This window comes from Ornithorhynchus anatinus, chromosome 12 (assembly GCF_004115215.2).
Source record: "Ornithorhynchus anatinus isolate Pmale09 chromosome 12, mOrnAna1.pri.v4, whole genome shotgun sequence".
Lineage (NCBI taxonomy): Eukaryota > Metazoa > Chordata > Mammalia > Monotremata > Ornithorhynchidae > Ornithorhynchus > Ornithorhynchus anatinus.
In genome coordinates this window covers 35365285-35437373 of record NC_041739.1, presented here as the reverse complement: position 1 = coordinate 35437373, position 72089 = coordinate 35365285, and the positions used below count along the sequence as shown (strand labels likewise).

The following is a 72089-nucleotide window of genomic DNA, read 5'->3' as shown; positions in this document are numbered from 1 at the left end:
GAGTGTGGCTTCATTTCAAAGCGGACCTCAGTAGGCATGATTTTTGCTTCGCATCAAGTATAGAGAAATGCAAGGAACAGCACTGAGGCTCCTACCAATATTCCTACATTTCTAAACCTGAAGACTATCTACATATGGATCTCAGTGTTATTTCAATATATATGTATATTCGAGCAATAAGATTGAATTTACCAATAGCATGAGATATTACATTAGTGTTTTACGAGGCACCATTTTTCAATCTTCATGGTATTTGTATTTAGTTTCTCTGCTGGAAAACAAAAAGGAATTGGGAATGGGAGGGGAAAATTGTCTACATAGTTATCCACCACGAAACAACAAAATCAAGCCACTGCACCATGACTAACGACCAACTATACTGTTTGTTTACAACGTCTCTGAGTCATAGAAATGCACACATAATTCTAGACATACAATACCAAATTTCATGGACGTGCTCAAAAGCAATTCTTCTATTGCTTATAACTTTGTTAATTTAAAATGTTTCTGTCCTAATCAACTGGGAGAGTCATCTATGTTGAAGACAAGACACATGGAAAGTTTCGGGTTTCAAAGCTAATTCATTTTAAGAGTTCTCTGTGGTTACCCAAATTTCTTAATTGATTTTTAGAGTGGAATATATATCTATATACTTATAGATATATATAAATATTTCTACACCCAGCTAACTCCAAAACAGTTTAGCTGCTCTAAGTTTGTTTAAGGTCAGCGTTGGTCTTGGAACTAGCATGGAAATTTCATCTTAACCATTTAATTTTTCATCAGTTGCATGAAAATAATCACAAACCTTACTTTCATGGAGAAGTTTTGAAAGAGGCCAACGCCTTTATTCATACTGAGACTAGTCTTATGAAGAAGAACATTAATGTTTCATTTTTGGGCCAATACACTAACTATTCCAGGGTTGCCAATGACCCTGAAAGAGTAATGATTCCATTTCCAGTGCCCTTATAAAGTGAAGTTAATACATCTTTAGAAAACACTTAGACAATCCCATAGTGTGTAATGTTACTGGGGTAAAAGAAGCTGATGAAAGATGATTTAAAATACCAGAGGAAAAGGAGCCAACCACTTTTGCTTTGCTTCCCCATTTTTTTGAATGATGCATATATTTGGCTCTGGTGAGCCGCATGGGGCAAGATTATCATAAACATACCGGATTTTCCACAAGCCTTGATTAATGGGCTTTCAAAACAGTGGGGGAATCGGATGATCTAAAAAATAGCTAGGAAAATACCACCTTGAGTTGTTATATAGGTTTTTTGAACTTTTTAACAGGCCACACTTGTTTCAGCTGGGGGTTGGGATTTTATCAATGAGGCAAATTTTCAGTTTGGGGATGATCTTGGCATAGTGGGAAGTTCTGCAGATGCTATGGAAAACAGAGGATGGGTACTGTGTTCTTACTGAATCACAGAATATTTATTCCTCTGGAGAAAATTAGATAGTGAAATAATTAGACACCACATCCCAGAAGGAAACTATTTACCATATATCGATTTTCTAGTTGAAAAAATCCCCAAAGAATCGCATTTCAGCTTTTGTTCTTGCCCCTGATATGACTGTTAAGCACATGTCTAGGATACTTTGCTCCTCCTCCTGATTGATTCAGCCGTGTCCTACCTACGGACTCACTGGAGGGCTGACATTTTTAGCATCAAGTGGGTTAAATTAGGCTGTCGCAATCAGCCCAGAGGGGCAGTAGTTAATCTTGGAGAGTTTTGTAATTTTTGCTTCATGGACCTGTAAACTATTAGAAAGCAGGGGCAGCAATGAGACTCTGAAATGGGAAAATGTTTTAAAAGTAGGGTAAAAGGCCCAAAGAATGACAGAGGGTGGCAATGGGAGTGTGGGTGGTGGTGGGGGTGTGGGCGATGGAGAAAGGAACCTTCGCCACTTGTCTGCTGTGTGACCTTGGACAAGCCACTTAACTTCTCTGTGCCTCAGTTAAGTCATCTGTAAAATGTGGATTAAGACTGTGAGCCCCACGTGGACAACCTCATTATCCAGTGCTTTGAAGAGTGCTTGGCACATACTAAGCGCTTAACTAATGGCATATGTTGGTTTTTTTTTCAGTTGGGGTTTGCGACAACCACCCAGCCCAAGAGGAAGAGGCTGTCTGAGAGAGAAAGCCCAGGTACCTCAGTGGGAGACAGGTAGGAAGGCCAGAGACAGAAGTTATCATTTGGTATCAGGGCTCTCCCAGGACCTCCAAATTTTAGGAAAACTCCAAGTTTGTGTGGACCATTGGTCTCCTAGGCCCTAAGGCAGGTGGTTGGTCAGCAACTTATGACTCATTCACAGGAGTTTGGGAAGATCAACCAACAACCATGCCGCATTAATAGTTACAGATAGATGGCCAGAAACAGACAGAATTTTGGCATGGGAGATCTCCTCTTGCTGTAAAATCATTAGCATCTGTATTCTGGTCTGAAATCAGCCGTGGTTCAGCCGAACGGAATTTGAGAACTTTTCTAAACACTGCCACCGACTTGCTGCGTGCATATAAGTAAATTACCCTCTCTGGCCTCACTTATCCTCATCTGTAAAATAGGATTAGTCGAACTGACCTACATTCTGGGTAGTAGTAAAGTTAACGGGATGGTGTCTGTAAAACATAACTTCTTGGGGGAAAATTGCTTGTTGTTATTCCAAGGCAGAATGAGGTATTGTTGATGTGAAGCGATTCAGCGAATGCTGCTGTCATGGACCGAAGAACCGAAAGAATCTCTCTAGGGACTCACTGCGAGGGAGAGTCTTAGACCCTGGGGGAGAAAGTGGCTTATTTGGTTACAATTCAGTGAAGGGGGGGGGGAATTTGTCCCTTGGAGAAGTCAAAAGGAAGAGTAGTGTTTTTGCAACCCCCACTAGCCTAACCTTAGGAGTGAAAAAGATCACAAAGATAACCAATGATAAAGATTACTTTCGATGTTCAGTAAGGTTTAAAGAAGGTTTAAAGCTCAGAGAAGAACCACATTCTACTAGAAAAGCAGGTTTGCTGGCTTGTGTAGCTTAAAAAATGAAAAGTAATGGGAGTGGTGGTTCATGAAATGTCACAATCTTACTGGTATAAAATTTTCTGCCGTTACTGCATTACCATTCTTGTCCCTATATTAGTGGTTGCACTGTTGTATTACGCTGTGATTTATGATGAACCATCCAGTGCTGAATCAAGCACGGAAGTTGAACGATAATAATAATAATTGATAATTATAGTATCTGTTACATGCTTACTACCTGCCAAGTATTCTTCTAAGTGCTGGGGTAGATACAAGATATTCCAGTTGGACACAGTCCCTGTCCCACACAGGGTTCGCCGTCTAAGAAGCGAGGCTAGGATTTAATCCCCATTTTACAGATGAAGAAACTGAGGCAAAAGGAAGTTAAGCAACTTGCCCAAGGTCACACAGCAGACAAGTGGCAGAGCTGGGATTAGAACCCAGGTCCTCTTTCTGCCAGGCATGTGCTCTTTCCACTAGACTGCCCTACCCTCAATGATCAATCAGTGGTATTTGAGTGCTTAGTGGAAACAGCAAGGGCTTGAGAGTCAGAGGACCTGGACTCTAATCCTAGCTCTGCCTGTACCTGCCTGCTTTGTGACCCTGGGCAAGTTACCTAACTTTTCTGTACATCAGTTCCCTCATCTGCAAAATGGGATCCCAAATGTCTCATTTGGGATCGGATTATCTTTTCTCTACCCCAGAGCTTAATGCAGTACTGGCACATAGTAAGCACTTAAAAAAAAAATCGGAATTATTGTTATTATTGAGCATTGAGCTTGGGAGAGGAGAATACAGTGGAATTGGTAGACATACTCCCTGCCTACAAGGAGGTTTCAGTGTGGCCTAGGGGATACAGCACGGGACTTGAAGTCAGAAGGACCTGGGTTCTAATCCCGGCTCTGCCACTTGTCTGCTGGGTGACCTTGGGCAAGTCACTTAACTTCTCTGTGCCTCAGTTACTTCATCTGTTAAAAGGGGATTATTCTCCCCATTATTATTCTCTCATTCATTCTATATGTGTCCCTCCTTGTCACCTCACCTTAAGCCCTTTGATGAATAACACGGGCTTTGGAGTCAGAGGTCATGGGTTCGAATCCTGGCTCTGCCACTTGTCAGCTGTGTGACTGTGGCAAGTCACTTAACTTCTCTGTGCCTCAATCACCTCATCTGTAAAATGGGGATTAAGACTGTGAGCCCCACGTGGGACAACCTGATTCCCCGGTGTCTACCCCAGCGCTTAGAACAATGCTCTGCACATAGTAAGCGCTTAACAACAACCAACATTATTATTATTACCATCTCATCCTTTGCATTTAACCATAGTTCACCTTACTACACACCTGATAAGAAGCCCCTGCCAGCAAATGACTTCCCTAGGACAGAGTTGATATACAAACGTCCTTTTCTCTTCACCCACTTCCTTCTGCATCGCCCCAATTTGCTACCTTTATTCATCCCCTCCCCCCGCCCCACAGCACTTGTGTCCATATCTGTAATTCCTTTATCCACATTAATGTCCGTTTCCCCATATAGACTGTAAGCTCATTGTGGCAGGGAATTCTATTTAAAGAGAAGCCATCAACCTATTCCAGATTATAGTTTATCTTTGTACAATGCTGATCCTTCTCAGACTGATTATTAGGAACTAGGTTTCAGAGGTCAGAGGGGACTTATGCCTTTCTGAGCTGAAAAGGGAGGGATTGGGCATTTCTGGGTGGCAACGATTGAATGAATGAATGAAAGTGCTCAATAAATGAATTCATTCAATTGTATTTATTCAATTCATTCAATCGTACTTATTGAGCACTTACTGTGTGCAGAGCACTCTACTAAGCACTTGGGAGACTATAATACCACAATAAACAGTGACATTCTCTGCCCACAGTGAGCTTACAGTCTAGCGGGGGGATGACAGGCACCAATACAAATAAATAAAATCACAGATGTACATAAGTGATGTGGGGCTGGGAGGTGAGAAGAGCAAAGGGAGCAAGTCAGGGTGATGGAAAAATGGGGCTTAGTCTCAGAGGGCCTCTTGGAGGAGATGTGCCTTCAATAAGGCTTTGAAATGGGGGAGAATGAATGAAATATTGCTAGCGTAGACTCCAGCCACCTAGGTTCAAATGATTTTCTTTGATGAAACACCAATGCTACCAACCACACACATTCAGGAAAAAGATGTTCACTAAACATGTTTTCTACAGAGCAGGAAAGGGGTGGAAAAAAAGAGAGACTAATCATCAAACGGGAAATAAGCAGTTATGGTATGTGCATCTGTTCTTCATTTAGAATACTATTTAAAGAGAAGCCATCAACCTATCCCAGATTATAGTTTATCTTTGTACAATGCCGATTCTTCCCAGACTGATTATTATGAACTAGGATTCAGGGGTCAGAGGGGACTTATGCCTTCCTGAGCTGAAAAGGGAGGGATCGAGCATTTCTGGGTGGCAGTAGATAGCTCCGCTTCATAGTGGCAACTGCGGACAAGGAGTTGAAATTTAAGTAGGCCTTGCATTTCATGTATTTCTGTTACGATATCTGGAAAGTCAAGAAGCGGGCTTTCTCCCATAGTAGTACTTTTATGATAGCCCATGAGACTTACAGCATTAATATGATTAACAGAGGCGTACACTACACCACCGGCCTCTTCAGCCCATTATTTCACAGAAAGTATGTGATAAGGCCTTTACTGTACTGCCATCAGGCAGGAATCACAGACACATACTATGTGAGTTCTGGTATTTCTGGTGGAAAGCCATGCTGCCAAAGCGTTGTGGGAGCTCTGCTTCACACACTGTTGACAAGATCTGCCAAGCACCTCGTCTTGTTTCCCACACAAGTAAGGGAGGGCAGAACCCCCCCTACATGACATTTTTTATACTTATTTCATCTGTAGCACAAATATCCTCCCACTTGTGCTCTCTGCTTCCTCACAGATCGTTTCTATATCTTCTTGTTCAAGGAAATGTGCTAAAGAGAGAGACAGATGGGGGAGAGAGAGCCAGAAAGAGATTGAGCATGTAAGTGTCCCTGTCAGGTTTCATGTAAAACCAACTGACACCATTTGGAAGGTATGGGTTCGTTTTTTCAAACAACCAATCGAACAGTTGTTCTTATTGAGCTCTTACTATGTGCAGAGCACTGTATTAGGGGCTTGGGGGAGGTCATTATAGCAGAATCAGCAGGTACGTGCCTTGCCCGTGAAGAGCTTACAGTTATTTATTCATTCATTCAATCATATTTATCGAGTGCTTACTGTGTGCAGAGCATTGTACTAAACGCTTGGAAAGTACAGTTTGGCAGCAAATAGAGACAATCCCTACCCAACAATGGGCTCACAGTCTAGTAACAGGGAGACAGACGACAAAACAAAACAAGTAGGCAGGCATCAATATAACTAAATAGAATTATAGATATATGCACATCATTAATAAAATAAATGGAATAAATATGTGCATATATTCACAAGTATATATACAGTCTACAGGGGAGACAGACATTAATATGAAGAAATACTTTATCATGCCTAATCATATTTAATCAGCTGCATACTCTGTTTAAGATTTAAGGGAAACTTTTCCTTCACCTCTATTTTTCCATCCTCTTCACCCGCCACCCCCCCCTTATAATCCTTGGAAGGAAACAGAAAGTGGAAAAAAAAGTCCTTCCATAAGGAATGTCGTTTCCTTCTTTTAACTCTATATACATTCCGGGTACTTCCTATCAACCTCACAGCAAGTCTTTGGACTGGTTATTGGTTGGCTAGAGCAGGGGAAAAGCTGTACTTATTTGGGGTCAATAATCCACTCTAAAGCTGCCTTGTATCATACTGGCCTTGCCCATTGTCTTTCTATAATGATATATTATTATCAATGATATAATAATTATGGTATTTGCTTACTTACTATGTGCCCAAAACTATACTAAGTACTGGAGGTAGTCAGGTCAGACACAATCACTGTTCCACGAGGGACTCAGAGTCTAAAGGGGAGGTAGAACAGGTATTGAATCCTCATTTTACAGATGAGGATTCTCAGGCAGAGAGAAGCTAAGTAACTCATCTAAAGTCACACCGCATGAAAGTGGCAGACCCAAAATTAGAACCCAAGTCCCCGGATTTCCAGGCTCATGCTCTTGCCATTAGACCATGCTTCTTCTTCAAGGATACTCCACAAAGCTATTGTGAAATGAATTGTGATACCTGGGTCAAAAGGAGAAGTGTCATTTCTTAAATGACAGCTGTTTTCACGTGATGGAATTTATGGACAGGCTGTATAATAGCACCAGTGAAGAGTTTCAAATAAGGAAATAGCATTTTAAGGAATCTTCCTGAAGACTTCTATGGCTCTTGTTTCCTCAAAATAAAATACATTCTAGCTAGCCAGATTTTCCTAATGAGTATATCATTTTTTAGTAGGAAAACAGAGACCATTGTGGGCATTTCTACCCTTTCACTAGGAAGAGGGAATAATGATTAAGCCCAAGGAATGGATAGGTAACTTTGTAGGGATTGGGAGAATGAAATTGTAGTGGGACAAGCAGGTGGAAAAATGCATCCTAGGGATTGCCCTAGAATTGAAAATCTGCTTGGTAGAGAAGCAGTGTCACAAGGGAGAAGGAGTATTCCACTTTCCCTCCCTTCTCGCCTCCTTTCTTCCCTCCCCTTCTCCTCTCACTCTTCCCTCCCTTCCCCCATCCTTTCTTCCTTCTTCTCCTTCCTTTCTTCCCTCCCTTTCCTTCCTTTCTTCCCTCCTTTCCTTCTTTTTTTCCCTCCCTTCCCTCCTTTCTTCTCTTCCTTCCTTTCTTTCTCCCCCCCCTTCCTTTCTTCCATTTTCTTCTCCCTACCAGTCTTCCCTTCCCTCCTTCCTTCTCTTTCTCCCCAGTCCCTTCCCTACTTTCTTTCCTTCCTCCCCCATGGTCCCCCAGGATCTGCAATCAGTCAATGACTGGTATTCATTGAGCACTTACTCTGTGCAGAGCACTCTACTAAGTTCTCAGGAGAGTACAATGCAACAATTAGCAGACGTGTTCCCTGTCCATAACAAACTGCAGCCAACAGAAAAGGGGAGAGGATACTATCTCCCTCCCCGCATCACTGAAAACATCATTAAGCACATAATGTGCACAATGTGAAGGGAATCTAGGATTTAGAAACAAAGGGTTATAATATCATCTGTGATATATCTAAGGTGGGCATACAACACGTGTCCCATGGAATCCCTCAAAACTTGCACTGAATTCTGTATAAAGAAGAAGCAATCATGCTCACTGTTAACCAGTACCCCAAAAGACCTGGTATTCCATTTCCCATTTGCAAGTGACGCCGTTGCTATTTAAATTCTAGCAGGAGCAGATTTAATTCATCCAACAGAAACACCTGTTCTGTGAATAATCAGTGAATCTGTACTCACTGAGAGATTACTATGTGGAGAGTGCCGTACTAAATGTTGGTATTTGTTAAGCGCTTACTATGTGCGGAGCACTGTTCTAAGCGCTGGGGTAGATACAGGGGAATCGGGTTGTCCCACAGGAGGCTCACAGTCTTCATCCCCATTTTACAGATGAGGTAACTGAGGCCCAGAGAAGTGAAGTGGCTTGCCCACAGTCACACAGCTGACAAGCATGTGAGAGTACCATATAATAGAATTGGTAAACCTGTTCGCTGTCCACAAAGTGCTTACAGTCCAGAGGAGAAGACAGGCATTAAAATAAATTATGGGCATGTCTATGTGATGTGGGGTTGAGGGTGGGTGAATATCAAGTGCTTAAAGGATACAAAGAAGCAGCAGGGCATAATGGATAGAGCACGGGCCTGGGAGTCAGGAGGTCATGTGTTCTAATTCTGACTCTGCCACTTGTCTGCTGTGTGACCTTGGACAAGTCACCTCACTGCTCTGTGCCTCAGTTACCTCATCTGTAAAATGGGGATTGAGACTGTGAGCCCCTTGTGGGACAGGGACTGTGTTCAATCTCACTGACTCGTTCGTATCTATAGCAGTGTTTAGAATAGTGCTTGGCACATGGTAAGTGCTTAACAAGTACTATAATTATTATTACAAATCCAACTAAAAAGGAGATACAGAAGGGAGAAGGGAGAAGGGAAATTAGGCCTTAGTTGGGAAAGGCTTCTTGGAGTAGAGATAATCGTAATAAGACTTTGAAGGTGGGAGACTAATAGGGCTGAGTTTATTGCGGGCTTTAGGTGCCCTTATATGTTTCATATGCTTGGCATATCATTCAATCAACTGTATTTATTGAGTGCTCACTGTGAACAGAGAGTTCAGTATAACAGACCTGGTAGACACGTTCCCTGTATCTCTCACAAGGTAAAAATCATCACCTTTGGTACTGCATGTGTCTGATCTCTATAATAATAGCAATTTTAATAATGTTGATATTTCCTAGTGCTTATTGGCTATCAATCACCATTCTAAGCACTGGGGTAGATTCAAGCGAATCAGATTGGACGCAATCTCTGTCCCACATGGGGCTCACAGTCTTAATCCCCATTTCAGAGATGAGGTAACCGAGGCACAGAGAAGTTAAGGGACTTGCTCAAGGTCACGCAGCAGATAAGTGGTGGCGCCGGGATGAGAATCAAGGTCCTTCTGACTACCAGGTCCATGTTGTATCCGCTAGGCTTTGCCGCTTCTCCTGTGGTGAGGACATGGGTCAGTTTACAGGTGGTCAGGCCCACCTATACCTCAGCAGGCTTCCTAGTCAGTTTTCAGTTGCCACCAGCCAGTCTCTGTTGGTGTTGAAATCTCCCCTGGTGCTTTAGACACAGTCCTCTTTGTTTGCCTCCTCTTGGGGAGCTGGTGCTCCTGGAAATAGGGAAACCGCAACATTAACCCTTTATTCCCCAACACTCTTACTTTTCCGGTAGGCTAGTCATTCTGCCTGGCTCCCATTCCCGTTTTCCAGGAGGACCTGAAGTTCAGGTGGCTGAATGACCAGCCAAGAAAGTAAGCCTGAAAAATGTACATGTCCAAACATGTCTTTGAGAGAAATCCCGTCGGAAACCCAGATGTGGCTAGCATGCAGGATTTACAGCTATCGGAGAGGAAAATTGGTCACTAATTCATATTTGAAAATTAGTCACCAATAGCTACCTGACCTCCTGTCAGCTGACGATTAAGGACTGAGAGTCGGTTGGTTCTTCCAGAAGGTCAAGTGGCATTTTTGTAAGGTTGGTGGCACTCAGAGTGAGTTGGATGTCCTGGTTAGTTGAATGCTTTCATTTTTGTCTGACTTTCAGGGTCTCTCTGTCTTTTCCCTTTGCAAGCCATCTGTCCAATCCTCTGCTCTTTGGCTTCCTCTGGAATTCAAAAGTTCCCAGTAGTCAAAAAAATGGTAAACAATCATTCTGAAAAGGACTCAAAAATGTCCAGTGAACTCCACCCCCTTGCCTAGTCTGTGTCGGTTATACAAATGGCCTTGAAGTCACCCACATCCTGGAACACATTGTACATGAATCAAATCTCCATTATGAAGGAGGAATCAAATCCACATCCTCTTTGCCACACATTGAAATTCTTGCTTTTTTTAGCCAGTATGCATGTCAACTTTTTTTGTGAACTTACAGTCTTTAGATGTTAGTGAAGTTTTACTATTCTTCAAAAGCATTTATTTGAAAAACATGTCAATGGAAAATAGACATGTTAAACTAATTAGGATATGCAAATGCGGTTCACTGGGACTGATTTTTAAGTGAATCATCCTTATTTGAATATACAAATAAAAGAAAATTTGTTTCAGTAACAATCTGGAAGTTAGCTCATGTGGAACAAATAAGGGCTTAAATTATAAGGATTAAATTTTCAAAATCGACTTTACAGTTCACCTTTTTAATAGAAAGAAATTCAGGCCCCACCAGGGACACTTATTGGTGTGCAGGAAGGCAGTGGCAAGCCACAGTAAATCCATTCATGCTACTTTCCTCCATTTTTGAAGTGAAGAGGCAAGAGAGTCTTTCTGTCTATGAATCTACTGCCAGTTCAAACTCGACTCATAAATTCCTCTCACTTGTGATTTGCCGAGGCAGTTCCTCCTGTATGTGCCTGTGTGTTTGTGTGTTTCCTCACAAAGTCCAAGAGACAGCAGTTAACCGTAATGCAAGGCCTGTGGCACCTGCAGAATATTTTTCAAGGCCCTGAAGGTCCCATGGGCTGGAAAGGGGGAGCAGTGAGTGGAGGGTGTTTTGGATGGTTTCCCCTTTCCTAAATCCACAGCTAAATTCCGTCCCAGTTTTTAGTGTTCGTATTATTCGAGGAGTGTCCAATAATAATAATAGACCACCAGCAAAGCATGAGACTGCCATAGAGGGCACTCACCACAATCCAATAATTGGGCTGCATCTATTAACCTAACCACCTGATTGTGTTGACTGCCATTTTGTAGCTTGCCAGTTTCACCATCAACACACCTGGCCTGATTTTTGAGCACCGAACGATTTCTTCTGTGTTGATGTCATCTGTCCGTAGACTCGGGAATGAAGCGACAGCTTATTTTTGTGCCAGAGCATGCTGTCTTCATGTCATTGTGGACCAAAAAAAAAAGAACTTTGAAAAAAATTCCATTCAACTTAACTGGTCAGAAAGGGAATTTCCCAGTTCTCTTCTTTGAATTTAGCATCCAGATAGAGCCTGTTGCAAACCCCACTCACAGGGAAATCTGTGGTCATGCATTTTGGAATCCAAACCACAGAAGAAAGGAAAGAAAAGCCATACGTCAAAATCTCTGAAACCCAATCTACAAAATTTAGTGCTGAAGGACTATTTAGAGGTTTTTTTTCTAAGCATAAATAATACACATTTTATAGTCCAGAATGAACAGCCCTGAATTTCACTCTGTTCCAGGCCAATAGATGAGCTCAAGATGTACACAAGTGTGTTAAACTTGTGGGATTTACACAGCATCATAAAAGCTTTTTATTGTGCACTCCAATGCTGTCATCCACGGTTAGCTGACAAATATGATAGGTTTTTAATATAATCCACTCCGTCCTTGCCAATGCTCCTTGTATGTTACGTCATCTTGATGTGGGCCAAGAGTTTGTTTTCCCCAGATGGCCGTCATGAGGCTGCTGACAGCCCTTCTGACTGAGAAACTGTAGAACAGCAATCTTCCAATTCATTTAGGACTACTGACAAAGGAAGAGCTGTTGATATCCTGATGCGAAAGCACTCTATCAGGCATTACATAGCGTCTGTGTTCTCAGCATGTTCTGGGCGTGATAAGTCCTAGCACATGCTTTTTGACATCTTCCCCCATCTCCGTGCAGTTTGGGGTTTCCTGAAGTTGAAATTGGGGTGACGGAAAGGATGCAAAAAGCCAAATGTTGACATCATCAGCAACTGGTAGCAGTCATAGGATCATAAATAATATGTGGCAGACTTGGAAAAAACATGTTCCCTAAAAGAAGGGTGTCCAAATTTTTCAGCTCCCAAGGTTTACTTCAAGTAGCCAAATACAATAATAATAATAATAGTAATATTAATTAAGCACTTACTATATGTCAAGCACCATTCTAAGCACTGGGCTAGATCCCAGTTAATCAGGTTGGATACAGTCCCTGTCCCACTTGGGGCTCCCAGTCTCCCCATTTTACAGGTGAGATAACTGAGGCACAGAGAAGTGAAGTGACTTGCCCAAGGTCACATAATAATAATGTTGCTATTTGTTAAGTGCTATGTGCCAAGCACTGTTCTAAGCGCTGGGGTAGATACAAGGTAATCAGGTTGTCCCACGGAGGGCTCACAGTCTTCATCCCCCTTTTACAGATGAGGGAACTGAAGCAACAGAGAAGTTAAGTGACTTGCCCAAGGTCACACAGCTGGCAAGTAGCGGAGCAGGATTAGAACCCATGACCTCTGACTCCCAAGGCCGTGCTCTTTTCACTAAGCCACACAACTGACAAGTGGTGGAGCCTGGATCAGAACCCAGGTTCTTCTGACTTCCAGGCCCATGCTCTATCCACTAGGCCATGCTGCTTCCCTGATATGGATCTACCAGTTTTTGAAACTCCCTTTGATAACGGAGGCATGTAATCGATATGGAGGGTCTCCTCCCCCTCTCCCCACAGCTCCCGGAAAAAAAAAAAGCACTGGCTATCTCCAGTGAGTGTTTTGTGAAGCGTTAGAACAGAGAAATGAATCATCCAAATGAGGAAATGGTAGCAGACTAGCTTCCTCTTTAACAGTGTGCTCATCCCCCCGCCAAAACTCAAGGTCCTGGAAGCTTTGGGTGGTGTCCTACTGGAGGTCTCCTTGATCAGGATGGAACATCACCCCATAGTGATTATGCCTTGGAATTAAAAGGATGGCAGCTGTGGCAATCTGTTCAATTTTATGCAAATTAACCCTGGCCCTCGGGCTCCTGGAAAGGGGCCAAGGAGGCCCTCGGCTGGGCAGAATTTAGATTTACGCTTTATTCTTCTGCCGCAAAGATTTATTTAATTATCTATGTTTATTTAAAGCAGAGCAGTACAAAGCAATCCCTGAATCTTGGTCGACTTTGAGAAAGCTGAACAGAATGGCATTTCCCCTCACCCACAAGTTTATTCGAAACCATGAATTTATCAATATAGCCCCATTCGATCTGCCTCTTCTCGTTGCTTCAGGTCATTGAAGAGATTCAAGGTGAGCCTTTTTTTGGCAGGGAGATGGTCTGCTGATCACTAGTTATAGGTTCCTTCTTTCACCTAGGAGCTTAAAACGTGGCCTCAGGCCTAGCAGCAAATGAGAATATTTAAAATTCCGCATCATCAGAAACCATCTCTTAGAATAGGGCTCAGGGTCCAAAGTCAAGCTCGCTTTAAAGTTTAAGAGAAAAAGATAACTTTTCTTCTGCTTGGGTATCGTCTTTGCCCCATCTCTTTTATTCCAGCCTTAATCCTGGAATATTTGTTGCACTTTTCACTTCAAGAGCTCTCAGACTCGACAAATTTTAATTGAACCTCCCATCCCTATGCTACAGGAAAGTTCTATTCCACCCCTCTGAGAGATGGCAGTTTGGAAGATAGACAATTTAGATAGTTCATCTAATGTTTCATACACAGATGTGAGCAGGAATAAGCATCCATAGTAATAGGAATTATGATAGAGAAGCAGTGTGGTCTAGTGGTGTGGTCTAGTGGATAGAGCACGGGCCTGGGAGTCAGAAGGACCTGGGTTCCAATCCTGGCTCCACCACTTGTCTGCTGTGTGACCTAGGGCAAATCACTTCACTTCTCTGTTACTTTATCTGTAAAATGAAGATTAAAACTGTGAGCCGCATGTGGGACGGGGACTGTGTCCAATCTGATTAGCTTGATCTACCCAGTGCTTGTCACGTAGTAAGTGCTTAACAAATACCATCATTATTATTACATCCAGTAATTTCAGTTATAAGTTGTTTTCATCCTAAAGTTGCTCTCTTCTATTCTTAACAATTTCTCATTATTCAGGCCCAGATTTGTTCTGGTTTTCAATTAAACTCTGACAGTATTTCCAGATTTCAAACCAGTTGTTTCTCTGATTGTGCTAGTCTCCCAGTGCCCACCTACTTGCACTCCAAACCAGCCCATATTGCTTGAAAAGCAACATTCAGTGTTTTCACCATTCAAATTCACACCGGGTTTTAGTGAGTTTGTAGACAGACTCAAAAGAAAACTGTGAAGTAATTGTGATATTGGTTAATCTATGTGCCAAGAACTGTACTAAAACCTGGGGTAAGTGCACAATAATCAAGACTGTGACACAGTCCCATATGGGGCTTACAGTTTCAGTGGAAGGGAGAACAGGTACTGAATCTCTATTTTACAGATAAGGAAACTGAGGCAAAGGGAAGTTAAGTGACATCCAAGTTCTCACAAGAGGCAAGATGTGGATGGGGATTAGTAGCCAGGTCCTCTGGCCCCAGGGTTCTGATAACGTCACTTCCAGCAACTGGTAGACACTGGCAAAACAGAGACAAGAGATACCCCAAACTGACTCATCCAAAATGAGGCAGAAATTTGATATAAAATCTAGGTTTAAACTGAATCATCCCCCAAATTACCTAGTTTTTGCTTTCCTTTCATCATGGATTTCATTCCTAAGGCATAAATACTTGTTGTTATCTTTTGATACTGCTACAATTCATCACACTCTCATGTCTTTTCATCCTGTACATATTGATCTCCTTCTTTTCCACCACTTCTGTAGTCATGGCTACTAGCTACTATCATCCAAGAAAGTCACAGGGTGTAGTTTATTCCCCCTTCAGCTTAAATTTTGCTTTGTGATTTTAGAAAACTTTCCTCAAGAGCTGAATGATCCCTCATGAAATTATCAATGTTGTTTACGTACCTGAGTAGGCATAAATCAACACTGTCATTATTATCATGGTACTCATCAATCACTTACTATGTGTCAAACACTGTTCTAAGCACTAAGCTAGATACAAGTCAATCAGTTTGGACAGAGTCTCTGGCCCAAGTGGGGATCATACTGTTAATCCCCATTTTACAGATGAGGTTACTGAGGCCCAGAGAAGTTAAACGACATGAGTTGCACCGCTGACATGTGGCGGAGACAGGATTAGAACCCAGGTCCTCCCGACCCCTAGGCCTATCCACTCTACCCTCTATCCATTAAGCCACTCTGTATGATAAAGTGAATTTTCATCTCTGAAGAGAGGGTAGTTGGCATCTTCTGCAGATACCTTCAGCGGACTCTTCAAGCCTGCGGACAGGGAGGTTGAGTGAATGTATTTGTGCCGGGCTGTGCCGGGCCAACCCATTGTCCATCCTTCCCCTACCTCACTGCCTTAGCGGTGAGATTGGACTCGAATGGGAAATGAGTCTGGCTAACTGAGGAGGAGAGGCTCTTACCTCCTTCCCCCTTTCCCCTCTTTCCTTCCTTCCCTCTGCTCTGTCCCTTACCACTTAATAAGAAGAAGAATTGTAGTATTATGCTTACACATAGGATGTGGCAGGCGCTGTACTGGGTAGTCACTTAACTTCTCGGTGCCTCAGTTACCTCATCTGTAAAACGGGGATTAAGACTGTGAGCCCCACGTGGGACAACCTGATTCCCCTGTGTCTACCCCAGCGCTTAGAACAGTGCTCGGCACATAGTACGCGCTTAACAAATACCAACATTATTATTATTATTAGGCTCTGCCACTTGTCTGGTGTGATCTTGGACAAATCGTTCCACTTCTCTGTGCTTCAGGTACCTCATCTTTAAAATGGGGATTGAGACTGTGAGCTCTTTGTGGGACAGGGACTGTGTCCAACCTGATTATCTTGTATCTACCCCAAGGTTTAGAAAAGTGTCTGGCTCATAGTAAGTGCTTTAAGAAATACCACAATAATTAACATCATTATTATTAGATACAAGCAAATCAGGTTGGACACAGTTCCCTGTCCCACAGGGGGCTCACAGTCTTAATCCCCATTTTAAAGATGAAGTAACTGAGACACAGAGAAGGGAAGTGACTTGCCCACGGTCACTCAGCAGACAAGTGGCGGAGCCGAGATTAGAATCCAGGTCCTTCTGACTTCCAGGCCTGTGCTCAGTCCACTAGGCCATGTTGCCCAGGGGTGGGTGGGGAGGTGCTGAAGGCGAGAACTTGCTGTCCTGCCCTGCAGCACCACCCCACCAAGTCAAGACACTGTTCAGGGTGGGAACTGTTGCGTGTGTGTGTGTGTTCCTAAAGGTGTGTAAAGAATGTGTGTGAACATATTCATTTATTCATTCATTCAATAGTATTTAATGAGAGCTTACTATGTGCAGAGCACTGTACTAAGCGCTTGGAATGTACAAATCGGTAACAGATACAGTCCCTGCCCTTTGACGGGCTTACAGTCTAATTGGGAGAGACGGACAGACAAGAACAATAGCAATAAATAGAATCAAGGCAATAAATAGAATCAAGACAATAAATAGAATCAAGGCAATAAATAGAATCAAGATATGCCTAGGGGTATTCTGAATGCGTAAAATGGAGATTCACAAAACCTGTTCTCCTTCACCCTTTGACTGTGAGCCCTATTTGGGACACAGAAGCTGTGTCCAACCTGATTATCTTGTATTTACCCGTAGTTTTAGTACAGTATTTAGCACAGATTAGAAGCATTTTAACAATACTATTATTATTATCTGTAAAGACTGAGTGCTGCCTTTTTTTTTCCCCAGAAAAATATAACTCTGACAATATAGGAGGGGAAAACACATGAAGATGTTCTGGAGTTGAAGGCAACAGCCGGAAATATCGACTCACAAAGCTACCAATAAACTGCCCACCGTGAAGAAGGTAGGAAACATTCAGTCTCACTAAAGGGAAAACTACCCATCTTATTTGTGTAATTGAATCAAGACCTATACCTACTGTATTCCTGAAATTACAGAGTCCATATGTAAAGAAAATATTGTCTTTTTCTCTCCCCCCTCCCACCCCAAGACTTCTTTTTCTCAGACCGGTAATTTAATTTCTGTTTATGTGAGTGCTTTCTGGGTTGAAAACAATCATCTTTTATTTTTCCCAGATCTCTGATATTCTGGACCAAAGTAACTATAATGCACTCATTAAAGAGTGAGTTCGTGGGTGTAATATGTAATCATGGACTTTTTTATTAGCCAGAGCTGTAGCTGGATTTCCAAGCACATTTAAAGATTGCGTGTCACGAAAGGTCTTTGAAGTCAACTTAAAAGTGTATGCTATCGGTATGAAATTTCAGTACTTTGTTACATGGAGAATTATAATGTGACTTTCTTTTATCTTAAACACTTTGCAAACAAAATGTAATAATGTGTATTATCCACTCCAGATAATGTGAAATATAGAGAGCATTATATTTGAGTTGAAATTAATATGCTTCCAATGTGAAACTAATATCCATCTGTAAATGCACCTTACAGAGAGGTCTGGGTGGTGTAGTTTTTCAAACGTTGGACGTTTTGTCATATAAACTGAAGCGGTTCAGCGTGAGGAATATTACTACTTAACAGTTTTCATATTAAACACTGAATTCCCGATTGCAAGTTTGGCAATTGGAACCCCAAATTTGCAACATTACATTGAGACGGATGCTTCTAAATTTAGCCTCTTGAAAAGTTCTATTTTCTTTGGGTGGTAACTGAAGTGATAGCTTCAAACATCCAAAATCTAAAATGTATGCATGAAATATGCCAGTATATTAAGTTAACATCCTGCAAAAGCCCTCTTGAAAAATCCAGATGCTTATATTGCTTTTGACAGACTCGAAGCGGTAAAGATTTAACTTTAAAGAAGGGGCTTTCTGTTTCTGTTTTCAAGTTAAAAATAATGAAAGGAAAACACACTGAAATTCCCACATTATTAAATAAAACATTTAGGTGGCCAGGGGCCAATCATTGTCACGCCATGAACAACTGCCTTATAGTAATATGTTCCATAACTGTTTGCTAAAAACTACCACTTTTAACACATTTGCACATGATTAGACACCATAAAAAGTAGCTTATTGAAGCCAATGTCACTGCAGTGTTACTCCTGCCCAGAGGGAGGGAACCTTGAGTGCAGACCTGAAGGAGAAAGGTAGTGTGAAATGCATTCCATGCTGTACAAACAGATCTCCGCATAGTTTTACCATATCGCCGATGTCTCTGGTGGTCAGGAGTTCAAACCACCAGAGGATGGCTGTGTGGCAGTCAAGAGAGCTGGCCTTAAGCGGTTGAAAAAGCCAGGGGCCGATTTAAATGTCATTTGGAAAATACTAAGTTTGAGATGGAACTGGCCTGATTTGTAATGAAAGGATTCGATTTGTTCTGGGTTTAGTGGTGGTCTTCCTCATGACACAGGCACAAAATCTTTGTGCAAGGAATTTACTATGTCACGTAGAGAGGATTAAATCATGGACTCAGACTGCTGCTAGACTGTAATCCTCTTGAGGGTAGGGATTGTCTTTGACTCTTTTATACCCTCCAAAGCGTAGTACAGCACTTTGCACACAGTAAGTCCTCGATAATTACCCTTGATTGATTGAATGCTACTTCTTTTTCAAAATTTCCTTTGACCAATCACTTAGGCAAGCCTCAGATTATCCTGCCAGTAAATGGAGATAATAGTTTTTGCCAAGACTTTTGAGGCCTGTGAGAAAAAAAAATAATAAATGACATCATCAAAGCTCTCTTCATAGTTGTCTAATTGTTTTATGGTATTTGTTAAGCATTTACTGTGTGTCAAACACTGTTCTAAGCACTGGGGTAGATGCAAGTTAATTAGATTGGACACAATTCTTGTCTCGCATGGGGCTCAAAGTCTTAGAAGAGAGAACAGGGAACCTGAGGGGCAAAGAAGTCAAGTGACTTGTCCAAGTAATGATAATAATTGTGGTATTTAAGTGCTTACTATGTGCCAGGCACCGTACTAAGCCCTAGGGTGAATGCCATGTGAGGCTCACAGTCACCATTTTACAGATGAAATAACTGAGGCACAGAGAAGTGAGGTCACTTCCCCAAGGTCACACGGCAAGCGATTGGCAGAGCCGGGATTAGAACCCAGGTCTTCTGATTTGCGAGCCTGTGCTCTTTCCACTAGGCCATGCTGAAGCGTGTATATCATTCATAGAAATGAATATGCATCAATGAATATGAACACTAAACACACATATATATGCCTAGTCATCCTTCAGGTTCAAAGTTGACACTACTGTCAGTGCATCAGTGATGATGATCTTGTGATAGTGATGTAACAGTGTCTCTGTTCCCTGCGATCTAGACAGACTACTGCCCAGTATGATTCCATTCCTGAGAAAACAGAGGAAAGCACGTGGTAGCAATAAAAAAAATGGGAAGCAGGCTTTCCATGTCCAAATTCGCTCAAAAAATTCACTTTGCCCTTAATTTCATCAGTGTGGGTGGATAAGTCTGGTAAAATACGTGATAGGCTGTCCCTTCCTCATTAGGTATATACAAAGAGTATCCCTTTACTGGGTTGATACAATTACTTTGCAAAGACCCTGATGCCATTTTTGTCTCCCTCTTTTTATTCCAATCTTCTGGGTGCAACTGTCTTGAGTTATCCCATTTTAATGGCTAAAGGCCTTGCCTCAAATAGTCACACTGCCCTCTTCATAGCCTCTTTAAAGCCTTTATTCTGCCCATCTATCCTGGGTATCCCACATGTGGGAAAGGTCACGAAAATGTCTACTATATTGTTGTGTCGTACCCTCCCGAGTGTTCAGTACCGTGCTCTGCACTCAGTAAGCGTGCAATAAATACGATTGATAATAAATACGATCACTTGAAGAAAAGAGTCATCTCCTGAAGGAAGAACACACATTTAAATCCTTGGTTGGCTGTAGGAGAGGAATTATAAAAATAATAATACTAATAATTGTGGTATTCGTGAAGCACTATGTGCCAAGCACTGCAGTAAGTGATACAAGATCATCAGATTCATTCATTTAATCATATTTATTGAGAGTTTACTATATGCCAAGCCCTGTACTAAGGGCTTGATCAGAGGCAGCCCCAATATCACACAGGGTCTGCAGTCTCAGCAGGAGGGTGAACAGGTAATGAATCCCCATTTGACAGATGAGGAAACTGAGGCACAGAGAAGATGTGACTTGCCCAAGGTTACCCAACAAAACTAAATTGATTTCCTTTCATTAAATGACAAAGGAAGAGAGAGTCCCCAGAGTTTATTTTGAAATTATACCAGATTTAGGAATGGCTAGAGTTAAAAGAGATCTGAGGGTTGTTTGTGAAACTGCATGTGCCCTGAGGGTTCTGTGAGCTTTCCAGACCTACTCAACAGATCTTCAAAAGTCTGATTTTCTGAATTTTAGAGTCTGAAAACACTAGGACAGATCACTAGACGGTCACAGTTTCTGGTTATGAAGTGGGGAGAAGCCCCTCATCAGAATACAACTGGACCAAAATAAGAGGCCACCCAGAGGACCAAACCAAAAGGTCACTGAACCATCTGAAAAGGACAGATCCAGAGGGAAGGTTTGAGTCTAATTTAAAGCCGGCACCAACTGGGTTAAATTGCTGTTCTCTGATCTGGCTACAAGCTATTTTACACATCTGTGAGTTAAATCAGAGATCCCAAAGCAAACCTAACATTCAAGAACCTTGTATGGATCTCTGCATCCTCTGCTTCCCTTAACTCCCACGAGAACTTTGGGCCCACAGAATGTATATGGTTTACAGTGAGGCACAGAGTATTTTCATGAGTCAGAGATTCTGTGTAATCTTGCTCCAATATTTTTCACATTATGTCAGTGAAAACTTTATTTCCCTCAAAGCTGTACTTAAAAATTTCAGTAGTAATAGTGTTCCATCTAAGAGTAAATAAGCAGAACTTTATAACCCACATATTAGTTGGCAGCATTCTCTCAAAATTCCAGAGGCCCAAAGAGAAGGAAAACCAATCTCGTTTTCTCTTCTATTATTTTATGAAACCACATCTGAACTAACATAGCAAAAGGGCTGTAGAGTACAAAAGGTTGTAAAACCGCTGGTCTCACCTAATTCCATTTTTTTCTCCAGAACCTTGTGCATTTTTGATTTCAAGCAAATGTTTCTCTTACTATTAATAAGAAAAAAATGGTGTACTAAATTTAGGGGCTTTTGTATAGTGATCTTTTTCCAGTGAAATGGGAAGCAGTAATGGAACTACCGCTGGATGACAGCATCTTGGTCAGTGATGATGATCTTGTGATAGTGATGTAACAATGTCTTCTCTGATCTCTGCGATCTAGACAGACTATTGCCCAGTATGATTCCATTCCTGAGAAATAAAACAGAGGAAAGCAGGGTGGTAGCAATAAAGAATGGGAAGCAGGCTTTCTATGTCCAAATTCACTCAAAAAATTCACTTTGCCCTTAATTCTCTTGGTAATTCAAGCTAAAGAATGTCTGCCTAAAAAGTGAAGAATGCATGCACAGCAAATTCTGTTTCATTACTTCTCCCCATTCCCTGACTTCCATTTCCCTTACCCTGCCAACTCTTCCAGTCCTTGAACTTTCGTAAAACCTCCAGTGGCCCTTCTCCTCACCTCTCACCTTCGATGACTGCCAACTACTTTGTTGACAAAACCGTCGATATCAGACATGAGCTCCTCAAATCTGTCACCTCCCCAACTTCCTCCCATCTTGGCATCCACAGTCTCATCCTTGGTAACCTAATGAGATTGATCTGCTGCCTACTTTCAAAATCTCCCTCCTCCATTTGCCCCTCTGAATCCCTCCCTATTTCCTACACACTTGTGCCCTCTCTTTTTCCCTATATGACTACTTCTTCAACCAGTTACTCCATGACTCCTTCCCCTCCATTTTCAAGCACATTTTTATCTTTGCTGTCCTCAAAAAGAAAGCCCTTCTTGGCTCCCTCTGTACTGTCCAACTGTCCTCCTTCTCATCTTAATTTATACTCACTCTCTTGGGAAGCTCTATGTGGATCACTTTTAAATCTATCTCTCTCCTTCCCTGCAATCTCATATTTTCTCCAGCCTCCAAGACATCTGTACAGAAATACCCCACGGGCACCTCAAGCTCAAAATGTCCAAAATTGAACTTGTCATCTTTCGTCGCATCTTCTCTCGTCTTCCTCCTAACGTTCCCATTGCATTTGACAACGTCCCATCCACCCTGTCTCTCAAGCCAGCGACCTTGCTGTGATCTTTGACTCCCTCTTCCCTTTCAATCCCCATATTTAGACGATTGTTAAATCCTGTCAGTTTTTCTTCCACAGCATTTTCAGGAACCTACCCCTTCCTTTCTATCCAAAAGCTCACCATATTGGTCCAGACATTTGTTAGCTTGACTACTGCATCATCCTCTTTGCTGATCTTCCTGATTCCAGCTTCTCCCTTTTCCAATCCATAGTTCTCTCTCTACCCCGATCATTTTTCTAAAAGATCATTTTGCATATGTCTCCCTGTATCTCACAAGCCTCTAATGGTTGGCCAGTCCTCTCCACATCAAGCAAAATCCTGACTGTTGTTTATAAAGCACTCATCATCATCTCTCTCTCTCATCCAGTCTCTTCTCTTGCTCCACCTCAGCTAACACAGCAGCGTGGTGTAGTGGCTAGAGCAGGGGCCTGGGAGTCAGAAGGGGTTCTAATCCTGGCTCTGCCGCTTCTCTGCTGTGTGACCTTGGGCAAGTCACTTCACTTCCCTGTGCCTCAGTTACCTCATCTCTAATTAGGGATTGAGACTGAGAGCCCCATGTGGGACAGGGAATGTGTCCAACCCAATTTGCTTGTATCCCAGCCCGGGAACTTAGGACAGTGCTTGGCACATAGTCTCCCCCAATTAGACCGTAAGCCCGTCAAAGGGCAGGGACTGTCTCTATCTGTTACCGATTTGTACATTCCAAGCGCTTAGTACAGTGCTCTCTGCACATAGTAAGTGCTCAATAAATACTATTGAATGAATGAATGAATGAAAATACCAAAGTTGTTATTCCACTCAAGTTGATCTAATCACTGGGCTTCATTCTTGTCTCTCCCATAGCTTACTTATTACTTACAACATCCTAACTGCCTGGACCTACCTTCTTATCTGACAGAGTACCTCTCTCCCCATTTTTTAAGCCCTGCTGCAATTACATCTCTTCCAGAGGTCCACCCTGATTAATTTGTAATCTCTCCATTTTATATTCCCCAACTGCCACTTCATCCCAGACACCCCCCCTAAACACCTAATTACTCACAAACCCGATTGGCCACATATTCCCCTACTCCAAAGCGCTGATGTGCTTAATATTCTTACTTCCTCCCTTCTTTAATTCATTTAGATGACTACCTCTCCCTACACCACTCTCTCTAGACTGTAAACACCTTGAGGGCAGGGATCATATGTACGCTAATTTCTACCGAACTCACCCAAGCACTTAAAAATGATGGTATTTAAGGGCTTACTATGTGTCAAGCACTGTTCTAAGCGCTGAAGCACTTAGTACTGTACAATATTGCACAAAGTAATCAGTAGATGCTGATTGAAGGAATGAGCAATGGATCAAAGCTTTTCCTTGTATGGTATTTATTAAGTGCTTACTATGTGCCAGATACTGTACTAGGCACTGGGGTAAATACCAGGTTGGACACATTCCATGTCTTATGGGACTCACAGTCTTAATCCCCATTTTAGAGATGAGGTAACTGAGGCACAGAGAAGTTAGGTGACTTGTCCAAAGTCACACAGCAGACATGTGGAGGAGCCAGGATTAGAATAGAGGTCTGCTGACCCCAAGACCCTTGGCCACGCTGCTTCAATTTGAACTTCGGGAATTGATGAATGTTTAAATTCTGAGCAGAGAAAGGAGAGATTAAAAAAATGAACAGTAAGTGCTTAATATTACTACTACTAGTACTGCAAAAATGAATAAAAATACAGACAAAATACCAAAGGATTATTTTCTTCAAGCCCACAAAATGAGAGTGCAATAGTAGGTAAAGGTTTCTCAGTGTGAAGTATGTCCACATTTTATATATTCTGATTTTGGCTCAGGTTAGGAGCACTCTAAGAACACCTATCTTGCAAATATTTTCCAGGAAAAGAAGAAAATATTTTTCCACGTTTCAGTCAAATTGAGCCTTGTGGCTTTTAAGTTTTGAACCTGAGCCGTGATGGGGCTCAGATTTCATTTCACGACTGGAAAAAATATGATTTACTATTTCAATAGAAAAAAACCTCAGTCTCACAAAAATCTCCAAAGGTTTGTTGACCATAAAATGTCTTACCAAACATTTTTATGATTTAAGCATAAGAGCTGGTAAGACAAGAATTAAATTTTCTTGGAAACACATGAGGTTAAATTCAAGGGAAAGCATCTTACAAAATATATATTGGACCTTGTTGATCCAAAATGTTTGAAAAATGGTGAACATTTTGTAAATCATAAAAACAGCTGACTTTTTGTATCCTAGTTCTCTTCAGGCTAGCCAAGTAAAAACTCAGAACTGCAGAAGAGGACAGCTAATAATTATAAAGATATATAGGGTTCTTTTAATGGTTGGAGATGATGCTACCAATGGGGAACTTAATTCATGTGTATGGGTGTGTCTGAAATATCATGCCTCAAAGACCGACATGCCCTTCATCGCTGAGAACACATCAAGATTCTCTTTGGTGGGCTGCTGTTGATGTTCATTCACTCAATAGTATTTATTGAGCACTTACTATGTGCAGAGCACTTTACTAAGCGCTTGGAATGTACAATTCGGCAACAGATAGAGACAATCCCTGCCCAATGATGAGCTTACAGTCTAATCGGGGGAGACAGACGGACAAAAACAAGACAACATAATCACGATAAATAGAATCGAGGGGATGTACGCCTCATTAACAAAATAAATAGAGTAATAAAAATATATACAAATGAGCACAGTGCGGAGGGGAAGGGAGAGTGGGGAGGAGCAGAGGGAAAGGGGGAGGGAGCGGAGGGATTTGCAATTATGTTCGTTTTGACCTCTATTTCCTGCACACACATTTCTCTAGAGAGCTCAGAATCCAACGGCCAGGACAAGATACAGCACTAGGATTCTGTGGCCTAGATTCTGTGCTATAGGTCTCTCTTCCCATCTAAGTGTGTGGTGGGGGGCGGGGGCATGGGGAGGATTCTTTATGTGTAGAGCGTTTCTGGGATTTATAATTCCCGAGCCTTCCGGGAACTGAGTACAGTGGCAGGAGACCAGCTAGAGAAGGGGGATCCAATGGCAGTGGGACGCTGTTTCTGGCTTCACAGTTGGATCGATGCTGGGGTCTTAGGGGCTGCAGCCCTGGCCCCCGCTGCCATCCCCAGGGATGTACGACTCCAGTCATGCACCTCCTACCAATAAAAGACTATCCCTTGGGACATTGGGAAGATGATGTTCGAGATACACCTTTCCAAAATGAGCGCCCCACATGCACAACTCACAAGAAGCAAGCGTATGCTGACATTGACAAAGAAGCCCACTGGCCGATCCTCCTCCAATTCTGCTGCGTATGATCGGTAGCCATTCGAATTTCTCTGCTCCGTAAAGCAGAGGAAGAGTAATGGATGAGTCGGGGAAACCAGCGAGGCCTAGTGGATAGAGCAGGGGCCTGGGAGTCAGGTGGACCTGGGTTTGAATTCGGCCTCCAACACTTGTCTGCTTTGTGACCTTGGGCATGTCACTTAACTTCTCTGTGCCTCAGTTACCTCATCTTTAACATGGGGATTAAGACCCTGAGCCCCATGCGGGACAGGGATTGTGTCCAATCGGATTGGCTTTTATCTACCCCAGTGCTTAGTATAGTGCCTGGCACATAGTAAGCACTTAACACACACTATTTTAAAAAAAAGTAAGAGGGACGACAGGTTCTGAATCGCCATTTTACGAATGAGGAAACTTAGGCACAGAAAAGTTCATTGACTTGCCCATGCTCACACAGCAGAAAGGTAACAGGGCTCCTCTTGCTATTTATTTTCTGGGAAGTCAAGAAACAGGCTTTCTCCCATAATAGTAGCTTTATGCCGGCCATAATCCTTACAACATTAATCTGATTAACAGGAAAGTAACTCTTCAGCCACTTAATTCACAAGCAGTGCACAGAGCAGTGTGGTCTAATAGAGCAAGAGTACGGGCTTTCGGAGTCAGAAGTCATGGATTCTGATGCTGGCAAATCACTCAACCTCTATGTGTCTGTTTCTTCATCTGTAAAATGGGGTTTCAGTATCTGTTCTTCCGCCCTACTTGGACTGTGACCCCATGTGGGACAGGGATTGTGTCCAAACTGATGAAGTTGTATCTACCCCAGAACTTAGAATTCTGCTTGACACATAGTTAGGACTTAACAAATGTCATGATAATAATTACGGCATTTGTTAAGGCTTTCTATGAGTCAGGTTAAAGTCAGGCATGAAAGTGGATGGTCAGAATGATAATATATATTATTAAAAATCATTATTATCATTCTGACCATCCACTTTCATGCCTGATCTTAATATGAATTTTAAATAAACTCTGCCTTCTACAGAGTTGTTCCTATATTGTGACAAAATGGAGAACGATACCCCCCAAAATTACACTTTCATTTTAGCAGAAAAATGTTTTTGATAAATCTTTCTTTAATTTCCTTTAACGTCTGTCTCACTCTCTAGACTGTAAGCTCTTTGTGGGCAGGGAAAATGTGTCTACTAACGCTGTTGCATTGTAGTTTCCCAAGTGCACTGCGTACAGTAAGGGCTCAGTAAATGCTATTGATTGATTGTACGTGGTCAGAAACTCCTTAGACATGGAGTGGAGTTACTGATTGCCTATCACCTCATATTATAATAGATAGCTCTTGTTTGGATGATTGGATTTATAGAAGTATTTTCAACTGCCTACTTAGCATAGACTATCAAGTCAAAAATACCTATCGTGAAATGTTTATCCAACTAGAAACTGTTTAAAATCTGTAGTGATCACAAGAGTAGTGAATTAAACTCACATATTATAGAGTTTTTGCTTATAATTCAGACCCCTTGTTAAGGCAACACTAATGACAAGGAGAAACCCATAATGAATAAAATGTCATATTCATATAGTGTTAGTCCAGGCAGGGTTACCAATGATGATTGTGGCATTTATTAAGCGCTCGCTGTATGCTAGACACTGTAATAAGAGCTGGGTTGGATGCAGTCTAATCAGTCCCACATGAGCTCACAGTCTCAATCCCCATTCTACAGAAGAGATAACTGAGGCACAGAGAACCGAAAGGACTTGCCGAAGGTCCCACAGCAGACAGTTGGCGAAGCTGGGATTAGAACCCATGACCTTCTAACTTCCAGGCCTGTGCTCTACCCACTGCGCTATACTAATCCTTGAATATAACAGTTTCCTAAGTAAAGGGGTCAGAAGGATTTATGGAAATAGTGCAATCAGAGAGTTCCCATTATTCTCTACATCTCCTTTCTTTAAAGTTTGAATCTTTTTCTCCTGATAAAAGCATTATTTGGGCAAAGAGGGGGATTACTTCACTTTCAACAGCCCATTGTCTTTGGAATTGTGGTCCATCTATACTAAACATCCAGCAAATGCATATAAAACACATTCGACAGCTCCACATGTAGCAATAATTATTTTAATTTTAACCAGTCTTCAAGCAGATAGATTTCACATCATTTTGTGGGGTGTTTTTTTTCATGTGAAAATATGTATAGGGATCAATAGGGTGATAAGTCAATCATACTTTTTGTTTTGTCCAAAAATTTGGAACAGAACAAATTAAGATCTTTCCATGAGATTGTAGGGGTGAGTCTGGAACTGCCCAGTGCCTGGGGTTCATATGACAAGCTGGGTGGTCTCCAATACTGCAGGCTCTTATGGGAAAAGGGCAACGAATAGGCAACTTTCCAGCTCCTGGAGTGGGGAAAGTGCCTTAAGTAATTTTCTGCAGCCCCTTAGCCTACGACATGGTGGTTTATTAGGGAAGTAGAGCAACAAATGACTTTCTCCATTTCTCGTTGAATGGGAGGCTGAACTGAAGTGGCAGGGTGCTGCAAAAGGAACTCTAAGAGAAACTTCAGAGCTATTGACGAGTTCTGAGGTATTTTGACTTAGCAAAGCAGTATGTTATCAACTGCAAGCCTGAACATGAAGATGAGACTCCCATTAATGGCAAAAAAAAAAAAAACTTGCAGGTTTCTAAGAATTTCCCACTCAGAGTCATCGTCATTTCTCCTCCCTGCCCCGTTCCATGTTTCAGAAGAAGCAGCGTGGCCTAGTTGAAAGAGCATAGCCTTGGGTGTCGGGAAACCTGGGTTCTAATCCCCTTCCATCTGGGACAGGTGACTGGACTTCTCTGTACCTGTTTCCTCTTCCGTAAAATGGAGATTAAATACCAGTTATTTCTACACCTTAGGCCAATTATCTGGTGCTTAGCACAGTGCTTGTCATATAGTAATGGCTTACCAAATCAATCAATAGAATTTATTGAGCACTTACTGTGTGCAGAGCATTGTATTAAGTGTTTGGGAAAGTACAATGAAATAAGAGTTGGAAGTCATGATCCCCTCCACAGGGAGCTTACAATCTACAAGTATCACAATTATTGTTATGATGATGATGATTATAACTATTATTACTCATAATTAATAATGACTGCCTAGATTCATTGTCTACTTCCTCGTTTTGCGAGTCAGAACAATGATGGTTTTAGACTCTAACCTCGTTGTGGGCAGGGAATGTGTCTAACACCTCTGTTGTAGTGTACTTTCCCCAGCACAGTACAATGCTCTGCACACAGTAGACACTCAAAATGCCACTGATTGGTGAGAGGAAGGAAGGGGAGTTCCAAAGGTTTGTTATATTTCCATTATTCTGGGAGTTCTTGATTACGAGAAGAGAGAGGTGTGGGAAAGAGCTTTTCCATCTCAGATTTCTGTTTCTTTTCAGCCGAATTTTCCCCTTGTGGCTCTGTCGTCAGAAATGGGGAAGAACTGGTGCAACTTTGTTTTAATGGCATCTGTTAAGCGCTTACTAGGCATTAAGCTCTGTTCTAAGAGCTAGAGTAGATGCAAGTTGATCATGTTGGATATAGTGCCTATCCCACATGGGGCTCATAGTCTAAGTAGGAGGGAGAAAAGGTTTTTAATCCCCCTTTTACAATTTAGGAAACCAAGGCACAGAGAGTGAAATGACTTGCCTGAGGTCACATAGCAGAGAAGTAGCAGGACTGAGATTAGAACCCAGGTCCTCTGATTTGCAGTCCCGTGTTTTTTCCCTGAAACCTCCTGCTTACCCCTTCCATAAAGATAGTAGGGCTGTGTAAGCCACACAGAACTGTTTCATTCGGACTGTAGCATCACGCTTTCTTTGGAACACTGCACTAAGAGGGAGTCCTGAGGCAACTACCTCAAACCATCTTTAAGCATTTTTTAAAACAAATGGCAGATGAATTTCTCACCCGAGAAATAAAAAAGTCATGAATTATTATAAAGAAAAGCCGACGGTCTAGTCTACTTGGAAGTATAAAAAGAAAATGGGAAAGGTCTGATGAGCTTGCATAGGAAGACGTTTCAGAGAAGCAATAACTACGGGGACGGAATCTGCTTGCGATGCAGCGTCGGAATGGGATGGGCAATAAATATTTTCTCAAATGCTTTTACTTCCCCTTCTAATTTTTATGCTGGAAAGATTTAAAATGGTTTGATTCCAAAACAAATTCAATTGCAAGTCTCAATCACTGCCAGCTGTCAGGTCAGAAGGAAATGGTTTGCCTGAAGACTTATGCTGTTCCATGTCTCTCTCTCCCTCTCTTTTGTTCACAGAAATCATCAAACCCAGAGCAATTCTGGTGCCAGACCCAACTTACTGCGTTGCTAACACAAATGGAAGCTGCAGCCCAGCTAACACTCCCGAGATTCAGATTTGGCACATTCTCACTGGAGGAGGCGAGCAGTGAAAGTGATATGTCAAGGGAACGCCAGAGGTTCATGAAGATATGACACACAAGTCAGTCTCCTTCTATTCCTTTTATTGGTTATAAAACTGGCAGCCAAAGGCAGCTCCCAGCACAGTGGGAGTCAGGTCTGGTGGACGGTCAAGCTTGTAGGAAAGGTAAAAGACATCCCGGGGCCAGGAAAAATAGATCTGTTCCTACTGAGAACTATCAAGGGCTCAGGCAGTAGCAGGCACCTCTTAAGCAGGAAAAACTTTCCTATGTACTTCCTTTGGAGAGTCTGGGCTGTGGATGCCCTGAAGGGAAAGAATGGAGTCATGAGGTTTAGCCAGTCACCCTGGATCCACATGGTCTAGTGGATAAAGCACGGGCTTGAGAGCCAGGAGGACCTGGGTTCTAATCCCCGCTCCGCCACCTGTCTGCTGTGTGGCCTAAGGCAAATCAGTTCACTTCTCTGTGCCTGAGTTACCTCATCTGTAAACTGGGGGTTAAGACTGTGATCCCCATGTGGGACAAGGACTGTGTCTGACTTGATTAGCTTGTATCTACCCAAGATCTTAGAACAGTGCCTGAGACATAGTAAGTGGTTCAGAAATACCATTAACAAAATTTAAAAAAACAAACAAACCTGCTTTATGACCTTGGGCCTCAGTTCCCTCATTGGCAAAATGGGGTTTCAATAGTTGTTCTCCCTCCTACTTAGAGAGTTCCCTGTGGAAACTGGTTATCCTGGATCTACTCCAGAGCTTAGTCAAGTTCTTGGCATACAGTAAGCACTTAAATAGCATTATCATTATTACTATCACAATAATTCTTGTTATCATTGTTATTATCCTCCACTCATCTGGACCATATGAAGCAGTGGGAAGACAGACCACTGGGCTGGGAATCAGGAGACTGTTTTGGGGGGGGGTTTATAATGGTATTTGTTAAGCACTTACTGTGTGCCAGGAACTATTCTTAGCACTGGGGTAGATACAAGGTAATCAGGTTGGACACAGTCCATGTCCCACATGGGGCTCACAGTTTTAATCCCTATTTTACAGATGAGGAACTGAGGCACAGAGAATTTAAGTGACTTGCCCAAGGTTACACAGAAGACACATGGCAGAGCTGGAATCAGAATCCAGGGCTTTCTGACCATCAGGCCTGTGCTCTATCCATTAAGCCGTGCTGCTTCCCTGAGTTCTAACCCTGGCTTTGCCTGCTGTGTGACCACCTCTGTGCCTCAGTTTCCTCAGATGTCAAAATTAGGAAAGATATCTATTCTCCCTCCCATGTAGACTGTGAGCCCATTGTGAGACAGGAGCTGTGTCCAGTCTGCTCATTTCATCCAGTCCAGTGGTTTGTACAGTGCTTGCTACATAGTAAGCACTTAGCAAATACCCAAGCTTTATTAGTAATAGTATTATTAACTAGTTATAAAGGGTTCAAAGACTCCCTAAGTCATCAGTCACCATGGTGTAAATACCTGGAAGGGCTGCAGCAGTATCTTGAAACAGTGGTCAAAGGATTTACACCTTGGGGAATTCTAGGACTACTGTGCAGCACTGACATCTTAAATCCTCCTTCAGACCTTATCTGTCAGTCAATCAAGTATTTAGCCATAGCAAAGTGGGGAAATGACTGGGGCTGTTTAGTGGGAAGGCAAGCAATGGGGAGATTCCACTCACAAATCCATACTCTTGCTTTTGCCAGCCATGGCAGTCCCATGATTGAAAGCAGTTTGGACTGGTGTTTAGAGCACAGGCCTGGGAGTCCGAAGGACCTGGGTTCTAGTCCTGACTCTGCCACTTGTCTGCCTTGTGACCACGGACAAGTCACTTAACCTGTCTTTGCTTCCGTTTCTGCATTGATAAAACAAGGATAAAATACCTGATTTATAAAATCCCTCTGAGCCCCATTAAAATGGACTGTGCCTGATCTTATTACCTTGTCCTTTCCCCACCACTTAACAGAGTGGTCATCATAGTATGTGCTTAATAAATAGCACCTACTATTATTATAATTGTTGTTGCTACTCTTTGCAGACTAGCTTTCTTCCACATACCTTTTTTTTTAATGGTATTTATTAAGCACTTACTGTGTGCCAGGCACTGTTCTAAGCACTGGTCTAGATACAAGATAATCAGGCTGTCACTCATTCATTCATTAGTATTTATTGAGCGCTTCCTCTGTGCAGAACACTGTACTAAGCACTTGGAATGTACAAATTGGCAACATTCCATCCCCATTTTACAGATGAGGAAACTGAAGCCCAGAGAAGCGAAGTGACTTGCCCGAGGTCACACAGCAGACAAGTGGCAGAGCTGGCATTAGAACCCAGGTCCTTCTGATTCCCAGGCCCGACCTCTGTCCACTTAGGCCATGCTGTTTCTGATTAGAGTATTAATGCAAGCGAGCTTCTTGTGGGCAGAGAACCTACCTGGTGCTTCTGCTGAATCTCTCGAGTGCATATTGCAGTACATTGCACTTAGTAGGTGCCCAAAATATACCATCACCACTACTGTCATTGCTACCCTGGGTCCTACCCAGGACTCAGTTGAAAAGGTGAATTTGAGCTCCTGTGGCCATTCTCTATGTACTGTAAGAGCAAGTCACATGATGATGGTTGACGTGCCAGCATCGATCACGGTCTGGACTCCCTTGTCCATTTGCAGATCAGGGTCAGGACTTCTGCCTTGCAATCACTTCTCTGGAACCTCGGGATTCTCCCACCTTTCTTCCCGCCATGAGACTCAATCGTGACCGCCCCTACTTCTGTTTGGCCGCTCCTGCCCCTGCATTGTTTCACTCATGTGAAGCCTGACCTTAACCATCCCGGAAATTGATTGGGAAAGAAGGCTCCAGTTGAAGTAGTGAGAAGGTGGTGAAGACCGTATTACTGTGTTAAGAAATAAACACGCACTTGCATGGCAAAGCGCAACCCACACGACAAAATGAACACCCCCACCCCCGGCCTCCTTTTTAGATAACTCGATTAGAAATAAAGATGGAAAAAAATGGCCCTACTTAAGGAAAGTAAGCAAAGTATTGGCAGGCAGTGACTTTAAATTGAACATTAAACTAATCCAGGGATAGGCCTTAATAAAGGCCGGGGCTGGGAATTCTTATGGATTTTCTAGCTCATTGCCAGGACGGCAGTGAAAGGCAATAAATGTTCTATTACTTACACAAACTGCCAGTTTTCAGAAAATTAGTCGCCAATGACCTTTTACCCTTTATGTTGCTCTCCTTAGGAAAACTGTACCTGATCTGAATCAAATTTAACATCAGTCTAAACTGGCATATCTTCCCTTAGCCAGGTCTTGTTCAGAATGGCTGGGTTGGGTCCTTAATGTCAAAGATAGAATTGCCTTTTAGAGTGGGTTTCTCCCCGTGTATTTATTTAACCCTTTTACTTCAGAAAGACATTGCTTCCTTGCTCTCCGAAGCATTTTGCAGTTCTTGCTGTGGACAACTCATATAATTACATCATGAAAAGCATTTCATTGTTCCTGAAAGAGAGGATTGTGGGGAGACAACATTACAGGATCCAGATTCTTCTTTTGGCTCTAAACTTATAACAGATTTGGGGTGACTTTGAGGCTTTCTGTCTAATTCCTAAAACATGCCTTCAAAAGGCCTAGAATTAGATTTTTGGGGGTACGGTGCTTGGAAGAGAAGGGCTCAGGAGGAAGGGAGAGCTGTTTTGTTATTTGAAACCCCAGTCCTTCGGTAGAATTGTATTGATTAGTTTTCCAGTTAGTAGTGAGACCTCCTACTGACCCTATTTTCAGGGTCACTAGATCATAATGCGAAAGCACTAAGCGACTGATGTCCCTCCCCATATTGCTTTCTGAGGAAAGTATGGGCCTGAAATCACCCATTTAGAGTTTTATTTTCCCTTGCCCAGACTCTGCCCAACAAATTCATATATAAATTGCATATACAGTGTAATAATACATGTGGCTATGGACCTATGATAAGATAGAAAAATTGTTCCAGCCTTATGCAAGGAACCTGTTGGAAAAATTGAATCTTGCCGTATACCGATCTGTCTGAATCAGAAAAAAATCAAATGAAAATTCCTGTCAAACAAGCGGAACTATGATGACTGTTGGGTGGTGATGGAGAAGCAATATTCTTCTCTGTTTAAGGAAAATCATGTTTTATTTTACAGTGCAAAGTAAGTTGTACAGTGAAATAATAAGAGTATTTTACAGACAAATCTTAAGTTAATCAAGGCTGGCTGGAAAGATCTGTAGGTTTCCATCTCCTATGCCCAAACATAAATGATTAAATAGGAAACCAATGCCTAATCTTTCTACTCACTTCTGCACATATCCTTTAAGAATATGCCACCAAAAGAGGCCTACAGAATCTTTCATGCTTGAAATTCTGAGTCTTCATATAGGATTAGGACTGAAGTCCAGGAATTCTATGTATCTTTTTTCTATAAGTACAAACACACCTAACATTATAGTTATACGCATATGCAGCATGTTACGTGTAGCTGTCAGTCTAAGGCGACACTTCTGGCTGAGATTTTTCAGTGCGCAGCAGTGTAACTGTTACGAATGAAGAGAATGGAAAATTCCATCTTCATGAATACACAAAGATTGTCCTTTACTGCACTGCTGCATTTATACCCAGAGCTCCTGGATCTATTTTTTGTTCCTATTTCTTTTGACCACAAGCTTCTCGAAGCCACTTTAATAAGAGAGTCGCCATATTTCTAATTGCCGTATACCGGGATGATCTGTCTGCTTCAGGCTCCCAACTGCCATGGCTAGTCGCCTTCCTGTGAGGTTTCAATTCTGTCTACCCTGTTTCTGGTTTCCCTGTGTTAGCTCCACCTAATATCGTGCATTCTAAGCATATGTCCCTCACGGTGAAGGTGGCATGCCATGAAAGTTGCTTTAATGATAGCAGGTCATGCTATGCCGGGTCCTTACAGTTTGGAACATGTCTTTCCAGATATAAGCAAACCCCATGGTACAATCATATCGCATGCCTTAAAACGTGGCTGGATTGTGGAATGTGTTTTTCCATACATTCACATGTTATCATTTGGAACTGGTTCCAAAACCACTGAAATATTATGAAGTTCCCTTATGTGCTACGTGTACTTTTATATTCATTCTTTAAATTACATTTATTGAGCGCTTACTGTGTGCAGAGCACGGTCCTAAACTCTTGGGACAGTACAATATAATAATCAACAGACAATTCCCTGACCACAGCGAGCTTAAAGTCCAGAAGGGGAGACAGATATTAATATAAATAAATTATACATGTATCACAGACATGAACATAAGTGCCATGGGGCTGGGAGGGGGGATGAATAAAAGGAGCAAGTCTGGGTAACGCAAAAGGTAGTGGGAGAAGAGCAAAAAGGGGCTTAGTCAGGGAAGGCTTCTTGGAGGAGATGTGCCTTCAATAAGCCTTTGAAGGAGGGGAGAGTAATTGTCGGATTTGAGGACGGAGGGCATTCCAGGCCAGAAGGAGGATGTGAGCGAGGGGTCGGCGGTGAGATAGACGAGTTTGAGGTACGGTGAGGTTAGCGATAGAGGAGTGAAGTGTGTGGTCTGGGTTGTGGTAAAAAAGTCATTTAACTTTTCTGTGCCTCAGTTACCACATCTGTAAATCGGGGTTTAAGACTGTGAGCCCTACGTGAGACAGGGACAGTCCAACCTAATTATCTTGTACTTACCCCAGCACTTAGTATGTTACCTGGAACATAGTAAGTGCTTAACAAATACCATCATTATCATCACTGAGATGTCCAACAATAAGAGCTGAATCCCCAGGTTGTAGGTGCCACGGAGAGACTCTAACCTGGGGTGGGCTCATAAACCACAGTGGTTAAGTGGTATGGACCATGGGATGTCTGGAACTGGGATTCATTCATTCAATCATACTTACTTAGCGCTTACTGTGTGCAGAGCACTGTACCAAGGACTTGGACAAATACAACAATGTGGTATATGCCCGTAGTGTTAAGAATGACCCATTGCAGGCATTGATGGAACCAGAAGTCAGAAACTATGTCTGTGGCTATATTCTAAATCCATATCATTTTCCCATTTTACTCGCTTCGGTCACTTTGACTGTCGGCACCTGCGGATGGTATTGCTCTCTAAAGACCAGAGTGCGACAGTCCTTTCCTCCTACCTAATGAGTCTCTCTTGGTCTTGCTAAAACGATGTTCAGAAGAGGTCACTACTTGGATCTCTGCTTTTCTTTCTTGTGTCACAAAGGCTACACTCAAACTGTGTGCCAAAGGAGCTGCCGCATCTCTAAATTGCCACATGTTATTATTATCAGGCTTGTCTGCTTGCTGTTTTTGTGTTTCAGCATTGTACCCACTCCAGCTCTGCAGATGGCTTCAGAGCCCCAGCAGGTCTAATCAGTCATTTGTATTTACTGAGCACTTACTGTGTGCAGAGCCCTGTACTAAGCGCTTAGGAGTGTATAACAATAAACAAATTGCCTACCACAAGCTTACAGTCTAGAAGGGAAGATGCCTAGGGAAGAGTTGCTGAGGAAGAAGGGGGTATTTCAGTTTCCTCATCTGTAAATTCCGGATAAAATACACACCCTCCCTCTCTCTTAGATTATGAGCTTGTGTGGGAAAACTGTGCCTAATCTGATTAGCATGTATCTACCCTAGCCCTCAGCACTGTTTGACCCACAGTAAACACCAAAAAAACCCCATCATCATCCTGCTCACCGAGTTGAAAACTGAATCAATGATTTTCTCTTGATCCTACTATTATAGTGCAGAGAAATTTATTCAAACTGTTTTCGCAAGTCACAGTAACCACTGCATCCAATTTTCCTATGCGACATACCAAGGGGAGAAAAATGAACAAACAGTGCATTGTTGCACACAGAAGTGAAATGCATAAGGAATGACTAGAGATCCCATTAGCCAAAATTCTGCCAAGCAAACGTGAATAATTTGCAGGACTTCTTAATTTGCCTCTAGAGATAAAGGATGTGGGGGTTGGGTAACTGGAAGGAAGAGTGCAACCGTACCTACCTCTTACGGTAATACTCCTCAGTTGCCGGAAGTTTACAAGGTGAAAATATTTAGGGTTCCGATGCTCTTGTGCTTGCTTGATTCATGTGCTGTTGAACGTCAATTCAGTGGAACAGTTGACAAAATGGGATAGATTTCTCTTAAAAGACTCTAATCAAAAGATGTCACCATCAATACTGTGCTATATTTTCAGTGGGCTTTCTCTGCACCTGAAATAGACGACGTTAAGTAGCTCAAGCCTTATATTTTAAAAAGAGACTGTGTTACTTTGCTTAGAACTTCAGTGTAATATTTCATTTCATTCACTGTAGTGAAATGGTTTCCCAAAAAGGTACAGTAGTACACAGCCAATATCGAACGTCTTTATGAAGGCAGCCATTCAATTTAAATTTGTTAGTAATCCTAGTTTAGCATTTCAAATACTCTCAATCTTTTTCTTTTAAAATCAGTTTTTTCAGTCACGATTGTCTCTTCGCAAATGTTCTTCTGCCCCTCCCAATTCAGTTCATCATCATCATTACCATTAAGAATAATGTACTGAGCTCCTGCTTTGATTAAATCAAAGCACTGAGAGGAATTACAAAAGAAGACAAAGACTTGTCCTTTACAATCAAAGAGTTTTCCATCTACAGCAGGTAGACAAACACAAAGACTAGATTACGCAACTAGGTGACACAGTGCTTAGTACAGTGCGTGCTTATGGAAAGAGTCTGGGTTTGGGAGCCAGAGGTTGTGGGTTCTAATTCCGGCTCCGCCACTTGTCTGCTGTGTGACCTTGAGCAAGTCACTTAACTTCTCTGTGCCTCAGTTACCTCATCTGCAAAAATGGGGATTAAGAAATATGAGCCCCACGTGGTACAATCTGATTACCCTCTATCTACCCCAGTGCTTAGAACAATGCTCTGCACATAGTAAGCGCTTAACAAATACCATATTTATTTATTTATTATTAGTAGTACAGTGCCTGGCACATAGTAAACACTTAAATACCCCAGTAATTACTATTTTTATGATTATATGGTAGTTGTACAAAGGAATAACTAGCAAAAATAAATTCATAAGATAGCACACATACATAATTTAATAAGGCTCATTCATATTTCCTCCCTCCCATCCTGTGCACCATAAACCCCACACCATCACTTCAGAATAGTATCGATGTCTCGTAGTGGATAGAGCATGGGCCTGGGAGTCAGAAAGTGATGGGTTCTAATCCTGGCTCTGCCACTTGTCTGCTGTAGGATGTTGAGCAAGTTACTTCCCTTCTCTGTGCCTGTTACCTCATCTGTAAAATGGAGAGTGAAACTGTGAACCCCACATGGAACAGGGACTGGGCCCGACTTGATTAGCTTGTATAATAATGTTGGTATTTGTTAAGCGCTTACTATGTGCAGAGCACTGTTCTAAGCACTGGGGGAGATACAGGGTAATCAGGTTGTCCCACGTGAGGCTCACAGTTAATCCCCATTTTACAGATGAAGTACCTGAGGCACAGAGAAGTGAAGTGACTTGCCCACAGACACACAGCTGACAAGTGGCAGAGCCGGGAGTGGAACCCATGACCTCTGACTCCGAAGCCCAGGCTCTTTCCACTGAGCCACGCTGCTTCCCCTGTATCCACCCCAGCACTTAGGTACAGTGCCTGGAACATAGTCAGTGCTTAGCAAATGTTATTATTATTATTATTATTATTATTGTGTGCAAAGCACTATTCTGGGCTCTTGGGAACACACTTTTGAAATGGAAGACAACAGACTGTACTTGAGACAACAGATGTCTATCCAGTTCAAAACATGGCCTAGTGGATAGAGTACTGACCTGGGAGTCAGAAGGACCTGGGTTCTAATCCCAGTTCTGCCACTTGTCTGCCATGTGACCTAGGGCAAGTCACTTCAGTTCTCCTTGTCTCAGTTATCACATCTATAAAATAGGAATTAAGACTGTGAGCTCCATGTGGGACAAAGGACTGCGTCCAATCTAATTATCTTGTTTCTAAGAAGCAGCGTGGCTCAGTGGAAAGAGCCCGGGCTTTGGAGTCCGAGGTCATGGGTTCGAATGCCGGCTCGGCCACTTGTCAGCTGTGTGACTTTGGGCAAGTCACTTCACTTCTCGGTGCCTCAGTTACCTCATCTGTAAAATGGGGATTAAGACTGTGAGCCCCACGTGGGACAACCCGATTCCCCTATGTCTCCCCCAGCGCTTAGAACGGTGCTCGGCACATAGTGAGCGCTTAACAAATACCAACATTATTATTATTACCCCAGCGCTTATTACAGTGCCTGGCACATAGGTGCTTAACAATGCCATTATTATTATATTATTGTTATAGATATCATTCATACATTTATATCTATCTATGCACGTGGGGTTAAAATGACAAATGCATGACCGAAAACCCTTTCCACATAAAATGACCAAGACGCTGCTACGTTTTCAGGGCAGGTTCTTGCATGTAAGTGGTCTGAGTCAGTGTTTCTGCTGCCTAAATTTGTCTGCTGAGGTTGAGCAAGAGGCGTCTCAGGACAGAAGATTGCTGGGAGCCCAGGAAGCACCCAGAATTATTTAGGGGATAGGACTGTAAATGGAGAGGAGCTGTAGCAGAGTTCCAAGGAGTTGTTATCAGGAAATATTTATTAAACTGAACGTTTGTATAAATATAAATGTTCAGGGAAGGGGGTAGAGCAGAGGGAGGGAGTAGGGGCAATGGGGCGGGGAGGAGGAGCAGAGGGAAAGGGGTGGGCTCAATCTGGGAAGGCATCCTGGAGGAGGTGAGCTCTCAGTAGGGCTTTGAAGAGGGGAAGAGAGTTTGGTGAATATGAGGAGGGAGGGCAATCCGTGACTTGCCCAAGTCACATAGCACACAATTGGCAGAGCAGGGATTGGAACCCGTGACCTTCTGACTTCCAGGCCCGTGCTTCTGGCCACTATGCCGTGTTAGCACTGATCTTCACTGGTCCAGAATCTTTTAGCTTGTCTACATTCACTAGGCTGGATTACTTATGTGGTGGAGATCCTTCTGGCTCTCATTTCCCCCCCCCCCCCCCCCCCCCCCCCGTGTCAGAACCTTGTATTCTTTCTTTCTCTGCTGAGAGCCCCTTTCTGTTCTGAGGAAATGCTTAACAAATACCATTATAATAATACTTATTGTAATGATAATAATGAGGTGAAATTGGACAAGAGGTCTGAATCTCAAGGGGATATAGAGGTGCCTCAAATTAATGGTATTCATTGAGCATTTACTATGCGCATAGACCTATACTAAGCACTTGGGAGAGTATAATATAACTGAGTTGTAAATGAGCTCCCTGCTCACCAGTGACCCTTATTTAGCACTTATCAATCAATGGTATTTATTGAGCGCTTACTATGTGCAGAGCATTATGCTAAGTGCTTGGGAGAATATAATACAACAGAATTAGCAGATTCATTCCATGCCCATAACAAGCTTACTTATACAAACCACTGTGCTAAGTGCTTGGGGGAGCATAAGAGAAGCAACACCTGTATTCCCCATCCTCAGGGGTCCTACAGTCTATTGTGAGAGACAGAAAGGTGAACGAAAATTTGCAATTTGTGGAAGTTGGAGGAAAAGCAAAGCTAAAATAGGCAGCCAGCTGAATATGTTAGGATAAAGTATCAGAATAAATAATTGAACGTCTAAAGGAATGTATGTACAGCCTTAGTGTTAAGGATGACTGTCAGGTTAAAACGATTAGAGGTCGTGGGAATTAATCTGGAAGACTTCCTGGAGGACATGGAGATTTAGGAGGGTGTTAAAGATGGAATGGGTTATGCTCTAGTGGGAAAAGACATTTCAGAGGGGGAATAGCAGGAACAAATAGTAATAATAAATGTTGTATTTTTGAGGAGGTTACTACGTGCCAATCACTGTACTATGAGCTGGGATAGATACAAGGTAATCAGGCAGAACACAACTTCTGCCTCGTATGGAGCTCGCAGCTCAAGGAGGAGGGAAAATAGGGATTTTTATCACCATTTTACAGTGAAGAAAACCGAGGCACCGAGAAATTCGGTGCCTTGTCCAAGATCACAAGGCAATTGGCGGGGCCAGAATTAGAAGAGTTAGAGGCTGGAGAACAGAGAGCGGGAACGATTAGGTGAAGATAGACAACATGGAAGATGGAGAAAGCTGGTGGAGAGCCTTCAAGCCTTGCTTGATGTGTAGAATGAATGTAAAAGTTACAGGCCCTGCCTTCAGGGAGTTTACAATCTAATGGGGAAGACAGATGCAAATATGCACTCAATTGGTGTCTGCCCATGACACAATCTGTGAGCCTCAGAAGGGCCTATGGTTGATCTGATTCATTTCTCTCTACCTTGGCACTTATTATCATAGGTAGGTAACATAAAATAGGAAGAAGAATAAAAGCATAGATGCAACTGGTAACAAAAGATTTTTTTAAAAAAATGGAATAAATAAATAGATGTACTCAGTCCTATGAGTGACTGATGGGATGACATGGGGATTAGTCAGGGAATGCCTCAGGAAGGAGGGAGATTTTGAGGAAAACTTTGATGTGGGAGGGATGCGGTTTGGCAGATTTGAGGGGAGGGTGTTCTGTGCAGGGACAAGGGTGTGCCCGATAGGTCGAAGGCAGGAGATGATTTTGGTCTCTCTTTATACTGTTTAACAACACGATACAGTAGTTCGATGGAAGGTTTCCATCAACTATCCTTTGGAATATCAGGCACCACCATAGTTCTAGTTGTACCAGAGTTCTCTGTAGCAAGGACTTTTTTTAAGAAAGCAAAATCCAATGGTTTCCAAGTAATTCCCACACTGCCTATGAAGTGCCTCCTTGCATCTTTATTATCGCCATAGATTTTGGAAACTTGGAGAAGTTGAAAGAATTACATGCCTGTGTTATTAATAGGGAATTTATGACTACAAGACTGCAACTCAAGGATTGTGCTAAATGCAGCATTCACCCTGGTGACCCATGCGCTTTGCTCTATCGTGGCCTGATATTATTTTTCATAAATCAGGAAACGCTTTCCATATGTTGCGCAGCATTATCCGAAGGGAGTTTGCAGCTGGAGCCCTCATACTTTATCATGTTCGTACCGACTGAAGCAGAGACCGCTCCTAGTGACGATACCCGTCGGGAAGATCATAACAAAGCATACTCGGGCCCCGCATTGTTCTTGTTCTATGTCAGACCTCCCCTTCGGAACAGAATCGTTTCACAGTTTTTATTAAAATTTACTATAAATGGGCAGCTGTAAAAATAAACGGAGAAGTCTGTGTGTATCTTATTTACTGTCATCACAGAATGAATATCTGTCCTAGAACACAGTCACACAACCCAAGGGCCAAAACTAACTTACAGAAATAAGCAGAGTCGTTAGGAAGGTTGAAGGCCACAAGAAGTTCATTATCGGCAGTGAGCTTGAAAGGCAACAATGAAGGGAGAAAATGACACGAAGAGAAAGTTATTAGCAGACCGGAGAAAACCTCGTGCAAAGGAAAGGATGAAATAAATACCAGATTGCCATGAGGTAAAAATAAAATGAAACGAAGTAAAATACAGTAGTTAAAACTGGAATAGTTGGCCTAAAAGCAGCATTCCTTGTAGTCGAGGTTGTGCTACAGTAACAATGCATTTTTGCAAAATTAATATGAGAGGCTGCTCTATTGTGCTTTTTTGGAGTCTTGTAATTCTCTAAAGCAAAGGAAAAGTCAATCTTCTATTTCACTCTGTCTTTGATTCCAGGGGATCTTATGTGTGCCTACCCACAAGAGAGTACAGAATTTCAAATGGCAAATGCCTGCAGACATATTGGTTTCCATGTGATTCCAGGTGTCCCATCAAGATGGAACGTTCACTTTTGTAATTGCAATAAGACTGCCTGAACACTTCTGGAATGGCCTCTAACCCAAGGCATGACTATCTGAGAAGGACACAGCAACAGAAAAGAAACCCCAGGTCTACTCTACTTGCCTTCCAAACCACGAAACCAGGAGGCTTAACGCTGATAAATGTGCAAGCAACTGCAAAATGAATAGTGGGAAGAATTGAGGAAGCCTAATGGAATAAGAAAGTGGAAATCAGAAAAATGGGCAATTATGGACTCCTCAACAGTGCCATTAAAATGAAGCTGTTAAATTCAAACCAAAAGAAGCGAGAACAGCAAACATGTACGTATTCTCCGGGGGTTATTTTGGGCACCCTGATAGACGGAGGTCCTTCTGATTGTGATGTGGTTTCTGATAAATAGGTGATCGTTTCTAGATGTCGACGGCGTACCTTTTCTTCTCCTGATGGCTTTGCTTAAACCCTAGCAAGGTTTAGATTTTGAAAGTTCTGTTCTCAAAGGGCATAAAATCCAAGTAAATTCATTTGTATATGGCCTGTGAATCCTCTAGAAGACTAAATGTGTTGACTCTCAGGAGTGATTGTGCAGCCTCCCGTGTATCATATCTAACTTCAAACGGACGACGGGTCGGGGTTTGGGATCCAAATAGTCTTATGAGATTGTTCTCAGTACTGTACACTCCCGAGTCTCACCAGGTTACTCAGTGTTTGGGTGACCAAGTACAGTTCCGCTTCTGTTGCCATTCTAATAGAAATAGTATGGTGTAGCGGATACAGCATGGGCCTGAAAGTCAGAAGGACCTGGGTTCTAATTCCGGCTCTGCCACGCCCACTGTGGGACCACAGGCAAGTCACTTTACTTCTCTGTGCCTCCGTTTCCTCACACGTAAAATGGGGATTAAGATGGTGAACGCCATGAGGGACGGGGACTGTGCCCAACCTGGTTGCCTTGTATCTCCCCCAGCACCTAGCACATAGTAAACGCTTAACAAATGCCATTAATTTTTTTTTTAAATCTTACCTCCAGGTTGCTCTGTCTGCCGGTAATCTTTCTGATGCCCTCTGCTTCATCATGTTGTAGGTGACATTGGTGAGGCTATTTAAGAAGATGGAAGGGTCTTCTGTGATTGACCCAGGCCTCCTAGCCACTTCTGGACACCACCACCTTTTTCTCGACCTTGATAATGCCCTGTGATCATCACTAGGTCAGTCTCTCAAGGGCCATGCTGGCTTTTTGATTCATTTATTATTTTATATTTTTACTTTTAAGGAGCAGAATTCAGTGGAAATATTGAGGTTTTTATTGTCAAAGAAAATATTTGGCTTGTATATGGCTTCCTGAGTTTATACTTGGTTTTCCTAAGACTTAGTGTAAGCCCATATATTGTTACGTGAATACCAGTAATTTACTGTATAGTCCTCTGAGCCTGTTGATCTCTGCTAGAAAGGTACATTCACAATTTCTGGCCCACTAGATGATAATTTAGGCCTACAGTTATAATTGGCACCACAGTTTTGCCGCAGCCACGTATAAGGTGAACTACTGAATTCATGCATAGTTTCCATCGGGAAGAAAAAAGACAGGCCAAAGGAAGCAGCAGCCTGGGTTAGTGGATAAAGCACGGGCCTGGGAGTCGGAGGGACCTGGGTTTTAATTCCGGCTCTGCCACATGTCTGCTGTGTGATCTTGGGTGAGTCTCTGGGCCTCAGTTACCTCATCTGTAAAATGGGGATTAAGGCTGTGAGCCCCTTGTGGGACAGGGACTGTGTCCAACCTGATTAACGTCCACCGATCTCACCGCCTAGAACAGTGCCTGGCACATAGTAAGTGCTTAAGAAGTACCATAATTATTTAAAGGAAAAGAAGCGGCCAGGCTCCATATTCACTGGGCTTGAATCTCACTTCCCTGCGGGTTTCTAGAGGCTAATATATTACTCGGGAGGAATCTGGGCAAAGAGGAGAGAATCTGAGGATCAGTATGTAGATTTACTTAACCCCAAGAAGCCGACTGTATCTTACGTGAGAATAAATGGGAGGAATAATAGAGATTCCAGCATTTTGGTTTTTTTAATGATATATGTAAGTGTTTACTATGTACCAGGCACTGTTCTAAGCTCTGGGGTGCACACAAGCAAATCAGGATGGACACAGTCCATGTTCCACATGGGGCTCCCGGTCGTAACCCCCATTTTACAGATGAGGTAACTGAGGCACAGAGTAGTTAAGCGACTTGCCCAAGATCACAGAGCAGATGAGTGGTGGAGCCAGGATTAGAATCCAGGTCCTTCCGATTTACTGAACTTGTCTTATGCTGTCAAGTCGTCGCCGGCCCAAAGTGACATGATGGACGTATCTCTCCCTGAACACCCCACCTTCCCCTTCAGTCGTTCCGGTAGTGTAACCGTAGAGTCTTCCTGGTAAAAATACAGGCGTGGTTTACCATTGCCTCCTTCCTCACAGTAAACCTGAGTCTCCACCCTTGACTCTCTCCCATGCCGCTGCTGCCCAGCACAGGTGAGTTTTGACTTGTAGCTGATTGTCTTCCACTCGCTAGCAACTGCCCAAGCCAGGAATGGAATGGGCAGGCCTCTGCTTGACTCTCCCTCCTGTAGTCGAGACTGGTAGTGTACTGGAAACGCTCCAGGTGCAACCCTGAGAGGGGATTTTGCTGAACTAGCAGTATTGTATCTTCAGTGGTGAGCCGAGTTTGTCTTCCTGAAAGAATGCGTCATTCAGCCACTTTTCCGGATAGTCGGCGTGACCCAGTGGAGAGAGCACGGGCCTGGGAGTCAGAAGGACCTGGGGTCTAATCCCGGCTCTGCCATTTGTCTACTGTGTGACCTTTGGCAAGTCACTTTACTTCTCTGTGCCTCAGTTACCTCATCTGTAAAACGAGGATTAAGACTGTGAGGCCTATGTGGACAGGGCCTTTATCCTATCTGATGAGCTCATATCTACTGCAGTGCTCGACACATAGATAATACTCAACAAATACCATTATTATTATTATTTTCAGGCAGCTCTAAATGATATTCTGGATTTTTTACTGTCCAGTATTGGCCCCCCATCGATTCTAATGCCACTGAGCCTGTAGTAGCTACTAAAGCAATTTGAAGTATGCTTTGTATTTATTCGAGCAACATTTATTTTTACTGGTTCTGTCTGTATGATAAAACTCAAATTATAGAGTTCTATAAAAAGAGGACATACTTTTAAAAAGGAGAATTGTATATTTGCTAAATACTGTGTCCCTGGGACCTTTCAGATATTAAAAAAAGGGTAAAAATGGAAGCGATAGAACGAGGATTCAATGATCAGATAAATATTTTTATCTATTCCTTCACATACTCATCCATGAAAATCTATATCCTCGAAGTTTGTCACTTTTTCTGTAGGACCTTGTAAGAGCAACTGCTTACACTGGCTCTCCACAGTGTTTTGTTTTTTTGGTTTCTTTTCGGTGATCTATTTCCAGTCTAGTGAAATGAAATGCCAAGCAGGGCACTGTGAATTTGCACAGAGGACCTTGTGAAGAATCATACTTGTAGCATTATTTACCTTTACCATTAGAAGTGTGATTTGCTGCTATGAGCTAAACTGTAAAATTTGAAGTGTATTTTTTTTTTTTTCTCTCTTCAGAGAGTAATCTCAGTGGGGAACATTTTGAAGTAGAATACCGGCTCAGTCCACTTTTGTATGATACAGAAAGGAAATGGATATTTAAGTGACCAACGTATTTGATGTTTGCTTTACTGCCTCTTGGCTCCAAGCATTGTATTGACTCAAAGTACTGATGGGCTTTGAATTTTCCTGGTGGGTTTTTAATGCCTTTAGTTGTGTAGAGTACTTTTGAGGCCAACTCATCCCTTAGTAAGTAAACTTAGAAAACTCTTCTTAGTAAGGTTTGGTGCCCCAGTTTCAACCCTCTCTTTAGCAATTCATTTTAGCAATTGAGAAGCAACACGGCCTAATGGATAGAGCACAGGCCTCAGAGTCCGAAGGACCTGCCTTCTAATCCTGGCTCTGTCACTTGCCTTCTCTGTGACCTTGGGCAAATCACTTCACATCTCTGGGCCTCAGTTACTTCATCTGTAAAAGGGGGATTCATATGATTGATTGCAAAGATGGATGGCTGGCGTGGAAAATTTCAGTCAGTCAGCAGCAGTAGTTATCGAACACTTACTATTTGCAGAGCACAGTACTAACGCTTGGAAGAATACAATGCAGTGAAGTCTGTGGACCTCTTCCCTGCCCACTAGGAGCTTAAGGTCTAGAGAGGAAGTGACATTAATATAAATGAGGGATATGTACGTAAGGGCTGTGGAGTTGAGCTTGGGGTAAATATCAGGTACTTAAAGTGTATAGATCTAAGTGCAGAGGCATCACAGAATTGAGAGGGAGTAGGGAAAAGGGGCTTAATAGTGGAAAGCCTCCTAATATTTCATAATATTACGTTGCTGTATAATTGATTGGAGAACTAGCTCCACTACTTAGCCCCCAAAGATCAACTCACAGCACTTATTTCCTTCTCTCCCCTCAAAATAATCCAGGGAAATGTAGATAATCAAATCATTTGCCGACGTTTCAAAGCTAAGCAAATTCTGCCCATTGACAACCCCCAAAATATTGTACATGTGGAGGAAAATCTATTATCGGATCTCATCAGGGTGCAGTGGTGATATTAGAAACGGAGTATGGTATGGAGAAATGCAAGTCAATTCTAACGATGACAGATGTTTTCAAAATTATTAAAGATTGAGTTTAAGGGGAAGTTGAGGAGCACTTGCACTTTCTATCATAAGGGAAATGACTCCAAGAATTTGGGCTTTCTATAACTGAGAGATTAGGAGCTCTGTAATGAAAAACAGAATGGCCTTATGGATAGAGCATGGTCCTAGGAGACAGATGGACCTGGGTTCTACTACCTGCTCTGCCATAATGATAATAATAATAACAATAATGGTTCTTGTTAAGCACTTACTATGTGCCAAGTACTGTTCTACGCACTGGGGTAGATACAAGTTAGATTGGACACTGTCCCTGTCGCACTAATGGCTCACACTTTGAATCCCCATTTTACAGATGAAGTAACTGAGGCCCAGAGAAGCGAAATGACTTGTCCAAGGTCATACAACAGACACGGTGGAATCAAGATTAGAACCCATGACCTTCTGACTCCGAGACCCCGTGCTCTAACCACTAAACCACACTGCTTCCCGTGTGTCTGCCGTCTGTTGTGTGACCGTGGGCAAATTACTGAACTTCTCTGAGCCTCAGTAACCGCATCCATAAAATGGTGATTGAGACAGGGACTCTGTCCTACCTGATTGGCTTGAATGTACCCCAGGGCTCAGTAGGGTGCCTGGCATATAGTAACCACTTATCAAATGCTACTAAAAAAAATGAAAACAAGAAGAAAAGCTGAGGAATGCATTTTGTTCACAGAAAAAAAATAAAAACCATTTAAAATGGTTAAGACTGTCGTACACTGTTCTAAGTGCTGGGGTAGATACAAGTGAAGTTGGGCACAATCCTTGTCCCACATGGGGCTCACAGTCTTGAGGCACTGAGCCGCCAATTTACAGATGAGGTAACCGAGGCCCAGAGAAGTTAGGTGGCCTGCCCAAGCTCACACAGCAGGGGACTGGCGGAACCGGGGTAGGAATCCAGGTCCTCTGATGCCCAGGCCTGTGCTCTTTCCATTAGGACAAGCTGCTCTTCAGTTGACACCTTCATCCTTCCTACCCAGAAAGCTTACAAGTTGGAGTTATCTTAGGCTCTTCCCTGTCTCTTGATTTACATTCACCCTGTGGCTAGAACCTATTGGTTTTTCCTTCTGAATGAGCTCCTTCCTCTCCGCTTAAGCAGTCACCTTTCCGGCTCTAGTTTGCATCATCTAGCGACTAAACTATTACACCAACCTCCTCCCTGGTCTTCCTGCCTCCAACCTCTCCCCTTTTCAGTCGGTATTACACCCAGCCACTGGGAATATCTTTCCGAAGTGTTGCTTAGCACACGTCTCTCCACTCTTCTGAAAACTGCAACTGTTATCCATTTTCCTCGGCATCAAACAATTCAGGGAGCTCTTCCTTGAAGTCTCTCCTCCAGGTGTCACTTTCTTGGACATCTGATTTCTTCAACTGCCGCTCTCACGCTCCACTCCTCCCCAACTGACTTTTCTGCTGTGCTTTGCTTCTGCTTCTCCTGCATATAACCCATTCCTTCTTTCTCCCTATCTGGAAGTCCATTCATTCATTCAGTCGTATTTATTGAGCGCATACTAGGTGCAGAGCACCGTACTACGCGCTTGGGATGTACAATTCGGCAACAGATAGGGACAATCCCTGCCCATTGACGGGCTTACAGTCTAGCATTTACATTGCACAGAGAACTGTAGGAGGGGCTCGAAAAGTTACAAAGAATAACACTTGTACATGACCACGAGTTCACGACTACAGTCCCAATTTCAGGTACGCATTTTTAAGAGCACAATGGGGAAATCATGTTTACATGATGGAAACCATGTCCATCCCTCTTCAATTCAGCTATACTACAACTATCCCCAGCATCAAATCCCACTTCCTCTAGGAAGCATTCCTTGATTGAACCCCTGGTCATGTCATCCCAATATCCTCTCTCCACTTCTGTACAGGCAGTTATCCTTAACATTAATGTATATATTGACCTACGTACTTTGCCCGTTTTATGCATTCCCCTATCCACCCATCTTTCCTGGCTATCCCAGTTTTCTCTTAATCTTTTTTTTTCCCTCTTCCCTTTAATCATTAGTGATCTGTGTCTGTCTCTTCCACATTAGCTTTAAGCTCCTTGAAGACAGGGGCAATTTCTGGTCATTTGACTCGCACCCTTTTAACACCTGATCATCTGATCCCCATGTAACCTTACTCCTGATCATTTAACTGCTGATGTGTGAAGTGGAGTTCACTGCAGGAGGGTGCTGATAAGAGCTACATATCTAACTTTTCTGTTGTATTTACAGGGTGTGTTAAGTACAGTGTATTGTACCCAGGAGGGGTTTGATCAATACCATTACTATTACTGAGGTCAGGAAGAAATGTGTTGATTATATGAATTAGTTAACCAGAAAGAAAGCGAATAGGCAGAAAGAAGTACTGGTGGGTTTAAAAGAAAGATATAATAAGGATGCTGAGTTTAGCTTGATGTAGAACATTCTAAAATACGGCAGTTTGTCATAAAAGATCTTGTCATTGACAAGCTGCTCACAACCATCAATGCCAACCCCGAGAGGAAGAAATGCCAGAAGAGGAAAATAACCCCCCTTGAAGCTGAACTCTGCATCTGCATGGTATCTTTCTTTTAATCCTATTGGCAATTTTCCTTTAAATCACCAATAACTTATTTTAAATAATTCTTCCTGTATTAATCAGGAGGGCAGTGGCCACGAGTGGACTTGTTGAAGAGTAAAATAGCCTAGAACCCAGGGCCCATCGTGTCTTCCACTTATATTGTACTCTGCCAAGTGTACAGTGTTCTGTGCAGAGTAGGTGCTCGAAGAATACCATCAATTAATATTACTGTCGAGAACAGTGTGACCCAGTGCCTAGAGCGTGGGCTTGGGAGTCAGAAGGACCTGGGTTCTAATCCAGGCTCCGCCACTTGTCTGCCGGGTGACCTTGCACAAGTCACTTAACTTCTCTGCAACCCAGTCATCTGTAAATTGAGGATTAAGATTGTGAGCCCTATATGAGACAGGGGCTGTGTCCAGTGTGATTATCTTGCATTTGCCCCAGCACTTAGAACAGTGCCAGGCACATAGTAAGCACGGTGCAAATACCATTACTGTGATTCTGTTTGGTTGCCATTGTTTTTACGAGACGGTCTTCCCCTCGACTCTATTTATTGCCATTGTTCTCGTCCGTCCGTCTCCCCCGATTAGACCGTAAGCCCGTCAAACGGCAGGGACCGTCTCTATCTGTTGCCGACTTGTTCATTCCAAGCGCTTAGTACAGTGCTCTGCACATAGTAAGCGCTCAATAAATACTACTGAATGAATGAATGACCGCATGCTCTCTATTCTTCTAGACTGTAAGCTCATGTGGGCAGGGAATATGCCTGTTATATTGCTCTCTTGCACTCCCCCAAGGGTTTAGTACAGCGCTCTGTGCACAGAAAGCACACAATAAATACAGTTGATTGGCTTGCTGGTGGCCTGGGAATCGAAGAGCGCCTCAGGTGCTGCAAGCATCAAACATGGCCATACAACCCAGACGGTCGTTTGGTGAGCAGAAAGTGGCCGGGACCGCTCACAGACACTATGTGGAATCCAGACGCAGGGCACATCCTTTGAGATGCTCCAGAGGCAGGAACAAGGCACGTTATCCAATGGCAAGAGATGACCACGAACAGGGAGGTCCTGGAACATAGTCTCTAATCGGTCTCTTAAAGTGAAAACTACGCTCACCTTAACACCACTACGCTGGATGGGGTGTGAGGAGAATGAGCAACAGCAGGATTCCTAAATAACGGCTGTGTGGAGAGCAGAAATTGGGAACCTGATAGCGGGAGGTTCAGAGGGTAGACGGAATGTTCTAGGGACATAATAAAAAAAAACAACCTCAGACATACTGCATCCTGACTGAAAACGCGTATTCAGTTGCTGAGGACAAACCTGTATGATGCATTGCTATCAAAAAGGGAGTACCTCTCTTTGAATAAGAGCTTCATAGGGAAAGAAAGCCAAGGAGGCAAAAGAGAAAACAGATGCTGCAAATTTTAAGTACAAGAGCACAAAAAGGGACAATCTTCGTGTAAGCCCAGTGTGGCTGGGACTGCAGATTCCACATTGGCTTTTTCAGTCAGTCATTCGTTCTATCGTATTTAGTGGGCGCTTACTGTGAGCGGAGCACCGTACTAAGCACTCGGATTTGTACAGTACTACAGTAAGCAGATACATTCCTTGTCCACAACAGGCTTACAGCCTGGAGGGGGTGGTGCTCATTTATAGATGAACCTCACTGTCCTCGAACACAAAAGACACCTCTATGCGTATGGCGTGTTCCCGGGGCCGGGCGCCTGGGTCATACTGGGAATAATTCTGGAGTGGAGTCGGCAGTAAAAAGAAGTTGCCGCCAAGACAAGGATTCTGGCCCAAGTCAGAAATGGAGAATCAGGAAGGGGTGGGGTCAAGTTGCACAACTTGCATAACTCCCAAGGGTGTGCTGGACGGGAGAGTCGAACTTAATGTTTATTTTTCATTTGATTATATAAGCAGAGCTTAACTGACCGCCAGGTCAGAGTTGGAGAGAGAATTTCCCTCCTGGGCCTTTTGGCTGGAAGCCTGGAGATTTTTTTTTTTTTCCCCCTTCCTGAGGAGCATGGAGCAGAAATCATTTGCTTGGCTCAAGTATGGGCAGGCTCCAAGATCAATGACTACCCTGGACAAGAGTGAACGTTGGGGAGCGCCAATTTTTCCCATCTTTTCCCTCGGCGTTTCTAAGCAAGACGTTGTTTCGCTAAGTGAAAAACTTGGCTAAATCAGTGTGTGCACATTGGGTATTCAGTATTTCAACGGTATTTGCATAAAGGGTTGTAATAGACTCCTGTCAAAATACTCTCCAGACCAAGGAAAGCTGAAAAGCTTTCTGGGATTTAAATAATTTGCGACCACACTAGAAATGAATTTTTCTGCAGACAGCAGATTTTTTATTTTTTCCTCCAAAGCAAATAAAGTGAACAAACATAAAAAGCATGTAGAGCGAAGGGGGATGGAAATGATATAACTGATATAAATTATTTTTAATTGGGTTAGGCCCCTTCATTGCCTGTACAACTGCTGCTATGATCTTTAGGAAGTAGGTTGTCCGTATCCTTCCTTTTTTTTTTTTTTTTTCTGGAAAGCAGAACAAAAGATGTGGCTAGTGAAAAGTAAATAGGAAAGGTCCTTTATATTTAAAATGCATTACTAATCATTTTCAAAAATATTGATTGATAAAAAGTCTCAAGTGAGCAAAATTCTGAATTCTTTTTGAGAGCTTTAAATAAGGAAAAATTTCAATGGGATCCAAAGGGCTCATTTAAAATCGTAGGATAATTTCCATGTTCATAGATGATAGTTCAAGGGTAACGCTGCTCAAAACCTCTAGCCGATAGAGTCTAGACTACTTTGAGTGAAACAGCCTTTGTGTTTTGGTCGAGAAAGAGTACCAAACTGGGGGGAGAACAACTGGGTCTAATCCCAGCTCTGCCCACTTGGGCGAGTCATTTTAACTTCTCTATGCCTCAATTCTCTCATCTGTGAAATGAGAATTAAATACTCTCCCCATCTTCCCCATTCCGCGGTCCCGGAACGCCCTCCCTCCTCACCTCCGCCATACTAATTCTCTTCCCCTCTTCAAAACCCTACTTAAAGCTCACCTCCTCCAAGAGGCCTTCCCAGACTGAGCTCCCCTTTGCCCTCTGCTCCCTCTACCCACCCCCCTTCACCTCTCCGCAGCTAAACCCTCTTCTCCCCCCTTTCCCTCTGCTCCTCTTCCTCTCCCGTCCCACCCCCTCGGCACCGTACTCGTCCGCTCGACTGTATATATCTTCATCACCCTATTTATTTTGTTAATGAGATGTACATCGCCCTGATTCTATTTATGCGCTATCGCTTTAATGAGATGTTCTCCCCCTCGACTCTATTTATCGCCATCGTTCTCGTCTGTCCGTCTCCCCCGATTAGACCGTAAGCCCGTCAGAGGGCAGGGACCGTCTCTATCTGTTACCTATTTGGCCATTCCAAGGGCTTAGTACGGTGCTGTGCACCTAGTAAGCGCTCAATAAATACTATTGAATAGATGAATGAATGAATCTTCGAAACCTTATTGCAGGCCCATCTCCTCCAGAAGGCCTTCCTGACTAAGCCCCCCTTTCCTCTTCTCCCACTCCCTTCTGCGTCACCCTGACTTGCTCTGTCACCCCTCCCCCTGACCCCCCAAGCCCCACCGCATTTAAGGACATATCTGTACTTTTTTCTTTATGTTAATGTCTGTCTCCCGGCACGTAGGCTGTAAGCAGAGAAGCAGCGTGGCTCAGTGGAAAGAGCCCGGGCTTGGGAGTCAGAGGTCGTGGCTTCTAATCCCAGCTCCGCCACTTGTCAGCTGTGTGACTTTGGGCAAGTCACTTCTCCATGCCTCAGTCACCTCATCTGTCAAATGGGGATTAAGACCGTCAGCTCCACATGGGACAACCTGATCACTATTAAGCAGCGTGGTTCAGTGGAAAGAGTCTGGGCTTGGGAGTCAGAGGTCATGGGTTCGAATCCCGGCTCTGCCACTTATCAGCTGTGTGACTTTGGGCAAGTCACTGAACTTCTTTGTGCCTCAGTTACCTCATCTGTAAAATGAGCGCCCCAGGTGGGACAACCCAATTACCTTGTATCTACCCAGCGCTTAGAACAGTGCTTGGCACAAAGTAAGCACTTAGCAAATACCAAAATTATTATTATTAAGCTCATTGTGAGCAGGGAATGTGTCTGATTATTGTTGCATTGTACCCTCCCAAGGCTTAGTACAGTGCTCTGCACACGGTAAGCGCTCAATAAATGCAACTGAATGATTACATGAAACACAGCATGGACTAGTGGATAAAGCATGGGCTTGGGAGTCAGAAGGACCTGGGTTCTAATCCTGGTTCCACCACATGTCTGCTGTGACCTTAGGCGAGTCACTTAATGTCTCTGTGCCTCATTTACTGTATCCGTAAAGCGGGGATTAAAACTGTGAGCCTCATGCGGGACAATGGGCAGTGTCCAGCTGATTAGCTTGTATCTACCCCAGAACAGAGAACAGTACTTATCCCGTAGTAAGCCCATAAGAAATACTGTTATTATTGTTATTACTGTCATTATTATTACCCATCCTTAGGCGATGAGCCCCATATGAGATAGGGACTCTAATCTGATTGTACTGTATGTGCCCTGATACTTCACGCAGTGTCAGATACCTAATGAGGACTTAACAAATACCCGAATTATTATTATAATTAGCGGTGCCACCGGTTACTAATGGAGTGGTCTGAGCTAGGCTACTTGGCAAATGCTGGTCCCTCTTGGTCTCCAGCCATAATAACAATAATTTTTATTATTGTCGCATCTCCTCCACGAGGCCTTCCCCTATGAAGCCCTCTTTTCCTCAGCTCACTCTCCCTTCTATATGGCCTATGCACTTGGCTCTGTGACCTTTGGATATTTGGTATTTGCCACGCTCTCCGCCCCACAGCCCCTATATGCATATCTTAAAATTATATATTATGAATTATTTCTCGATATTAATGTCTGTATCATCCTGTAGATTGTATGCTCACTGTGGGCAGGGAACATGTCTACTGATTCTGTTGTGCTCTCCCAAGCAGGTAGTACAGCGTGCTGCAAATAGCGCTCAATAAATACCACTGACTGATGGGTATTGTTGTTAAAAACACTAGGCTGCCATCCAGAGAATTACTACTTCTTCCTGGTGAGAGAGAGCACCATCCTGCAAACCCCACCTCCCCCAAAACACACGGAGGTTAAAGTCTGGTGAACAGATCTCCTGGTTCTCCCTGGGTCTAGTCCCCAATGGAGAGCTGCCTCTCTCTCTTACAAGAAAGGAAGCTGAGACAAAGTGGAATATACAGCAGATTCTACACAGGTGGGGAAGGAGACATCTTGTTAGCGATTTTGGAAGATCCATGGGGGAAGGGATTTAATTTTAAAAGCTGCCATTTGGCCTAAGGCTCCCAGGATCACCGGGAAAAGGAGATGGATTGAAAAACAAAACTAGGTTGAGGTTGGAAACCCTTAATCCTGACCCATTAAGGAAAATCGAGATGATTTAGAGGGGCACAGATCAACACCTGGGGAACACACAAAACGAGTGAGAAGTCTGGATCCCATCAGACAAACTTGACAAGGCAGATAGGCTCACTGTGTTTAGAAGAGGATCCTGGGGCAAACGTAATAAGTGATCAAAGAAAAGTAGAGTTAATGGCTTTGAAGGTTTAAAAAAAAAATCAAGGATGGATAGCCAACTTTGTCCCATAAATCATCTAACTTAATGGACAAAACATCAATGTCAATTATGAGAGCTCAGTGTTGATAATTTATGGAAATATACAATTAGCAGTAGTGAATAGACTGTTGATATAAGGGATCCAGCCTTCTCTAATACTGTGAGTCTCTTTTTCAGAAGGTAAAACCAAAGGAAACTAAAGACATACTGAGTTTAGTGTGTGGAACATGACTGGGGAATTGAAGAAGAAATTCCTTCAAGACCTCTATGGAAATGAATCGATACCCCAAACTTGCTATTGCATTACGACAAATGTGTCGGTTTTGGATTGGGGAATATTTTCTTAAGGCTCTTTTGGCTATTTATCCCTTTTAAAACCTGTTGTCGAGTTTCATCCGTGAACTCAAACTACAGAAATCCAAGTTGATCAAATAGTAATGAGAAATAATTTTTGTTCCGCATTCTAAATTTAATTGAATGCACTACTGTTTTGGTTTCTGAAGCGAGATCTGTCTCTCGCTGTCTCTGTCCATATATACAAAGATGACATATGTTCTCTCTCTCGGCATCTACGTAGAGACGGCGTGTACCGCAAATGTGGTTGAAAAGGGCAATTTAGGTCGAGCCACACTCTCCTATAGTTGTTTGTCAGTATGGCTAGATCCTGGTTGGTCTAGTGGGTTTGTCCTACATTGGGACTGTCCCTATTTTCTATTGTCTCCTTAAATCCTGGTCTTCAGGGAGCCTTTGTTCCTAAAGAACCAGCTGTCTCCCAATTTCTGTTCACCAAGACTTGGCTGTCCACTTCTCTGCCCCTTTGTGTGAGACTGTTTTTTGCATTTGTAATTTTTTCTTTGGCCATTTAAGGGTTTCACGTGCCCTCCTTTCAGTTCCCCATTTAGCGACTGCTTGGATGTTTTGCTCTCATCCATTTTCTTCATGCCACCCCGCCTTTTGGAGCTGTTGTGTTGCGAGCATCCCTCCAATTACTATTTGATGTGGAGTCTGGTCTGGAGGTAATCCTGATGAAACTGCTCCAGGAGTTGGTTGTGTCTTCTGTAGTGACTGCACACCGCAACAGTCTTGTAATAATAAGAATAATAATGTTGGTATTTGTTAAGCGCTTACTACGTGCAGAGCACTGTTCTAAGCGCTGGGGTAGATACAGGGTCATCAGGTTGTCCCACGTGAGGCTCACAGTTAATCCCCATTTTACAGATGAGGGAACTGAGGCACAGAGAAGTGAAGTGACTTGCCCACAGTCACACAGCTGCCAAGTGGCAGAGCCAGGATTCGAACCCATGACCTCTGACTCCCCAGCCCGGGCTCTCTCCACCGAGCCACGTTGTAGAACTTTGTGTAGTGTTTGATGCCCTGTTGTCTTCACAGTCTGTTGTGCATTTTTCTGAAACCTGTGTTAGATTTTTTAAATTCTGTTTTCCGTCTCTTTATTCTTGCATCAGTGGACAGTGTAGTGTCTAGGTAGCACAATTCAGGAGCTCATTTGAATGTTGGTTGCTGATGAAAACCTGGGGTTGTGTGTAGAGGGTTTTTTTTTTTTTTTGGTACGGCTGGTATATGAATTCTCTTTTCTTCTGGCTTTTTTAATGGTATTAAGTGCTTATTATGTACCAGTCCCTGTACATACACTGGGATACATACGAGCTAATTAAGTTGGACATTATCCATGTCCCACATGGGACTCAGTCTCAATTTCCATTTTGCAGATGAGGTAACAGAGACACAGAGAAGTGAAGAGACTTGTCCAAGGTCACACAGCAGACACGTGGCAGAGCCAGGATTAGAACTCAGGTCCTTCCCTGAGTTCTCCCAGGCCCATGATCTTTCCACTAGACCACGTTACTTCTCAAAGCATTGTCGGACTATAGTGCTGGGCTGCATGAGTTCAGTGGAGGGGGTAGAGTTGAGGATTTATGCATCAAGGGAATGTAGGTTGGGTATGGAGAACAAGTGGGGCACGATGATTTAGGGAAATTGCAGGGGGTTGAGTGATTGGAGATCTCTGTGTAGGAACGGGACAGGTTGTCACGGGGAGAGGAGGATGACAGGTCAGGAGGTTGTGGTCAGAAAGTGGAAGGTCAGAATTAGTGAAATCAGAGACTGTACAGCGATGAGGTGATGAGATCGAGTGTGGGTCCAAGTGGGTGAATGGATGAATTGGGGTGGAACAGAAAGTCAGTGGAGTTGATGAGTGAGACAGAACAGGGAGTGGGAAGGTTGTTGGGAACATCAATGTGGATATTGGACTCTCTGAGAACCGGGGGCGTTGTAGTAGTAAGAGTATTAGTAAGTGCTTACTGTGTGCAAAACACTGTACTAAGAGCTTGCAAAGCGTATACAGTGGGAATTAAAGTAAACCAAGCAAAGACCCAGTGGCTGAAAGCATGATGTCTTCCTTAAATAATAAAAAAGGGATAAGGACCAATCCACGTAGAATTCCAAAATACAATCCACATCAGGGCCACTTCACTTCCAATAGACCCGTTAGTGTTCCCTGCCACACAATTCCCTCTCGGTGTAGTGTAGCACATTTTGAGTTATCTAGGTCTTGATATTTAAGCGGTTGCTCTTTCAGATTTAGCCCACAGAGATAGTTATTTGGTCACCCCCAGCAGTGCCGAGCTCATTTTAGAAGGCACCAACTTTCTCCAAGTGTCTGCTCTAATGGCAGCATATTGAACTGGATGTCCAAGGCAGTCGTTGCCAAACGACACTGGGCCCCTACGGTCACTTGAAAGTAGAAGACCTCCTTTATAATCTTCCTTCTGTTTTCCTCTTGAAAAAAAATACCTTTATCACTCTGAGCACATTTGGATTCACGAGGAGTTGTTTGAATCCAAAGTACGGTCTAGTAGCCTGAATTCAGGACTGGAAGAAATAGTCCCGAGTTCTAATCCCTTCTGTGGGATTAATTCCCTTGGTACCTGAGGCAAGAACCTTTATCTAAGTTTCAAAGACTTGTGGAAATGCATGCATCATTTCAAAAACCACAAACTTGTTTGGGGCTTCTCCTCCCGCCCCGCCCCCAGAAAGGTTTGCCTCAGGAGTCAGCAAACCCTAGAAGCTGTTACTTTTCCATTTGCCGTTACTAGTGTCCTTGGGGCGAATTCTCTGAAATTTCCCTCGGCTCTTCAGAGAAATGATTTCAGGGATGACTCTCTCCTGGAGGTAACTGGAGACTCAGCTCAGGTTAGACTTAAAGTAGCCTGCCTAGTGAATACAGCACAAGCCTGGGAGTCAGAAGGACCAGGTTTCTAACCTCAGCTCTGCCACTTGCCTGCTTCTCGGGGCCTCAGTTCCCTCATCTATAAAATGGGATTAAGACCGTGAACCCCATGTGGGGCATGGATTTTGTCCAATCTGATTAGCTTGTAACTACCCTAACGCTTAGTACAGCCACCGGCACAAAGCAAGCGCTTAATGAATACCATAAGAAAAAAAAATGTTGGCTTGCTGGAGAGTTAAACCGGAAAGGGATGTATCACCTTAGCCTGCTTCTCTCCTCGGATCGCCAGTTCCTTGGGGGTCTGATCTGATTATTGTGTTTGTATCTTAGTGTTGAGCACAGTCCTTGGAACACTGGCAATACTGCTTCAACTATAACCCAAATCACACACTTCCCTCATCCATCCTGCCTGGAACTCCCCCGTCATTCCCATCCAACAGACAGCTACTCTCACCCGCTTCAAAGCCTTGACTTCTCCATAGAGTATCCATGTATCCATAGAGTTTTCTTGGTAAAAATACGGAGTGGTTTACCGTTGCCTTCTTCCACATAGTAAGCTTGAGTCTCCGCCCTCGATTCTCTCCCACGCCGCTGTTGCCCAGCACGTGTGAGTTTTGACTTGCAGCAGATTGCCTGCCACTCGCTAGCCACTGCCCAGGCTACGAACGGGACTGATAGGCCTCGGCTTGACTCTCCTTCCCATAGTCGAGACCGGTAGAGAACTGAAAACTCTCCAGGTGCGGCCCTGAGAGGGTTGAGGGGCTAAATGACACAGTAAACATGGCTGTCTGACGGAGGCGGAGGTTGGAGCAAGTTTCTAGAGGGAGGAGTCTTGGATGTCCCTCCACTAGCTGGGAGTCAATCCAGCAGACAGGAATACCAATCAATCAATCAACTGTATTTATTAAGTGCTTTCTGTATGCAGAGCACTGTACTAAGTGCTTGGGAGAGTAAAATGCAACAGAGTTGGTAGTCACGTTTCCTGCCCGCTTTGAGCTCACAGTCTAGAGGGGGAGACAGACACGTAAATAAGGAAATCACGGATAGGTACGTGGATGCTACAGGGCTGAGGGAGGGGTGAAGAAAGGGAGGAAAAGAGAAGAGACTGTGAGTTTGATGGAACGGCAACTGAGATAGATGTGTCATTGAGTTTAGTTCCCAGGCTTGGAAATGGCATTTTCTGTCAGGGTTATCCTAGTGTTACGGCCATGATAACTTTGCATTCTTAAAAAAAAAAAAAAAAAACAGACAGTTTTGTGAGCTCATAAAATTCCTTGGGATCTAGGAAAAAAAAAATGTTTTCCCCAGGTCACTGTAAACGTATATCTTGCAGCAGTACTCATGTCGGATCAGACCTCCTATATTTATTGAGCACACCCCATGTGCAGTGCATTGCCCTAAACATTTGGAAAAGTACATCAGAAGAAAAAGATGTATTCCTTGCCCACTGGGAGACATGTGGAACAGTATTACCTAAAAATAATATAACTATAATACTTGTAGCATTTAAATGCTTACTACATTTATTCAGTCATCTTTATTGAGTGCTTACTGTGTGCAGAGCACTGTACTAAGCACTTGGGAGAGGACAATACAACGATAGACACATTCCTTGCACATAATGAGCTTACTATGTCAGACAGAGCCCTGGCTCATGGGGGGCTCTCAGTCGAAGGGGGAGAGGGAACCCGTATTGAATCCTCATTTTACAATTGAAGAAACTGAGGCAATAGAGTAGTTAAGTGACTTGACCAAGGTCACACATCAGACAAGTAGCAGAGCCAGGATTAGACCCCAGGTCCTCCGACTCCCAAGCCCATGCTCTTTCCACTAGGACATGCTGCTTCTCTGTTACCTACAATCCGTTCATTTCTTAGAGTTCTAAAATGGGCTGGGAAACATCACCAGAAGATTTTCTTTTTATTTGACCACAACTCAACGTAGTCATTCAAAGAATTGATACCAGAGTCATCTAAGCAAATGATGAGTCCGATTCCAAAGTGAGCTAACCTTCTGGGCCTGTTAAGGCAGTAATAATAAGTATGACATTTATGAAGCACTTAGTATGTGCTTAGCACTCTACTAAGCACCGAAGTAGATAGAAGATAATCGGATTGGAAACAGTCCCTGTCCCACATTGGGTTTGCCGTCTAAGAAGGAGAGAGTGGTACTGAACCCCATTTTTCAGAGGATGAAACTGAGGCACAGGGAAGTTAAGTGGCTTGTCCAGTATCACACAGGCAAATGGCAGATCTGGAACTAGAATCCAGAATCTCCAGCTCCCAGGTCCATGCTCTTTTCAGTAGTGGTTCTAGTAGCCTATCTCGCCGTTGACCCCTGGCCCACGTCCTATAGCTGTCCCGGAATGCCCTCCCTCCTCACCTCCGCCAAACTAACCCTCTTCCCCTCTTCAAAGCCCTACTGAGAGCTCACCTCCTCCAAGAGGCCTTCCCACACTGAGCTTCCCCTTTTCCCTCTGCTCCCTCTCTGCTCCCCCTCCTCCCTCTGCTCCCTCCCCCTTCCCCCCTTCACCTCCCCTCAGCTAAGCCCCCTTTCCCTCTGCTCCTCCCCCTCTCCCTTCCCCTCCCCTCAGCACTGTGCTCATTTGTATAGATTTTTATTACCCTATTGATTTTGTTAACGAGGTGTCCATCCCCTTGATTCTATTTATTGTGATTATGTTGTCTTGTTTTTGTCCTCCTGTCTCCCCCAGTTAGACTGTGAGCCCATCATTGGGCAGGGATTGTCTCTATCTGTTGCCCGAATTGTACATTCTAAGGGTTTAGTACAGTGCTCTGCACATAGTAAGCGCTCAAAAAATACTATTGAATGAATGAATAGTAATAGTATTTATGAAGCACTGACCTTGTGCAGAACAGTGTACTAAGCACTAGGAGAGGATACACAGGTGGGAATTAAACACAGTCCCTGTCCCTTGTTAGGTTCACAGTCTAAAAGTTTAAACTGGGAGAAGGGATTGGAGACAAGTACATCAGTAGCGGTGAAACAGTCAAACCTAACAAAAGCCAATCCACAAAATAGGCCCCGAGCCTCAGTGATGATAGAAGAGTCCATGAGTGTGTGGGTGTACTTTTTATCCATGGCAGTATGGCGTAATGGCTAACGCGCAGGTCTAGGAGACAGAAGGTCATGGGTTCTAATCCCAGCTCCACCATGTATCTGCCGTGTGACCTTGGGCGAGTCATTTCACACTTCCTCTGTGCTTCATTAGCGCATCTGTAAAATAGAGATTGAGACTGTGAGCTCCACGTGGGACAGGGACTGTGTCCAACCTGATTTGCTTATATCCACCCCAGCGCTTAGTACGTGCCTGGCACACAAAAAGGACTTAACAGATTATTACCACAATTATTATTATTATTATTATCATCCTCTGCCCGGCGTGCCAGGAGCATCCTGGAAGTAGGGATGCTCTGGGAGGGAAGGTGTCAGTTGGAACAAGCCTTTTTATGCTGAATGTGTCTACCAACTCTGTTATACTGGACTCCCCCAAGCACTTTGTACAGTGATCCATACACTGTAAGCGATCAATGAATATGATCGATTGGTGATAGAGGAGACCAAGACCAAGGAAGAGCAGCTTTTGTCTTTTCGACCCAGCAAGCACGGGGCATGCTGGGAGTGGGGACTCTCGATGGCAGGAGGAAAGATGGTGGTTACTACGGTGCTTTTCACAGTGGGGATGGAGAGTACAAAGCACCAGAATCTTGTGAGAAAGTTTATCTTGTAGACACTACTGAGTGGCTTTGTCTGTGGAGTCACGACGGTGAGAATAAATGCTCAAAGACAAAGAGATGTTGTGACAAAAACACTGGGTTCTCTCAAAAGCGGGAATCAAGTTTTGCCAATGGGTTTTGCCAATGGCTTGTTTGGGAATTGGAAACTACCTCGTGATTCAGCTTGCTGTGGACAGGGAATGAGTCCGTTAAACTGTGGTGATGTAATTTCCCAAGCCCTTAATACAGTGCTTTGCATACAGTCAGTGCTCAATAAGTACAACTGATTGATTTATTGATTCATTCATTCATTCGGTCGTATTTATTGAGCACTTACTGTGGTCAAAGCGCTGTACTAAACACTTGGAAAGTACAGTTCGGCAACAGATCGAGACGATGCCTACCCAACAACCGGCTCACAGTCTCAATTAGTGAATTGGGAGAGTCTTATTTCCCTACTACCTCATTGGCATGTTATGAAATTTAATGAGATTCAGCATGTTGAGAAAATACGGACACCTTCTTGGATTGGAAAGTAATGCAAAATGTTGTTATTATTCCTTGTTACAATAGCAAATTATTATCGTTTTAACGAGTGGCACTGTTAAAAACTCAGGCATTGGGAAAGGTGCTTAAATGCCAATTAAGACAACATAATCCCACTAAATTAAGGATTAATTAAAGTTAAGCATCTCTACCGACATGCTGGCCTCTGACAGTTTGCACTATTGCAACAAGACACTTTCAGAGTGGAATAATATATACATGAATACTAACTTGGACTTTTAACCTTTGACTATGAATATTTTCCCTGATCAATATGATAGACTCCTTGCATATTCTAAACATAGTTTTATGGTGTGAATATAAGTATATATTAATTCTGTCAACCCCAAATTTAAGAATAAAGAAAATGAATAACATTAAGATTTTAACTGAAACCTGTAAAATTGAGGTGATTTACGGCAGAAATTTTGTCCCTCGGCTTTTACTAAAATACACTGCTTTGAAAAAACTGCATCGCAAGGGAATTCTGGGTCTTTCATGTAAATCCTATATGTCATAATCCTGCATTTCTGTTTGCAATTTCACAGTTATCTTCTTTGTTTAGCTTCAGTTATCGCAGTCATCAACAACAGCACCTGTGGAGTGCCAACTTTGTGCAGAACAATCTATTTATCAATATAATTTATTCCTAAACACTTTGGGAAGTATCAGAGTGTGAGTAGACATGATCTTTGTATTCAAGGAGTTTACAATCTAGAAGGGATGATAGACACTAAAATCAATATCAGTAAGGGAAAACATGAATTCATTCAATCATATCCAGAGAAGCAGCGTGGCTCAGTGGAAAGAGCACGGGCTTTGGAGTCAGAAATCAGGGGTTCGAATCCCTGCTCTGCCACTTGTCAGCTGTGTGACTGTGGGCATGTCACTTCACTTCTCGGTGCCTCAGTGCCTCATCTGTAAAATGGGGATTAACTGTGAGCCTCACGTGGGACAACCTGATTACCTTGTATCTACCCCAGCGCTTAGAACAGTGCTCTGCACATAGTAAGCGCTTAACAAATACCAACATTATTATTTAGCACTTAATGTATGCAAAACACTAAACTAAGCGCTTGGGGAGAGTATAATATAACAAAAAAAGGCACATTCCCCACCCACAGCGTGCTTACAATCTAGAGCAACAGAGTATAAAGATACATTCATGGGTGCTGTGGCGGTGGGGGGGGGAAGGCGGGGTGAAGTACCTTAGTGTTTAGGAGGTAAGGACTTTAAAGCAAAAGTGATGCAGTGGGGAAGGAAATGGGATCAGAAGATAAGTTAGTCAGGGAAGGCCTCCTGGAGGAGCTGCAATTTTGGAAGGGCTTTGAAGAAGGGGAGAGTAGCAGTCTGTTGGCTATGAAGAGAAGTGAGATCCCGGTTGGAAGGAGGGCATGAGAAAGGGGGTCACTGGAAAGAGAGATGAGTTTAAAGCATAGTAAGCAATGCTAATAATAACGATGGCATTTAAGAGCCTACTATGTGCCAAGCACTGTTCTAAGCACTGGGGTAGATACAAGGTAATCGGGTTGTCCCATGTTGGGCTCACAGTCTTAATCCCCATTTTACAGATGAGGTAACTGAGGCACAGAGAAGGTAAATGACTTGTCCAAAGTCACACAGCTGACAAGTGGCAGAGGTGGGATTAGAACCCACGACCTCTGACTCCCAAGCCCACGCTCTTTCCACTAAGCCATGCTGCTTCTGTAGGATAACATTAGAGAAGGAGAAGTGGGCAGGCTAGGTTACAATGGGAGAGGAACAAGATAAGTTATGAGGAAAGAAGGAATTGAGTGCCCTACTAGGTTTTGGGGAACATATATTAAAAATGAACATAGCCCCCGCTCTTGATGAGTTTATAGTCGGATTAACTCAATTACATCCTCATTATTATTAACCCGGATTTTGGAACATCTCAATATTACTTTCTCCTTGTGGTTTGAGGAAACAATGTGTGTGTGGTTATCAATCCAGAGATTTTGATGGTTAATAGAACATTTTGAAATTTTGGAAGGACATATTTCTATTTCTCAAAAAGCAGTTTATTAAGTAGTTCTTTGCTTTTTCTTACATTGACGCCAACGTGGTTCTGCCCTAGCTCATGGAAGGCTATCACCACTAAAATATATATGGACACCTTTGCTTTCAATAATGCTTTCTTGAATTAAATGTTTTATATAAAGAGCAATGAAAACAATCAGGGTTTTTCTTAGTTTCTTGATTTATTGAGTCTATTCATATTTCCCGAAAAACGGTGAGAGAGTGAAGAATATTTTTGTTTAGTGCTATATAAATCAGAGATGGTGCTATTATTTTAACTGTAAGTTTTTAGGGGCAGGAAACGTCTATTAAGTAGTAATTGGGACATAAAGTGTGTATTCTCAATGCTTACATCCACAAGAATAATTATGTTTAGGCTTAGGATGTTGGTCTTTTTTAAAATGGAATTTGTTCAGTGCTTACTACGTACCAAGTACTGAACCAAGCACTGGGATAGATACGAGCTAATCAAATTGGACACAGTCCCTGCCCCACATGGGCTTTTAAGACGTAATTCCCAATTTATAGATGAGGGACCTGAGGCACAGAGAGGTTAATTAAATTGCTCAAGGTCACACAGCAGACAAGTGGCAGAGATAGGATTAGAACCCTAGTCTTTCTGACACTAAGGTCCGTGTTCTACCTATTACACCATACCTTCTCTCTACCAGGCCACCTATGTACAAATGCTGGAGACAAAGACTCTGTACGGCAAAGAAGGCAATGATGCAATTTGTCAGGGTTATATCGTAGGTTAGCCCAGTCTTCTGATTGTTTTAATGGAAAGCCCTGCTGCTTTGAATAAGGTCTTTCTACAGAGCCATTGTTAATGTCATCAATAAGCAGGTTTTCTTCTTTGAATCTGAAGGACAATGTTATGAGGATGCATTTTTGGAAAATTATTTTAAGAAGTTTTGGGGGGGGTTCTGCTTTAATATATGCATGGGATTTGGTTTATAAAAAAGAAATCTATTTTGGATTAACTTTATCTACATTTTTTTGGTCTCAGATGACCAAGAATGTTGGTGTTGGGAAATTCTTGGGTAATGATGTATTAGAATGGATGTCTATGAAAGAGATTCATTTCCTTTTCTTTACTGTCCACTAGCATGAAGATTCCATTTTGAGACAAATAAAGTATATGTGAGAGGTCAAATTAAAAATACCTTATATTTTTGACTTCCAAGTAATTTATTGTCCAGCTAGACATACATTTTTAGTTTTGCTTTAAGATATTAATCAGATGAATGGTCACGCTTTTGTCACTTCTGCGATTGTCATTGATCATGACATGTTTACTGGAGTGGTGTCCAAGGGGAGAGAGAGAGAGATTTTAGTAAGGAGTAAAAATTTGTGGTTTAGCCCTTTAATATTTTCACCAATTTTCCCTGTTCCTTTGCAGTTACTTGAGTCAAGTTTCTCAGCTTAAAAATAAGATCAGTCAAATTAGTGAACGCCATTCACTGACTGTTTTCTGTGTGCAGAATATGGTACTAAGCACTTGGGGGAGTACAGTAAAATGGAATTGATAGACATGATTCATGTCCTTAAGAAGTTTACACTCTAGTAGGATAACAGGAACTTAACAAGGACACGATTAAGAACAGAATAAAATCAGTGCAGATATTCCCCATCATCTTAGAAATCATGTCTTCTATCAATAGTATTTGGTACTTATTGAGGCTTACTGCGTATAGAGCACTGAACTAAGTGTTGGAGAGAGTTCAATACAACAGAGTTGAGAGACACATTTCCCGCTTACATTGTAGAGGGGGAGACAGACGTTAATATGAATAAATAAATTAGGGATATGTACATAAGTGGTGTGGGGCTGAGGGCGGAGTGAAAAGTGCCAGAGGACACTTTTATCTTCTATCCCGGTTTGGATTTTTTTTTTTTTTTAACAATCTTTGGGAGGTTTGGGAATTGAGGTAGGATTAAGTCTTGTGATCCGTGGAAATAAGCTGGCTGAACACATTAGAGCAGTGCCATTGAAATGTGTTCGCAGCAAGAGTGGAAGACATCAAACAGTGAGACGGTCATGCTTGGTACTAAGGTAGTTCCCACTCTGGGACCAGGGATAATGCCCCGCCTTGGGCAGTAATTAGTTGGGTTTAGTCAAACAAGGACATTATTTTCTCAGCAGCAAAACTGAACTTTTAACGTAAGAAATACCCAACAGAGTACTAAACAAACAAGAATCTGAGTACCTATTTTGGGTGGAGCACTGTGATACGCATTTGGGAGGTTACAGAGTTAGAATATGCTTGCCCTCTGGGAGTTTATGATCTGAGAGAAAATCCCAGCCCCTGGAAAAACTCAGAACTTTAAAGAAAAGGTCAGCGATCAAAAAAGAAGGAATGAATGCTCCATGGTCCTTCGTGTATTTGGCACTGATGACCAGATCCCAGTCCTGTGGAATGCCAAAGCATCGAGGTGATGCCGGGGGTCCTCTAGGCCAGGGATAAACCAAGCCCAGTCAAGACCCGACAGGCCTTTTCTCAACTGAATCACACCCCTGGGACAAGCCCAGGCCAGTTCTGGTCCCTGACGTTGGGCCCAAATGGGACTGGCCTTCAGGGATTTCTAGGGAGGCTGGAAAGGTATAGGAGGTTTTTCCCTCCCTGTCCCTTTCAAGTCGAAGGTGGAGCAGGATGGTGTAAAGGATAGAGCACGGGTCTGGGACTCAGGAAGTCATGGATTCTAATCCTGGCTCCACCATTTGTCTGCTGTGGGACCATGAGCAAGTCACTTCGTTTCTCTGTGCCTCAGTTACCTCATCCGTAAAATGGGGATTGAGACTGTGAGCCCCATGTGGGACAGGGACTGTGTCCAACCTGATTGGCTTGTATCCACCCCAGCGCTTAGTACAGTACCTGGCATGTTGTAAGCACTTAACAAATACCATTATTATTACATTATATTTACCTCCCTCCCCACCTCAGTAAAATGGTCAGAGGTGGTTCGGACCTCACGGATGACCTCTCCACAACAGCCAAGAGCAGGATTCTAGCTGATGGACACAATACATGAACTTCCAGGAATGCAATGCAAAGAAATTCTGGCAAGGCATAACTATAAGCTTGTTGTGAGCACGGAGTGTGTCTGTTGTACTCTCCCAAGCATTTAATACAGTGCTCCGCACACGGTAAGTGCTCAATGAATACAAGTGACTGAATGACTTCTTACTTGAAACCAAAGTGCATATTCCCCCTACTGATTATGTCTGGCTGTATATGCTGGTCTCATTCCTCCAGGAGCTTGAGAGAAGGAAAGAAAATTTTGAGGTATGGGGGAGTTAATATCATAAAAAAAAGACTGAACCTAAAAAAGCCAAGGTACAGGAAAGGTTGATAAGGAAGGTCCTCTTAACCATTATGTATTTATTTCTACTCCTTTTTGGCCTCTAGTTGTCAATTCTAAATCCAGTAACTGTGACTATTTCTATGCATAGTTGGGAAACAGCGTGGCCCAGTAGAAGGAGCATGGGCCTGGGAGTCAGAGGTCCTGGGTTCTACTCCCGGCTCTGCCACTTGCCGGCCGAGTGATCACGGTTACGGTTACTGCAGGGCATTCAAGTAGAGACGTCTTGAAGGCAGGAGGAAATGCGAGACTGCAGAGAGGGAAAGAGATCAGGGCTGGAGATACAGATTTGGGTATGTTCTGCATAGAGGTGGTACTTGAAGGCATGTAAGCGAATGAGATCTCCAAGGGAGTGGCTGGAGATGGAGAATAATAATAATAATAATGTTGGTATTTGTTAAGCGCTTACTATGGGCCGAGCACTGTTCTAAGCGCTGGGGTAGACACAAGGGAATCGGGTTGTCCCATGTGGGGCTCACAGTCTTAATCCCCATTTTACAGATGAGGTAACTGAGGCACAGAGAAGTTAAATGACTCGCCCAAAGTCACACAGCTGACAACTGGCAGAGCTGGGATTCGAACTCATGACCTCTGACTCCAAAGCCCGTGCTCTTTCCACTGAGCCACGCTGTGGGGGACCCAGAACTGAACCTTCACAGGTAGGCGACGGGAGGCAGAGTAGGAGCCCGCAAGAATGGCTAAGAAATAATATCTGATGCTAAGCATGACTCTGCTGATGATCTTAAAGTGCTTTTTAAAGATTATCTTTTAACTCCCAACACAGTCAATAAGGAATACATCTCAACTTAAATGATTCTTAAAAATGGGGGGAAATGCCCTTTGGAAAACCAAGTATGATATATATTAAGTGTGATTCTCAAGGATTTACCAGCAGATTTTAATGCAACAAAGGTATCTGAACCAGACAGAAAGAAACAATATGTCTTGAAGAAATGTTGTGGACTTCCTTCCAAAATGTATGTTCTGTGAATTAGCACTAAAACCTTCAAACAAAAATAGCTCAGTATGAACCTCGATGAAACAAACATGGAACATTAAATGTTTAAACCTATTAAAGGCCCCTTTTCTGTTGACATAATGATGAATCATGTTTATCTTACAAGCTCTGTAAAAATATTAGTAACCAGCCAAAATACAGCACTGATAAATGCTATTTTATTTCAGAATCATTCATCTATGTTAATTCTATTTCACTAAGGGCCTTGCAACAGCTGTTAGGATTTTGTCTCGGGGAGGTCATAGAGAAAAGATGGGAAAACCCTTAATAAAATACTGTTAGAAGCTACAGGTGGGAAATAAGGAAGCTCTTGTGACCTGTAATCTTATTCCCTCGTAAAGTCACCAAGAGGGCAGAGCCGCTTCTGTGGTTGAAATTAGACAACATGTGATTGGCTTTCCAATCTCAACTTTTGCAGGTCAGTGTTATCATTTTCAGTGGAGAGCAAATGAAGACTATAGCGCCACTGCCCAGTGGCATTCTCGGCTGGATTTAATAAGTTCGTTCAACCAGATAGGCTCCTCTGTTATTCATTGAAAAAGACTGTCCAGGTTAGTTTATGAGTCAATTTCCCTGACATGAAGGGACTATCCAATGGAGTGCCTGGATTTGACCCATAGTTTCATTCCTGCCCAACAGCCCTTGACTTTTTTTTTATTAATATGTCTCCCTTCTGAGTCACCCTTGCACTTAGATTTGCACCCTTCTTTCACCCTTCCTACGATCCCAGAACATTTACGTACACATCCATAATACGTTTGTAATGATGTCCGTCTCCTCCTCTAGACTGTAAGCTCATCGTGGGCAGGAAGCGTGTCTACTAACTCTGTTATAGTCCACTCTCCTAAGCTCTTAATACAGTGCTCTGAACACAGTAGGTGCTCAACAAATGGTTGATTGATTGATGGTTTGATACGTCCCTCCAATTCTTTGAACAACAGAGAAGGTGTAGGAAAGTAGCTTAGGAAAGAGGTCTCGACCACCCTCGATCCCTTCACACCTAGCTGGACTGTGTACTGTGGCAATTTGGACCGACATCTACAACCAGACCTACAACCACAACAACCCGACCTACAACTACAACGCAGCCTATACACTTTTCTCCTCTATTACCAACCTTCTCACTGTACCTCCCCGCCGACCTCTGGCTCACATCCTACCTCTGGCCTGGAACACCCTCCTTCCTCATATCTGACTCTCCCCCGCTTCAAACCCTTATTGAAGGCCCAGCTCCTCCAAGAGGCCTTCCCTGCCTAAGCTCCCCTTTCCTCTTCTCCCACTCCCTTCTGCGTCACCCTAACCTGCTCCCTTTATTCATCCCCCCTCCTAGCCCCACAGCATTTATATACATATGTATAATTTATTTATATTAATGTCAGTCTTCCCCTCCTGACCGTAAGCTCCTTGTGAGCAGGGAATTCAATCGTATTTATTGAGTGCTTTCTGTGTGCAAAGCACCATACTAAGTGCTTGGGAGTCTGAGTATTGTTGTATTGTACTCTCAAATACTTAGTACAATGCTCCGCACACAGTAAGCGCTCGATAAATAGGATTGACTGATTGAACCATGCAGCATAGAAAATAGCCAGAGCTAAAGCTTGGTCCAGGGAGGAGGAAGGGCAAGGCTTTACCACAGAGTAGTGATAAGTCTCATGCTCAGTAGTAGCACTGTTTTATGGCTCTGCACAGAGGATGTGAGGGCTGAGTTCACTGTGGATCCCTATGTTCAAGCTGGGGCAGGGAGGGGAGGGGAAGGACACGGAAGGGCTCCAAGCAGTGAATCTCACCCCCCCATACACAGGAGTCACCCACAGTTTTGCTTTTTTCCAAGATGGTTCCTGTTTACGTTGTCAGGTCGGAAGCT

The 72089-nt window shown here is 43.0% G+C and overlaps 1 non-coding gene across 1 annotated transcript; it reads right to left on the bottom strand.

Moving 5' to 3' along the window:
• Positions 1-45788: 45788 nt before the first annotated feature.
• LOC114815750 lies at positions 45789-45926 on the bottom strand. The gene has a single exon (XR_003763553.1). It is a non-coding gene; the product is annotated as a small nucleolar RNA SNORA7 (small nucleolar RNA).
• Positions 45927-72089: the final 26163 nt, after the last annotated feature.